The sequence below is a fragment of the Heterocephalus glaber genome, unplaced genomic scaffold (assembly GCF_053883595.1).
Source record: "Heterocephalus glaber isolate CG9 unplaced genomic scaffold, H.glaber_assembly_v1.0 deba00001442, whole genome shotgun sequence".
NCBI classification, from domain to species: Eukaryota; Metazoa; Chordata; class Mammalia; order Rodentia; family Bathyergidae; genus Heterocephalus; species Heterocephalus glaber.
In genome coordinates, this window is record NW_028258296.1 from 18580250 (window position 1) to 18652338 (window position 72089).

The 72089-nt window shown below is 35.1% G+C and overlaps 1 pseudogene; it reads left to right on the forward strand.

The window, feature by feature from the left end:
• Positions 1–34832: 34832 nt before the first annotated feature.
• On the forward strand, positions 34833–35144 carry LOC147827622 (rRNA-processing protein FCF1 homolog pseudogene; annotated as a pseudogene).
• The last annotated feature ends 36945 nt before the right edge of the window (positions 35145–72089 follow it).

Below are 72089 nucleotides of genomic sequence, written 5' to 3' on the forward strand. Positions count from 1 at the left end.
ACAATAACTAATAAAAATAGATTGATTATGTTATTATATTGCAATAAAAGTTAGATGAATGTACTCTCCCTCTGTTTCTGCCTCCCTTTTTCTCTCTTGATATCTTATTGTACTTTCTTTTTTTGTTGTTTGTTTATTTTTGTTTTTGTTTGTTTGTTTTTGCTACGGGAGATCGAACTCGAACTTGCGGTTGCGCAGCAGGCACCGGAACCACTGAGCTTAATCCCTGGCCCTGTACTTTCATTTCTTAAAATTAAAGGAACTATTTAATGATCTCTCTTTGACACACACCAATTGCCAATATCAATATTCTTGCACTTAGACACCATTATTAAGCCAAATTTGTGCTGCTTGAATACAAACATTGTTATTGTGTGATACTTGTTCTAACAATTGAGGTAGCCACAAAGATGGGCAGGTAGTGTGTGCAGTGTGGATACCCTGGACAAAGGGAAGACTCACACCTCTGTCTGCACAGAGCAGGATGACATGAAACTTGATCGTGGTACTTATAATAGCATGCAATCTATAAATTATTAATTGTTTATCTCTAGAATTTTCCATTCAATTTTCAAATTATACTTGATCATTAGTAATAGAAACTACATAAAGTGAAATCCCATTAAGGGGGAAAATACCATTCTCTATTTTTTTCTTTATAAATGTTAAAGATTGTATTCTTCAGTTATATAGTCTGTCTTGCTCCAACTGTAACATAGGCCCCACGAAGTTGAAGAGCTGGTCTCTCCTGTTCTAAGTGAAATAAAGTACCTAGAATGTTACTTAATGTTGATAGTGCTTAATATTTCTTAACTCAATAAACCAGTGTCAGTTGTATGCTATTATCTAAGCTGTTGCTTAGCTCAGAATTGCATTCATTCTTCTTCTATCAACTAGTCACTGTCATCTTTCAGTGTGTAAAACTACTGGGATGGAGCCCTGCATGGTCCTCCTGACTTCTTTCCTTTTCTGACACATGCAAGAGTTGCAACTGTAAAACAGACCTTTTGATTCTTGCCAGGCAAGACAATAGCAGTATCACATATGAGAAAATATTCTTCCCTAGAATTCAGAAGGCTCACTGACATTGATATTTGATTCTAATACTATTGAGATAAGACTTTGGAAAAATCATTTAACTTCTTTGAGTCGCAATCTTGCAATCTTTGAAATGAGGTTGATAAAAACGATGGAAATGATGGTGATATTCTCTGTGAAACTGTGTACCCCATTTATATTTTATTTAACATACTCAATGAGAATAATATATTTCTCTACATGCTTTAAAGACAGTGCCAATGTCTTTGCAGTTGTTATTATGCATCATGTAAAGGTACATAGGTCACATCACTAATTCAGTATTCTGATTATTTTCTATTAACACTACTAATAGTGTTAATAATGAAACCTAGGACTGAGTTCTTTTAGCTTCTTCCAATACTTTTCTAGAAATATTATAATGGCATTATGAGACATCTCACAAAGTTAAAACAACATTGCTTACTCTATACTCACATTTTACATAAGTCAGAAATATGTTTTACTACATCATTTGCAAGAATGGAATTTCAAAGAGCTAAAATTTAAAAATCTTTAATTTCCTACCAGTATCTATTTGTGTTAGCAGTTAACTTTATGTGAATAATAGCAGAAAGTTTACCTTTCTTTCTTTAACAGGCTAATGATTACAAAGAAATTAGCTGTTCATATTATATATAATTTTTTACCTCAGCTCCTTTTATATAGCCCTCAACTTCACCATTTCCTATTATACTATAGAAACATAAGGATCAGGCTTGTACAACAGGCTGCAAAAGAACCTACTCAGAAGCATATGGAACAACTAAGGGATGAAAACGTGCTAATGCACTCGGAATCACACACTGTGCAAAAGCAGCAAATTGTTTCCTTGGTGGTTTTGACAACACTGCCTCTGAACATAATTGAATGTCATTCGTTTATATGTTTGCAAAGGAGATCCCAGTGACATCACACTTGGGAATGTGCACACTCAGTCGTCTGTTTGTGACAGAGGAGCCAGACATATGGCCGAGGACTCAGTTTGGCCCCAGAGCTGCTACGAAGTCCTCTGACCAGGGTTCAGCCAGTCTGCCTCGCCAGCCACTGTGAATCAGCTCTTTCAGAAGCAGTACTTCCCATCAAAAAGTGAAAGGATGTGCTACTCCTCGCAGCCACCATGCCTGTCCTGTCCTCCATGAGACAGCAAGAGTCCTGGACACACGCGGAAGAATGTCACGTGCTATGTAAGCGAGAGGAGGAGGCAGAAAGGAGGAGAAGACGAGGAGAAAGGTTGTAATGAGACACACAAAAGGGGAAATCTGAAAAAGAGAAAAATAATCCTTGCTAAATTAAAATCATAGTTTGTGAGTTTTAATACTTCCTCTGATTTAAAAAGGAGTAAATATTGGGCAAATCTATTTAACCTCATATTCTTAGTTTCTTTTTCTGTGAAGAAAAGACTGGAACTCATTTTTTAACTTGTTCCTCTGCAAGGAATATTTTCATTTTCTTTGTCAGACATCATATGTTAACACTCATTTCCTATTAAACATTTTAATTTGTTTTACTTATTATTAAAGACATTTATAACTATTAAACTAGAGGTTCAGATCAGCATGATCTTTGACTCATTGGGTTGGTATCATTCCAACAAAAATGTCACTAGAGGCTTTTTTTTTATGAAGCCTATATAGGAAACACCTTAGAATGCTCAGTCATGACTTTATACCCAAACACACACATGCATACATATTAGTTTTTTCTTCCAAGAAATGCTCAATAAACATTGTGCTAGATACTGATAATATCTGATATTGAGGGAACAAAAACAGTGTGTGTGTGTGTGTGTGTGTGTGTGTGTGTGTATATATATATATATATATATATATATATATCACCAAAGTAGTGGAGAAGCTGTCAAAGAAAAGTGAGATTCAACAAACATATAAATTATATTAAAGCAAGAAATCCAATATGGCATCAGGAGAAGACCTATTAATATCCTTCTTGGGAAAAAAAAGAATGATGACAATAAAAGCTATTTGTAGACTCTCCAAAAAGGGGGCCCTGTGCTCCAGGTGACCCCCTGAAGTGTTCTGTGTGATCCTAACACCTACAGGACCTGTATCCAGAAATGGGGGTGAGACATAATTATGAGTGAAAAATGCAATATTTTCTATCTCACTCTTAAGATATACAATGCATCTGGGAAGTGTCTTTCAAGTGTTCAACACCTCTGGTCATTCATGAAAAACAAATTAAAACAATGCTGAGATTCCATCTCACTCCAGAAAGAATGGCTGTTATCAAGAAATCAACCAATAACAAATGCTGCAGGGGCTGTGGGGAGAAAGGAACCCTTCTCCATTGTTGAGGGGAGTGTAGACTGGTGCAACCACTGTGAAAATCCATGTGGAGAGTCCTCAAAAAACTAAAACAAGAGGTTCCATTTGACCCAGCTATTCCTCTTCTTGGTATCTTGCAGAAAGAATTAAAAGAATCACACCACAGTGATATATGCACACCCATGTTTATAGCAGCACAGTTTGTAATAGCCAAATATTGAAAACAGCCCAAACGGCCAGATGAGTGGATAAAGAAGATGTGGTTTTTTTATACAATGAAGTACTACTCTGCCACAAAGAAGGGTGAGCTTCAGACATTCATAGCTAAATGGATGCACCTTGAGACCATACACTTAATTAAAATAAATTGGACACACGTTTAAATATTGCATTGTTCTCTGGTGTGAGAAACTGAATGGAAATAAGGACTGAAATGCATAATGGATGTTGGGAAATGGAAAGAAAGTGTTCAAATGGGAAGGGGAAAAAGGGAGGAGGGAGGGAGAAAGGAAGGAAGGGACAAAAAAAGTGAAAATAGAAGGAAAAATGGAAACAACACTTCTGTACATAGGTAGGAGAGGGGTTGGAGGTTGGGAATGGAATAAAATAAAATAAAATTTATTAAAAATAAATAAAAGGTAAACCCATAAAAAAGATGTACAATGCATGTCTGCATATTAACGGAGCTGAGAAATTCCAAAGGTAAAGGAATACATCTAACTTGGTTTGGTAGGATTTTCTCAAACATTTGACCAATAAATCTTCCTGTTTCCAAGATTTAGCTATTACAAACTGTGCTGCTATAAACATATGGTACATAGCTTTTAGAATCGGCTTGTTTTACTTAAAAATATGCATTTAAGGCTTCTCTATGTTTTCTCATGGCTTACTTCACTTTTGTTCAGTGCTGAGAAATAGTCCATTGTTTCCATGTACAATTTATTTACCCATTCATCTCTGAAAGATATTTTGGTTGTTTTCCAGTTTTAACAATTATGAATAAAACTTTTATATGTGTCTGTGTGACAATTTTTGTATAAACATTAGTTTTTCTCTCCTCTGGGCAAATACCAAGGGACACGATTGCTGAATCATAGGGTAAGATTATATCTGCTTTTGTTAAGTGTCTAATATTTTGCATTCTCACCACAATGAATGAAATTCCCTGTTGCTCCACACCCTCACCAGCATTTGCTGTTGCAAATGTTCTGGGTTTCGGTCACTCTAAAGTGGTATAGCAGTAACTCATTGATTTTAGTTTGCACTCCCCTGGTGTTGTATGATATGGAGTACATTTTCATGTTTATTTGACACTTACGTAGTTTTTAATGTGTCATTGATATTATGTTTTTTTTCTAGGGAATTATTCTATATCATCTTTTAATAAATGTATAACATCAAACTAATGAATTACACCTTTAGCTATTCCAATATTGACATTGTTCAATTTTTCATATTAAAAGAAGGATGCAGTAGACATTCTTATGCACATATCATTTGAATGATACATTTATTGCATTAATTGATGCCAACTATCCAGCTGACATTGTTATAGGTTTTTCTTGTTGTTGTTATTCATCATTGAACAACTAAATTGTCAATGATTCTTGTTTGCTGGGAGCTTAAAATTTCATGGTGGAGATAAATAATAAAAATATTAATGATGAAAATTAAATTATGCAAAGTGTGTTTTAAACTGACAAATCATATGAAAAAAGAAAAAGTAAACCACTGTAAGAGTGCACAGAATTCTAGGGAGGGGGGGCGGTGGGAGTTACAATTCTAAGTAAGATGATTAAGGCAGATCTTATCGAGAAAGCCAGCAAGGACTTGAGTGAGATGGAGAATGTAACTGGTGAAAGTTCACTTGTGGGATGAGTGCAACAAACAGTGACATCTTCATGCGAGAAGGTGACAAAGCCATGTTGCCTTCATGTTGGGGTCAGAGGCAGAACAGTTGTGTCTGGGGCAGAGTAATCAGGGAGGACCTGCCAGAAGGTCACAGCTAAGAGGAGGTGAAAATTATGCAAGGTTTTACAAGAGATGTGAGGACTTAAGAGTTTACTCTTGTGTGGCACGGAAATCCAAGGAGGATTTTAAAAGAGAAGGCACCTGACCTGAGTGTTGTTGCAGAAAGTTCTTTCTGGCTGCTAAATGGGGAATAGATTGTGTAAGATACAAAGAGAGTTAGGAGTTAGGAAGACATTACAGTGATCCAAGAAGGAGATAATGAAGCACAGACCAGAGTAGTGGGAAAGAAAAATGAAAAACTTCTTCAGATCAGCAGACAAAAATAGCTTGTTTATAAGCTGACTAAAATGATATGGTCAGAAGGGGGAGAGGGCGTAGTTGGAGAATAGCTGGAAAATGTCCATTGGCTAATAGTAACTGCTGAGATCTAGTGCTGGTATGAAGAAATTGGCTTTAAGTGGCACAGATAGTTCACCTCAAGCAACAAAGTTGGTGTAGAGTGTGACCTTCTCTGTGTTCAGAGGACAGGTGTGGTGATGGCCTCCATTCTCTCTCAGCCATCTTAATATTTCTCATGAAAGCAGATGTAGATTCATAGTTCAGTAAGAATAGGTGAGAAGATGTTACACATATGACAAAGGTAGAAGAGGTAGGACATTGAAATAGAGGAATGGAAAATTGATGCAATGGGAAATAGCTAATGCCTGAGCAGCATTAAGACATTTCATGAGGTTTGTGGTTATGAATTTAAACTGAGATGAGGCATGATATTTGTATATTTTTCTTGGCCTATGTTTAGTTGAAGAATTGCAGGCATAAAAAATGGTGATCTGGATTACACCAAGTTGTGAGTTTGTCAAACAAAAGACATTAAAAATACAAAGGAGAGAATTAAGGGTATATATGATCAACTGATTGTAAAGATTATCCATGGATTATTTTTAATTGGCAAATAATACTTATACCTATTTATTGGGTAAAATATGATAATTCAATATATATATATATACATGATGTATAATGAACACATTGGGATGAGGTATCCATTTTTATCATTTTTTGTGTAGAGAAGCTCTTATCTTTTCTCTTTTAGTTATCTTGAAATATTCAATAAATTGTCACAGTCTATAGTTACATTCCTCTAATATAAGTTGCTAGAACTAACTTCTCATATCTACCTGCATTTTGGTTCCAGTTATGCAATTTTTTCCTATCCTTCTCAACCCTTCCTAGATTCTAGTGATCAGTATTTTACTTTCTATTTCTTTTTTTTTCTTTTATTGGTACATTTTAGGTATACAACACAATTACATTTCTCATTGGGAATTGTACCTTTACATAATTCATCTTGGTTCTTATTTTTTCCCCATTCCTAGCCCTCCCTTCATGCCCTCCACCCTTCCCTATTTACAAAGACTTTATTTCCATTTTTTCCATTTCTCACCATTTTTCCTTTCCCTGCGTTCCTTTCCCCTACCCCTCCCACTACCCCTACCCCTGTGGACATTTCCTTCCTATTTTGCATTATTGATTATTCATTCTAATCATTGGTACATTTTAAGTATACAATATAATGACATTCACCATTGGAAATTTGCACCTTTACATAATCTCTTTTGGTTCTTATTTTTCCCCCTTGCCCAGCCCTCCCTTCAACCCCTCCATTCCTCCCTATTTACAAAGATTTTGTTCCTATTTTTCCATTTTCTCATATTAATTCCATTCCCTTCTTTCCTTTCCCCTAGCCCTCCCACTTCCTTCCCCTTTGCCCCTTTTCTTCCTATTTCACATTACCTATTATACATTTAGTCCTTTTTTATACTTTCAGTTTCTCACACCAGAGAAACTATTGGGTATTTATACATGTGTGTCCTATTTATTTCACTTAAGAGTATCACCTCAATGTGCATCCACTTTCCACCTCACTCCAGAAAGAATGGCTGCTATCATGAAATCAACCAATAACAAATGCTGGCGGGGCTGTGGGGAAAGAGGAACCCTGCTTCACTGCTGGTGGGAGTGTAGACTGGTGCAAGCACTGTGGAAATCAGTATGGAGATACCTCAAAGAACTAGGACTGGAAGTCCCATTTGACCCACCTATTCCCCTGCTGGGGATCTTCCCCAAAGAATTAAAAGAATCATACCACAGTGATTTATGTTCAACCATGTTCATAGCAGCACAGTTTGTGATAGCTAAAACTTGGAGATAGCCCAAATGCCCATCAACTGGAGACTGGATAAAGAAAATGTGGTTTTTTTAAAAAAAATGGAGTACTACTCAGACATAAAAAATGAGAAATTACTTTCTATTTTGACAGCTCAAACATTTAAGCTTCTATAAATGATGGAGAAACTATGATATTTATGTTTCTGTGCCTGGCTTATTTCACTTAGTATAATGTGCTCTGGCTCCATTCTTGTTGCTGCAAAGGACAAGATTCCATTTAATGGTACAGTAACATTCAACTCTGTGTATGGATCACATTTATTATCTATTCATAGCGAAAGGGATGAGGAACAGTGAGAAATTGGTTGACTCAAGTGATTAAAGATCTCAGTGAAAAGAAAGAATTTTCTTATAGAGACAGGAAACTGGAAAAATAATTAGTGTTATTCAGAAAGAGCTAGATACACAAATGCCATTGAAATTATGGGTGGATTTTCAGTTTTGGTAATGACACATGACAGTATAGATGGAAGATATGAACAATAGAAATAGAATTCAAGGATCAGAGAATTTAGGATGTTGGAAGGAATGTCTACAACAAATATCCAAATCATCATGAATCAACAAAGTGTGTAGGTCGACAGGAAGACATAAAAAACTAAAGGAGTCAAGAACCCTGCAAGATAGCTCTGGGAATGTAAAAATAGCAGTAACAATGAGAGGAACTAGATGATTTGACAAGAAACACATAAGATTAAATTAAAGGGAATTTTAGGAAGAGGAGGAAAAGTAATAGTTTGAAAAGAGTAATGAAAAACAAAAATAGTGCCTCCTTCAACTCCAATTCCAGTAAGAAAGAAGCTGTGAGAATAAAAAATAGCCATAAACTGTTAGGATTGCCAGGAAACCAAAGCCTTTTAGATATAACTTCTCATTAAGTGAAGCAAATTAATAATGAAAAAGAACTTTTAGATATAATAAATTTTGCTAAGGATCAACTGTGACTTTTAGAGGGCATAGTGGAATACCAGCAAAAAGGCAGAGAGATATAAAAAAGGTACAAATATGAACAAAGTTTTTTAGAGTGTAGGATTTGGGAAGTGAGAGGTTCCCCTTGGAAATCATGTGAGTATAGATGGACAAAGTAGGTGACTGCATATGGTGGTGGCAAGTTCACAGTATTGATTAGTAGGAAGGATGAGGATTTCACACTCCCTCTTGAGCCGGCAGGGGAAAGGAGAATGTCTTGGGGATTTACTCATTCAATTAACAAATATTCATTGTTCAGTGGCTACGTCACACTGTCTCAGGTGCTAAGATTTCAGCTTAAAGCACAGCTCTTACCATATATAGCTGACATGCAAACTACCAAGACAGAAAATAAATAGATAATAATATTAGTCACTAACCAGGGTTGTTAAAATAAGCGCCAGAGGAAGAGGAAAAGAGTGACAGGTTATTTTACATAAGGTATATAAGGAAGGTATCATCAAGAAGATGAGGGTTGAATAAAGCAACTAAATGAAATGAAGCTGTGAATTCACCAAACGTCTGGGGGAAGATAGCTGCAGCAAATGAAAAAGCAAATATGAATACCCTAAGAAATGAAAGCATTTTGTGTTTTTAAGTGACAGCCCAAAGGCTAGAGTGACGACAAGAAATTATACAAGGTTGGAGCAGAAACAAAGATCCCCATTCAACTGTGTGAAATATAGTGTGTATGTGTGCGTGTACATGACTCATAAAAGAGGAATTGCTATATCAGTTAAATCAATCAAACATTATAATTATTTCAAAAGTCTGAATGTACTCTATTTAGTTATCCTTCAATAATATTCCAATTTAAACCATCGCTAACAATGTACACTAAAAAAAAACCTGTTGCTCAAATAAATTAATAAGGATCTTTAAAAATTCACCCCACTTAAGAGGTTAAATTATTATGTTATTGAAGTAAATATTTAAAAATTTTATTGAACATCATATATCATATATTATTTTAATATTTCTCCCATTCCATTGGCTTATTTTAAGTTATATGGATTTATAAAAGCTCTTTATATGATGTGGTTATTAAACAATTATCTTTCACATATGTTGAAAATATATTCTGTCATTTTCATGATAGCTGTTTGTGGTGTCCTTTACTATATAAGCAGTAAAACTTTACATATAGTCAATTGTCATGCTTTCATAGTTTAATTTTCTATATGGCTTAGAATCCTTCCAGAGAATATGTAAATATTATTGAATATTTTCTTGAAATTTATTCATAATTTGTATTTAACCCAATACTCATCAGTTTTTCTTGTTAAACCACATTACCTTTATAATGTTCTTCAAATTATTTTAGGAATGCGATATGGAAATGAATAAATAATAGAAGCAAGCCTTGGACAGTATTTGCAATTTTCCCAGGTGCCATTCTAAGTTGTTCACATATAATAAATGGCTTAATATTTATAACCTAATGTAGTAGATACTATAACTAACTCATTTTACCTGTAAAGAAACATTATACAGGAAAGTTCAGTAACTTCCTCAAGTCCAGAGAACTGGATAACAGCATAGTCAGAATTCAAATCCAACAAGACTGATTTTGAGCCACAACACTATTCTACTCTCCAGTGAACAGTAAAATTACCCCCCCCATCCACGAAGTTGTTTTATTGGAATTAAGATTTCAGTGCAGTATTAAGAAATCAATAGAAATTTGACAAAAGGAAGCGTGAAAAAGAGACTATTCTATACTGTAATACTCTAAGTGGATGACAAAACATCATTATCACAGGTGTATCAGATACATGGAGTGGAGAGTGAAACAAAAGGATTTGTGTGAAAGGGAGTGGGTACCATGCTGAAGGCTGAGAGTTTACTGTGGGGGGAAGGTCAAAGTTCAGTGGTTGCTGCATAGAATGTAGATGTTTAAAGCAGGTTTCAATTCTGATTTTACCAAGATCTAGCTCTCTGAATTTAGACAAGGTGCCAAATTTATTGACCTTCAGTAGATTTGTCTTTGAAATGAGGGGAAAACTTAGGATTGCTTTAAAGATTTAAATACAATAATGAATATTCAGAATTACCACTAAAGACTAGCAAGCAGATTGGCTTTTTGTTTTTTTTAATTTTTGAGACAGAGCCTCACTATGTAGTTCACATTGGCTTTGAACTCACTATGTAGTCTAGGCTGTCCTAGAACTGCCAGAGATCCTCCCGCCTCAGCCTCCCAAGTGCTGGGATTATAGGTATATGGCACCACATCCCGTGATCAGCTCTTATCATTAGTCAAAGCAAAGTTCTGTGAAAAACAGTGAGGAATGCAGCCAGAAAGACAGGTGTAATTCTCTTTTATGTGGCAGTAGGCATAACTTTAGAATACCATTCATATTCAGAGAAGGAAAAAAAAAAGTAAGGATGACACTGATACTTTGAAATTTAGAGACAATGTATTTTGAGATTTAAACTGGTTGAAAAGGAGAGGAAAGAGATTTAAGAACAAAGGGCTTGGTTTAGTTTTAGAAACTTTCAAATGAGTTGCTTGAAGTCTAATTACAGATATATAGTATCTGTTAAGAAATTTGGCAAAATTGGTTTACAAAACATTGTATCTACTGGAAATCTCTGTTAATCAATATCTCCATGTTTTACCAGGACAATAAAAAATTGTAAAGTACCTAATCTTGACTCTGAAAAGCCATAATGGCTTAAAGTGCTTTCTGAATCACCAAAGATTAAATTACACACTCTATTATTTTTATTGTTCAGTGTATTTGATTGCATCCTAAGTGCATAAATATAAGAAAACCACAAATGTTATGGGAATTGAAAAAAACATATTCTGGATTCTAGGGCAATCTCAATTTTAAATTTATTTAGTTAGTGGACAGTACATTTTAAAATAATAATAAATATTTATTGAATTATTGACTTCATCCATTGAATATCAAGTTCCTCTCTCTGTACAGAGTGCAGGATGTTACACACAGCTGATGCCAATAGAAAACAAAACTAAAGCGCTCACAAGGGGCTGCATCATCAAAGAAATACCCATTTCTTGGAGCAATGGGTCCCACCAAACAAAGGCTCTGTGTTTGGCTCTGTCTTTGAATCTAAAACCATCTAGATGATTATGCAAAAATGCTTTAGTTAGATAAAATTGAATTGAACCTGTTAGGTATCCATTTTTATTATGTCTGAATGCTGATACAGTATTTTCAGAATGCCAGGTTCGAGTTTTCAAATTACAGTTTTAAAACCTCCTTCCAACCTGAGGAAATTAATTTTATGAGCAACTTAAGCATCTACACTCTAAAAAGACACCTGCTTTCTCATGGTAAATATATGACTTTAGGATAATTTAAAAAGATTTGAAAAAAAATCAGTGAAATTTACTGATACAAATAGACCACATACTCGAAGGATTCAAAGTAGGTTAAGATATCAAAATACAAATGCTATTTGTAAGGATTCTAGTACTAAATTTGGGATTTTAGCATTTTGACACTGATAAATTTACTTCAGGGTTCCTAAATCTGATGAGAACACCTGTTAGTGCTACTTAAATGCCTGAATTAAAATCTAGTTTTGATATTTCAATTATTAGATTGAAATCAGACACCTTTAAACACGCACTAGTTTATGTAGGATTCTTTTGTGGGGAACTTTTAAAGCATAGATTGACTCAGTTTGATTCTAGGAAGCTTCTACGTTGATGACTTTAAGTGAATATTCCTTGGTAATATGACGCAATTTTATTCCATATCAAATGGAGAAGTCAGAAAGTAGAATATGATATCATGCTGTTAAGACACAATGAGAAGGTTTAAAAATTCTTTTAAATAAACTCTTCAATGGAAATATTAATAGAGGACAAAAGCATTCAGGTGGTATGGCTGACCTTTAGAGTCACATAAGAAAGATGAGTCCAATTCATTATTCACCTAGGTATTGCCTATTATAAAATAATAGAGAATTCAAGTGCTTTATATATACCCATGAGAAGGTCTGTGTATAACTCAGTCTCCATAATGTAACTGAATATCAAAAAAAATACACGTAAATTGAGTAATCCAGATAATATACAACACCATATGATAAACAATTTTAATTGACAAAGAAAAGAAAGGTATTCTAAGTACAGTTTTGTGGCATGACAGATAATAGGTAGAAAACCTCTTTCTTCAAAGACTTGCTTCAGTGTAACTCAGAATTTGGGTGTAGATAGAAAGAACTTTCTCTCTTATATCAAAGATCTGAATTTTTTTTCTTCTATTGAAGCATGCTATTTATATCTGTATAAATAAGTAATGATAAAAAAATCTCCAAACCTGTCTTAGAATATTTTATCAAAATTAAACTGCTATTTATAATTACTTTTTTGAGGTATCTGATATCTACATGAAACATTTGCTCAATATCAGAAAAGAGAAACTCATTCAAAATATTTTATTTGCAATTTGACCTTTCAAAAATTGGTAAACCAGTACACACATTTATTTTACAGAAATTGAAGCTTCAAGTCCTACATTATCCTATAATACACGTGCTGGGCACTGGGGTAGCATTGATAAGTGACTCTTAGCAGCTTGTCTTGAACATACACTGAAAATAGCTAGACAAAAGGAAGTGAGCTGAGCTGAACTCTGGAATGGATATTTTGGAGTAAATTTTATAACTGAGTTCTTACAATAGTTCATGCACAGTAAAATTAAGTAAGGAAATTGTCTATTTTCAAGTATCTTCACAGCTTTCTACATCTGATTTATTTCTCTGGCTAAAAGGAAGGAAGCATTTCATTGCTCTTATTGCAAGGATCTTAGTACAGCAAGTGCTCAAACTCATCAAACCAACTCCAAGTGACTTTCCTATAATTTTAGTATGCACAACATGGCCTTAAGGTAGTGGTTATAATAGTTCCACCTTTTCCTAAAAGAATCTGCTTATTTTTAATTTCTTTCTAGTGTGTGTATTATTCTTAATTGTGTTAGGAACAAAAAATAATAAAAGTGGATGATTGACTGCATGTGCTTCTTAGAATATTACACAATCATGAAAGTTTGTGTTTTCACATAAATGAAACTCAAAAAAAATCAATTGTTCACTGGTGGTATCTCCTTCTAACATCTCAAACTCCTCAGTGGCTCTGTTTTGTATAAAGGCCCTGTTCGGAGTATGAAAGTCAATTTTGTAGGTATCATACAGTAAGTAAAAAGAAGACAGTTTGAAAGTCAAATGAAATTCTAGGGCCACTTGTGTGTCAGTAAGGTAAATGTTATAAGTGCTGTGGAAAGATACATAAAGTACAATTATTGTAGAGTGAGAATAAATGAGGGAAGGTTAAGGGAGTGTGTCTTAAGTGGATTGAATTTGTCACAGATTTCTTATGATAATACCTATAGATTAAGATCAGGTCAGAAAAGTATGATTATAAACAATTAACTTTTAAATATCTCACACAGACCTTTATAGTTTGTATTTATGGGTATATTCTCTTACATTAGTTTTGTGAACACAGTTTTTTCCTTGTTGTCCCGGAGGGTAGAAAAGGAAACAATCCATCTTGCAATAGCCCAGCTTCATGGAGATGAAGACTTTCGGAAGTATCATAGTTTTAGTTAAATCAATCCCTGTTAACTCAGAACCAACTATAAAGCATATACAAAGTATAAATCATAAAAGGTATATTGTAAATATTTGCATAGTTAACAGAACCAAAAAGATTCTAGCTCCATTTACTAAGAATAAAATGCTGATACCCACAAGTTGCAGCTATCATTTGGATATATTCAGGAAAGTTTACATAAAAATGTCACCTTCTTATTCAGCATATTTGCTCCCTGGGTGTCTCCAAGCCATATCCACTGGTTTTTCTTCCATAATTTACACTTCCCTTAGCTACAGTGAGACACTACAGCTATGGAACAATGAGCTGGCTTCCAATGTCTCATGCATCATCAACTGAACTGTCAGTAAAGTGCTAATTGCAGAAATTTTATTACTTGAGGTGATACTGAACCAGAGAGAACACAGCTTGATTTTTCATATTCCAAACTTTGCAATGAGAGCAATTAGGGGGAAAAAAAAACTTTCCTTTTTGTTTCAATTTGTAAGCTAAGCAAAATTTAAAGGGATGTCACTGACAGTGAAATAGAAACTTTAAAATGATGGGGCCAGGGATTTAGCTCAGTGGTTCTGCCTCCTGCTTCATAAGCACAAGGTCCTGAGTTTGATCCCCGGTACCAAAAAAAAAAAAAAAAAAACAACAACAACAAAAAAATGTTGTCCTTCTAGGTGACTTTATAACTTAATATAAAAATATCTCATTAACCCCTTCTTGACAAAATGCACAGTTTAAAGCTGAAGAGCACTTGCAATGCTACAATTTAATTGGCTGCCTGTAATGGGAAAAATGCAGAAGTATACTTATTTTGTGATTCTGTCATTCAAATATTTCTGCACAGGAGGCATACTCCAAAGATTGGCTTTATATATACCCTCTAAATTTATATAATATATTTCCTATGGGAACTGAAATATTTAAAATACCTCTTAAACATTATTTCAGAAAGTAGGCTTGGAAGTAGCACAAGGCATTTCATCTAGAAATACAAAAATACATGAAGATAGTTAAATGGAAAATTTATTGGAAAAGATTCATAGATGGTCAGCTGGGACCATTTTCAGGGTGAGTTGTGTAGGGAGCAGTTAGGAAGACCAGAAAAGATAATTCCATGTGAAATCCTTGGAGGAGATTTTGTGTGAGTTAAAACACACGGGAGGAACATCCAAGTCAGACTTAGGAGTCTAAAGAAGAAGAAACAAACTTTTGCTATCTGAAGAAGATAACAATTAGAGACATGAAGGTGGAAAGGTCAAGTTGGAGGAAAAAGAAATTGTTCTCCTTCTACAAAATGATGAGCAATGGTCCTAGGGTTAGTTTTTTCAAAATCATTGCAACTTAGAACAAACATTCAACAAGACTAAAGCCTGGGAAATAAGGGGTGGTGTGGCTTAGAAGGACACTAGTTTATGAAGTAAACTACACAAAATCTTGAACAAGATCACAAGCTAGGCTACAGAAATTTAAATTTATAGGATGGATATGGGAAAAAATATAGAGTTTTGCATAGGACTATTGCTTGAGGAGATTTGTAATTTTTAGGAAGATTTGTCAATCTTCCTGTAGTCTGCTGAACTGCCTGGAGAAAGACAAGACTGAATACAGGGAGACCACTTAAAAAGCTACTGCAGCGGTCCACGGAGACCATGCAATAGTCTCAGAAGCAGCTGGAATGAGAGCAGGAGGAAGGGACAGATGGATTTGAAAGACAGGAGGTAGAATCAACCATGTAAATGATGAGCTGTGTAAGGGGACAAGGGAGATTCAGAGATGGTGCTTAGGTTCCTGAGACCAGGACAACAAAATGGATAGTGATGCTATTTTCTAGAACAGAGAAAGAGGCTAGAATTGGGAATAAAGATGAGTTCAGCTGTGAACCTTCTGAGTTACCATTTCCTATGAGACATACATGCAATTGATGCAGGTTGTATTGTGGGTTATGGAATGTAACCCAGATGGAGACAAAGTACTACATAAAGGAAGGTGGTGATAGGTGGAAAACAAAGGGGTCAAGGTCTGGAAATCCCTACCCAATACACAAACAAGTACAGGTGAGTAACTGCAAGAGGTCAGGTTTGGCATGAGATTGAGATACCTCAATTTATCAACGCAAAAGGAGGCAAACCTTGGTGATGTTAAATGCATGGGACACTAGGAGAGTGAGGCCAGCATCCTTGGAAAAGAGGCACTTGCAGATTCACCAGTGTTATGCTTCCATCTTTGGTACAGAGTAATTTTTTGATTAATATTTGAACTGTGATATTTGTATGCATACACACAGGATACAAATATATAAAAGTCTCTGGCACATGATTTTGCTATTAATTATGAAGAGAATCATACTTTTCAAAAGAAAACCCTTCTGAGAGTAAATCAACGAATAGATGTAAGCTTGCAATATAGTACTGTTGAAACCTGAGATATGAATTTGATTTGAAATAACTGAATTAATGTATTTATTTATCACTATTGAGTTGAGTTCAATTTAATAAAATTTGTTATAAAAATGCTGGCTTGATAAAACTAAAATATTTGGATTTGAAAAGCTGAGAGAACACTTTGATCACTTGAGGACCAAAGATTTGAAAGCTTTAGAAGAGAACCATGGTCTAAGTTCAGATGATGGTTAAAATTTAAACTAGAAAACCTATACTATCTACTAATTAAACACTCAATAGGCCTAGGATCAAATAGTGACTAAGATTTTGCTCCATTAGTCACTCATAAATATTCTCATCTCTACTGTAAGAATATTCAGAGACTTACTTACAAAAGATTAGTAATTGAAGAGCTTTGATGCTATAGTGATTGATTACAATAAAAGGTCTAAAAGTGTAAATCATCAAAAGGAGAAAAGTTATAGAATATAGAAGTTAATGTTGAGCAAGAGGACTATACTTATAAAGTCAATATAAATATATTGTGCAAGACAGGCAGGTCTGCCCATGCCCTACCAAGGTCCCAATTGGCATGGAAAATGCTGAATCAGCCTGCTGCAGACAGGCAGGTCTGCCCATGCCCTACCGAGGTCCTGAGTGGCACTGAACACGTCAAATCACCCTGCTGCAGACAGGAAGCCACCTAGTTCCACACTACAAAGATGCAGAGGACACCAGACCACCAGACCAAGGTACTGAGTCCCGCTGTTCCTGGCCCAGAGGTAGGGGCTTCTGAGTTGCCGTCCCACTGCTCCTGGTCCAGAGGAAGGGGTTTCCTGGCCACCATCCCTCCTGCTGCTCCCAGCCCACAGGAAAGGGCTTTTGGGTCACCATCCCTACCGCTGCTCCAGGCCCCTGTCCCACCTCTCCCAGCTCAGAGGAGGTAATCCTTGCAGGTGCTAATAGCCCCCCACCCCAGTCGAAATGAGAAAGCACGTAAATAAGTCTCAAAACCAGACTTCCAGAAAACCTAGAGCAACCCCAAAGGGAAATGAGATGGAACACTCTGATACTCAACCACCTGGACCCACTGATCTGGCAACAAAAGGGGATCTGGAAAAAATGAAATCAGAAATAATTTCTCAGATAACAGGAGAAATTGTGCCTCTAGTGCAAGACATGATTAATAAATCTAGAGAGGAGCTCAGGAACATGATGGAATCCCAACATAAGAAACAAATGGAATCCATAAAAGAGATGCAAATAGATTTCCAGGACACGAAAAACTCCATTGAAAGTCTACACAGCAGAATGAACCAATGTGAGGACAGAATTTCAGATATAGAAGGTAAGATTGCAATTAGTGACCAGGAAAAGAAAAACTGCTTCAAAATTATAAGGGAACATGAGAAGTCAATCCAGCAGCTGCTAGATGATGCAGAGAAGAATAACATAAGACTGATTGGGCTCAATGAAGAAACAGGAGAGAGTGGAGATGACATAAAAAATCTCTTCACAGAAATAATAGCAGAAAACTTCTCAAGCAGGGGAAAAGAGCTTGACATACAGATAAGTGAGGCATATAGGACTCCAAATAGGCTTGATCAAAAAAAAATCTACACATAAGTATATAATTGATAAGATTCCAGAAACTCAAGAGAAGAAAAAAGTTCTCCAAGCAGTCAGAGAAAAGAAACAAATCACATACAAAGGAAAGTCCGTCAGAATAACAGCAGACTTCTCAACACAAACAATCAAGGCAAGAAGAGCTTGGAGTGACACAGTCCAAGCCCTAAAAGAAAACAGCCTCCAACCCAGATTGATGTACCCTGCAAAACTACCTTTCAAAATGGATAGAGAAATAAGATACTTTCATGACAAAGAGCATCTTAGGAACTTTGTGAAAACCAAATCAGCACTCCAAAGAATTTTACACAATATCCTAGGAACAGACATTGAGGATCACAACTCCAGGAAGCAAAGCCGAATGAATCCATCTGGCATGACAAGAAATTAAATGTAAAGGGGGAGAACCCAACAAAAAGAAAAAGTCATAGCAATGACAAGTCAATACATTTCAGTTATAACCATCAATGTTAATGGTCTCAATTCACCAATCAAAAGAAATAGACTGGCAGAATGGGTCAAGAAGCAAAGTCCAACAATATGCTGCATACAAGAAACACACTTCATTCAAAAGGAAACTCATAGACTGAAAGTTAAAGGGTGGAAAAAATACTGCATGCGACAGGACCCCCCCCCCCAAAAGCAGGAGTAGCTATCCTCTTTGCAGATCAAGTAGATTTCAAACCAACACTGATTAAGAGAGATGAAGAAGGACACCACATCCTTGTAAAGGGAACAATCCAAGAGGAAGAGATGACAATCATAAATATCTATGCACCAAACACTAGTGCAACCAACTATATAAAACAAATACTAACAGACATGAAAAGCCATCTATGCACTAATACAATTGCAGTGGGGGACATCAACACCCCACTGTCACAAATAGATAGATCAACTAGTCTAAAAATAAGTAATGAAATACTAGAACTCAATTAAACTCTTGAACAAATGAACTTAACAGATGTTTACAGAGTCTTCCACCCCACAAAATCAGAATACACATTCTTCTCAGCTGCACATGGGTCATTCTCTAAAATAGACCACATACTCACACATAGAACATGTTTAAGTAAGTGAAAAGGAATTGAAGTTATCCCCTGTATATTATCAGACCATAGTGCAATGAAATTGGAGATCCATAGCAAAAGAAACTCAAAAAATTTCATAAACACATGGAAATTGAACAACACACTTCTGAATAACCAATGGGTCACAGAGGAAATTAAAGAAGAAATCAGACAGTTCCTTCAATTAACTTACAATGACAATACAACATATTGGAATCTATGGGACACAATGAAAGCAGTCTGATGAGGGAAATTCATAGCAGTGAATACGCATATTAGGAAAACAGAAAGAGCACAATTAAGCAACCTGATGCTGCACCTCAAGCTTCTAGAAAAAGGAGAGCAGGACAACCCCAAAGCTCATGCAAGGGAGGAAATTATAAAGATCAGAGGAGAAATCAATGCAATGGAGACTAAGAGAACAATACAAAAAATCAATGAAGCCAAGAGTTGGGTTCTTCAAAAGAATCAACAAAATTGACAAACCTTTAGCAAACCTTATCAGAAAAAGGCAAGAAAAGGCCCAAATCCATGCAATTAGGAATGAAAAGGATGAAATTACAACAGACCCAGCAGAAATCCAGAGGATCATCAATACCTACTTCCAGAACCTATATGCCAATAAGATGGACAACACAGAAGACATGGGCAGATTTCCTATATACATATGAGTTACCAAAGTTGAACGAAGAAGACCTAAAAATTCTGAACAACCCAATATCAACCAATGAAATTGAAAATGTGATTAAAAACTTATCAACTAAGAAAAGCCCCGGCCCTGATGGCTTCACTGCTGAATTCTACAAGCCATTTAGAGAGGAACTGCTGCCACTACTGTTGAAACTCTTCAATGAAATTGAAAGGGAAGCAATACTTCCAAATTCATTCCTGGAAGCAAGCATCACCTTGATCCCCAAAGCAGAGAAAGACCCAAGTGAAAAAGAGAACTATAGGCCAATCTCACTGATGAACATAGATGCAAAAATCCTTAATAAGATAATGGTAAACAGAATGCAGAAGATCATCAAGAAGATCATACACCCTGCTCAAGTGGAATATATCCCAGGGATGCAGGAATGGTTCAATATAAGAAAATCAATCAATGTAATACACTATATCAATAGAGCCAAGGACAAAAACCATATGATTATCTCCATAGACACAGAAAAAGCATTTGACAAACTCCAACATGGATTTATGATAAAACCCCTACAAAAAATTGGAATAGATGGTCTCTACCTCAAACTGATAGAAGCCATCTATGAAAAACCAGCAGCCAATATCATACTAAATGGTCAAAAACTGAAATCCTTCACACTAAAATCAGGAACAAGGCAAGGATGTCCACTATCACCACTCTTGTTCAATATAGTTGTGGAAACATTAGCCACGGCAATTAGACAAGAGAAAGAAATAAAAGGAATAAAGATAGGAAATGAAGAAGTCAAATTGTCATTATTTGCAGATGACATGATACTCTATTTAGAAAACCCCAAGAACTCCACCAAAAGTCTTCTTAATAACCAAATTCAGTCAAGTAGCTGGTTACAAGGTCAGCATACAAAAATCAATAACTTTCCTCTACACAAATGACAGACTCATTGAGAGAGAAATAGGGCAAATAATTCATTTCACAATAGCATCCAAAAAACTGAAATACCTAAGAATCAACCTAATGAAAGAAATCAAAGACCTCTTCTCTGAAAACTATGGCACTCTGAAAAGAGAGATTGAAGATGATATTAGAAAATGGACAGACATCCCCTGCTCCTGGGTAGGAAGGATTAATATAGTGAAAATGGCCATACTCCCAAAACTGCTATATAGATTTAATGCAATTCCTATTGAGATCCCAGCAGCATACTTCATAGACCTTGAGAAAACAATCCAAAAATTCATTTGGAACAAGAAGAGACCCAGAATAGCAAAAGCAATTCTAGGTAACAGAGACATGGCAGGGGGTATCACAATCCCTAACCTGCAACTATACGACAAAGCTACTGTGATAAAAACAGCATGGTACTGGCAAAGAAACAGATTTGAGGACCAGTGGAACAGATTAGAAGATGCAAAAACAATGCCAGACACACTCAGCCATCTCATCTTCGATAAAGGAGCCAAACACCCTCACTGGAGGAAAGATAGTCTCTTTAATAAATGGTGATGGATAAATTGGGCTTCAACTTGCCAAAGATTAAAACTAGACCTGTATCTCTCACCATGCACTAAACTAAACTTAAAATGGATTAAAGATCTAAATACTAAAATAGAAACTCTGAACCAGTTGGAACAGAGGTTAGGTAGAATTCTTGAAGACATTAGTGTAGGAAAAGATTGTATGAACAAAACCTCAGTTGCCCATGAACTAGCACAAACAATCAACAAATGGGATCTCTTCTTATTTAAATGCTTCTGCACAGCAAGAGAAACCACCAGCAAGGTGAAGAGACAACCCTCAATGTGGGAAAAAATCTTCACTTGCTCTTCCTCAGACAAAGGTCTACTATCTCGAATCTGTAAAGAACTTAAAAGGATCAGACCTCCCAAATTTAAAGACCCAATCTGAACATAGGCATCTGAAATGAACAGACATTTCTCAGACAAAGAAGTAGAAATAGCAAATAAATACATGAATAACTATTCCATATCACTGGTCATTCAAGAGATGGAAATGAAAACAACGCTGAGATTCCACTTCACTCCAGAAAGAATGGTTGCTATCATGAAATCAACCAATAACAAATGCTGGCAGGGCTGTGGGGAAAGAGGAACCCTGCTGCACTGCTGGTGGGAGTGTAGACTGGTTCAAGCACTGTGGAAATCAGTATGGAGATGCCTCAAAGAACTAGGACTGGAAGTTCCATTTGACCCTGCTATTCCACTGCTGAGGATCTTCCCCAAAGAATTAAAAGAATCATACCACAGTGATATATGTACACCCATGTTCATAGCAGCACAGTTTGTAATAGCTAAAACTTGGAAACAGCCCAAATGCCCATCAACTGGAGACTGGATAAAGAAAATGTGGGTTTTTTTTTATAAAATGGAGTACTACTCAGCCATAAAAAATGAGAAATTAGAGATTTGTAGCTAAGTGGATGCACATTGAGGCAATACTCTTAAGTGAAATAAATAGGACACACATGAATAAATACCGAATTACTTCTCTGGTGTGAGAAACTGAAAGTATAAATAAGGACTAAATGTATAATAGGTAATGTGAAATAGGAAGAAAAGGGGCAAAGGGGAAGGAAGTGGGAAGGCTAGGGGAAAGGATAGAAGGGAATGGGATTAATATGAGAAAATGGAAAAATAGGAACAAAATCTTTGTAAATAGGGAGAAATGGAGGGGTTGAAGGGAGGGCTGGGCAAGGGTGAAAAATTAGAACCAAGAGAGACTGTGTAAAGGTGCAAATTTCCAATGATGAATGTCATTATATTGTATACCTAAAATGTACCAGTGATTAGAATGAATAATCGATAATGCAAAATAGGAAGAAAAGGTCCAAAGGGGTAGGGGTAGTGGGAGGGGCAGGGGAAAGGAAAGAAGGGAAAGGAAAAATGATGAGAAATGGAAATAAAGTCTTTGTAAATAGGGAAGGGTGGAGGGGGTGAAGGGAGGGCTAGGAATGGGGAAAAAATAAGAACCAAGATGCATTGTATAAAGGTACAGTTCCCAATGAGAAATGTAATTGTGTTGTATACCTAAATGTACCAATAAAAGAATTTAATTAAAAAACATTTAAAAAGTAAATAAATATATTGTGCAAAAATTTAAATAAAAAAAATTAAATGTAATTTCAAAGGTTACATATGTCAAATATTAACAAATATTTGCTTCGGAATAAGCTAAGAGATAAAACTTTTTAGTGGTGACAATGTCATTTTTTTTTCTCAGTACAGAGAATTATGTTTTCTTGACTACTTGAATTTAGATAGTCTGGCCAATCAAATTTAAGCAGAAGTATCTTGTGAAATAAAGCATTTAATTACAAGTGTGTAGACTTTTCCAATTCTCTTTTTCTTCTTCCATGGCAAATCTGTAAGATTAGTGTTGAGTTTGAATCATTAAAAAATGTAAGACTATTCAATAACATGGTCATTTGAGCCAAATACCCTAACCCAGGTGCACTGAACATGCACAAGAACCAAGATGGGAATTGTTTATTGCTTTCACATGATGTAAACTGCACTGACTGATGAAGTTTTCTGTCACAAATGAGAAAATAGATTAAGAGAAGGAAAGTTCATCTTCTGTCCAGGCCTTGACAGACATATATCAGCATATAGATTAATCAAGAAGAAAATAATAAAATTTAGATATATAATAAATGATAACATAATTTTATTCTTATCCTGAATAGGCAACAATATATTTAATATTGCCCATATTAGTTTATTATTTTAAAGTATCATTTTCTGAGCTTTTAAAATTTGTAACAGAAAACTCTCCCCTCTTTTCCTATTCCTTCCCTTCTACTATCTAAGATCAACACAGTAGCATTGAAATAAACATAAAATAATCTGCTAAGTAAATCAGTGTTTTTTGTATAGTGATGGGGATGATAAAAGGGGCAATTAGGGGCATGATTATATTGACTTAAATGCTTTTTATTATTGGTGGGTGGCTTGATGGGTATTCCTTTACTTATAGAATAAAAGACATTTCTGAAGGAAGTAAAAAGTTATGGTTCTTGAATGAATAATGGTAGAGAGCCAGGAAAGAAGAGAAAGTGCTTGCAAAAAGATCTGAGCTAAGAAAATGATATGTCTTGGAGACTATGAAGAAGATTACAGAAGTGAAGTTTTCAAACTCTCATCTAGCCCTCTAGGAAATGAACTATGGGTAGTAAAGACTGTGCCTTGACAATATTCTGCCTCCAGTGACCCTCTAATCACTTCAGTAGAGTGGGTCAGTGTATCAGGATCTTAGCCATAGCTTTCAGATCCCTTCCCTCTAAAGATTCAGCATGGACTCAGGGATTCTGTTTCACAGCAGTTTTCTGTCATGTCAAGCCCTGCCAGCAGTATCTCTGTGAACTGAAAGTGAATGAGAGATGTCCCTGAAATTCTCGGTGCTACTCAGAGCTGAAAGGCCTCCAGAGATATGAAAATTTAGGAAGCCTGTGCAGAAACTGGTAGGAGGTGACTGATCATTCTCCACCTACTGTAGGAGATGAGTTTCTGACCTGGTAATCCAATCATACAATCCCCATTGCTACAGATGTCCATCTCTCCAGCTCTTCTCTCTATCGCTTTTACCAGAGCTACCAGCCTAGCTCTCCCACATTCCTTCCCGCCATTAGGGTATGACACGAGGGATTACCTCTGCTGAGAATGTTTGCTTTTCCTTTCTCAGTCAAGTTCATCTCTCTTCATCTCTTAGCCACATCTCACATACCACATTTTATGGAATCTTACAGGACTCTAGGCTAGGTCAACTGCTTCTCTGTCAGGGCTTTGCACCACTGAGCATCTTTCCTTTGTGCCCATTGTCAGAGCTGAAAATTTTAAACTGTTTATGCATTTTTTGTATTGGACTCCAAACTCCACGAAGACAAGAGATCACATTTAATTACACTTAAGCTTGCTTTGCCAGTGTTTACTGAAGTGTCAAATGAGTAGGAGACTTTTACTATGTGTAGGTTGAACATATTATTATTATTGCTAATAAAATTACTAATAATTGAATTATTGCTATAGAAGAGTGATGATGATACCCCCACAAACCAATGTGTCTGCTGAGTTAAAGAAAGAATTAAAAGTACAGGTATTTAAAAATGTTGCTACTTGCTATTTGGAAAAATAGATGTAACCTCTCTTGAGGGAAGTCCAAATCTGAATTTATTGGGGATTTATTCTTTGCCAATGTTCAGAAAAGGTACAGGATAAGTTACCATTTTGATGGTGCATTTAACCTTCCATAAACTCTGAAAAAAAAGTGTTTAGTAAATTCTGGCTTAATTTGAATATTTAAGACAGTATCACATTCTGATAAAATAAATATTGTGGGTCACTAAGTCCTTAGTAAATTTCAGCCATGGTTCTGGATATTTTGGAGGAGCTTTAGTACTCTTGCCAGCCTTAATAAAAACAAAGACAGTGAATTTTATTTAAGCTTTCCTAGCAATGCAGAACACGGTAGTGCATCATTCTGATAATAAATAAGTATGGAAAATATATGCATAAATTTAGAAGATAGAACAGCTTGTACCCAATGACCTTTGGATATAACCTAAAAGAGCTTTTACTTTATTACTAAACACCATTCTATAGTCATTTCAGATCAATCAATTTGCTTCTATCATAAAGTGAGAGCACAGGAGAAAAGAAATTGAAGTTCTGGGTTTAATGTAATTTACATAGCAAGTTGAAGAATTTAACCTTTTGTGAATCATGTGGAGTTATTTATAAATCTTCACTTATTTTCTCAATATCCAAATTACTTCATGCAGGCCTACTAATGGGAGTCAGGCCTCTGAACATAAATAAAAGTGGTTCTTTCTGTTCAAGATTAATCTATACAGATATAGGCTCTAATTGACATAAAGCTATATTTCATAAGTCAAAATATTAAAAAGTTTCTTTTTAAACAGAGTTGCTTATGAAAGACCAATTATTTTATTTGTTGAAACACATTTTCTAAATTTTCTTTTATTTTCAGAAAAGAATGCATAAAAAGTTCTTTTAAAAAGATTAGTTAATGAATCATTTCAAATGTGAAAGTTTTATATATATATATATATATTCAGTGACAGTAACTGTTTTTCTTATTTGGGGACTTTCAACATAAAAATAAATTACATAATGAGAAATGAGAGAGGGCTATATTTTTAGGAATATTGAAAGAATACTTGCCAAATCAGGCCCTGATAATAATCAGAAAATGGCCTCATAATGTGAAATACTGTAAAACACATTTAATACTTTGCCTCATTGGAAAAATATTTTTGTAAGGTATATTTGAAGGAAGTGGTTGATGTTCTATGTATTGGGACGAAGAATGCTGTGAAATGCATGTCTTTATTGCTTACTTTGCCTGCCTTGAAAAAGTATCTTTTTTTGAAGCAGAAATTCAAAAATCATATAAAAATAAAAAATTAAAACATGAAGAACAGTAAACAGTACTCCAAATAAGTGTTCTTTCATGCAACCATCGATCTCTCTCTTGGTAACAAAGGCTTCATTCCTGGACACTTCTACTTCTTATAGTCCCATTTTTGGGAAAAAATTATTAGATAAACTCTTTGGAACGATGACTTATTCAAACAAATACTCTGCAAAGAAAAGAGGAGAAATTTCCTAGAGCTAAATTATCCTCACCAAAGCACATGAAGATTTCCCTCCAATTTGCTCCTTCTAATTAAAATATTGTGCCTTATAACCAACTAGTTTCTGTCAAGAGATTGAATTTGATGTTTAATCTGGAACAGAGAGCTATAAGAAAAATTCTATTGATATCCTCATAGGAAACATAATTGAAATATATAGTGAATGTTTAAAGTTTTAAAAAAAATTATTACAGTAAAAGACATATTGCCATTAATTCTCCTCAAAACACTTCCCCCTGCCTCAAACACACTTACCGTATTATTCTTGTCACTTTCTGAATCAGTTCTGAAACTGATTCTTTGTATCTTTATAGGGTATGAGCAAAGATATGGTGAATGTTGCTGCCGAGAGCTATCCAATGGAAAGGCAGGATCATAAAAATATTATGGTGTGTCCTCATCTACTTTATCCACCAGATCGTCACTGTGCAGTCTGTGTCTCCATCCACCTTATTCACAAGATCTTCACTCTGAAATTTCTGGCTGTCCCCAAAGTCAAAATGACCCTGAAAGAGAAGCAATTTTGAATCATTTCAGGACATTGAACCAACCATGATGGCACAACTAAAGACAAAAGAGGCCTTCCAGAACTGCTTCAGAAAGTGGCAGGAATTATGGGCAAAGTGTGTTCAAAGCAAGGGGGGATATTTTGAAGTCTGTAACTGGCAGTGTGTCTTTTACAATAATAATTTTTCTTAAATGTAAATATTCACAGTATTATTCAACTACACCTTGTACATTAACAACACCAGTAAGCCTCATTTTCCTCCTGTGGTTTTATTGTAAGACCTAGAGAAGAGAATTATTTAAACTGTTCCAAATTTTAATTTTTTATTTTCTAAAAATAATTGTGATATTCTGATATCTATGTGTTTGTATTTGCTGTTTGCTGTTTCCATTACATTTATCACCTTGGAGATCTTTCCCCCAAACATATTCTCCTCATCTTTGCTTTTGAGTTCATGCCATCAGCCCCTCTGTCCTGGACAGTGGGTTTTCTCTGCTTCTGTCTGTCCTTTGTGCCATTTTCCCCAAATCATAGTAATAGAGAACTTTTATTATATAATTTGAAGCCTCCAGGTACATCAGACATCTATAATGAAACCCATAGCCTTTACCTGAACCTCAAAGACAGTAATCTGGCCCCTCACTGTCCCATCAAACTTGTCCAATTCCATCTCTTTCTGGAAAAATTTCTCACTAGAACTTAACAAGCCTCAACCCTATCAATTCAATTTCTGCTCAATATCTCTTCCTCAGAGCGAACTCCTTGTGATCCTGTACAAAATAGTACAATCTCATCACTTTTGATTGTAATAACTTGCTTTATTTCTTCATAGCTTTTGTTTATTGTTGAAATTATATTATATAGCTTTGCACTTTTTATTGTCCAGCTCCTGGATTAAAATATATACTCAGGAAATATAAACATTTGAACCTAGCCTCTGCTTTATCGTCTTGCTGAGGAGGGCATGTGGCCCAGATTACACTCTCTACAAAAAGGTCTTGAAAGAATCAAAGAAAGCCTTGAAGGGTACTGATTCCATGAAGCCTATTCCAATGCCCCATTGCTCTTAATGCAAACCAGAAAACTAAATATGGTTATTTATTTCCTCATTAAGGTTAACATTCATTGAGTTCTTATTATGTATCAGTCAGTGTCTAAGCCATTTTCACCTATGGCCTAATATCAAGTCATAATTACCCTGTTAAGATGATGATGATGATGATTATTATTACTGCTCCTAGTTAATATCAGACAACAAACAAGTGGTGGCAGGATAAGGATAAAGTCCTAGGTAGCCTGGCTCCAGAGCTTGATTTTAAAACTATGATACTACACTCACTTTAGAAGGGCAATCATTACAAGATATCACTACGGTTAAATCATTAATATTAATAGCATATTAATATCACTGTGCTGAGCGCTCCTATTGGCAAGAATTATTCTAATACAGACAAGTACAATAGTAAAACAATGAACAAAGAAATACTTATATTTTGGGAACAACCAATGAACTTATGCAATCCAAGATAAAAACAAACACATTTTTGTCTGTCAGACTGCCTGATTCCCATCAAAAAGAATAAGAGTCCCTACCCTACAGTTCAGTTAACTTGAAAAACATATGTTTCACTCTCATGAAGGTTTTCAGAACATATATTAACCATGTATCCCTATTAAGATGTAAATATCCCTATAGGTAGGAGAAACCCAAGAATACTCTTCAAATTTAAATATAAAAATGTTCTAAGACCATTTTGAGAAGCTAAGGTCAGACAAGATCTGATTCCATACTGGTGATTTGTGGGGGAAACGAGTGTGTGTGTGTGTGTGTGTGTGCGCACGCGGTGTGTGTGTTTGTGTGTGCAATTCTTTGTGGGCTACAGATGAAACACAACTCGATTTTATTAAGGAACTCCAGACCTGTGTCATGAATTTCCTTTCTACAGTCAGGCCCTTTGACCCTGACATACCAACATTATGCAGTGGAAATAGATGCACCAAGGACTTCATCCAAATACATGAATATGTGAAGATGCAAAAATATGCCCTATGCACCTGAAGAGCTCAGGGGGAAATACATCTATTGTATTTCTCAGGAGCCAGTAGTCATCGTAGATGCTTCTTGGATTAGCTAGGCCAAAAAAAGAGAATTATTAACCAAATTAAACCAGCTAAGTTAAAGTAAGATAAAAGGGCATCCTATCTCTCTAGCCTGAAGCATGTGAGTCAGGTAGTCAAACTATATCAGTATTCTTGGAAGTTTTATGGGATTGTTTTGCTCAATATCATTCATGGATGTCTACAACAAAGGCAAAATAATTGAGTTGTTAATCTGGAAAATTAACTTCAAGAAATTTCTTTTTCATAATAGCAAATTGGTGCACAATTCAAAGCCAACTAATTAATTTCATCAGTTTAGTGGGAAAGACTTTTGGAAAGATATTTTAAGAGAATTTTTAAATAATGTTTTGGCTTACATGATGCTATATTTATACCATTACTTGTATTTGCAAATGCTTAACCTAACTCCCTAGTACCTTCACCAGAAATGTGTGTTAAATACAGCTCATTAACAGTGTTTAACTAATTTTTACATAAAAACTATTAAAAAAGTTTGTACAGTAGACATATAGTCTCCTTACAGGACAGTACATTTCAAACAATCTGTGACAAAGAATCAGGTTTTGGTGTTTAGTTTTGTTTTGTTTTTTATTTTCCCCAAATCCTTCAAAGACAAGTTTTATAAATAATGAAAGAGGCAACTTTCTACAGAAATAAAATGAAACAAAGGAAAAATTCACACTATAAATCCAAATTATTTATTTTTAGATTTAATAGATATAAAAATATATTTCATTCAACATAACTAGAAATTGCCTTACACAAAAAGTGCAACTAAAAAATTCTCCAAATGGTTCATTTAAAATGTGTGTATCAATGTTACATGTAAATACATTTCCCATATCAAATGTTTTTTGCACACTTTGAACAACTACTAAGTTAGGTATTGATATCTAAAATTTTTATTGTAACAAATGAGCTTTTTTCTGACATTTGTCTTCCCTACAAATCCTCGCTACTATGGCCTCAAAAAGTCTCCTTTGGTTCCTCAGCTTAGCAAACCTTAAACCTGTCTGGATCACTAGTGCTGCACAGGTTGCAATTTGCTTCTCGAGTTTCCTACTCTCACTATAACGCTCACTTTCTTTGCTGCCTTGCTGTTACAGGTCATATTCGCACACTGTTGTCCAAAGTCTGAAGAAGTTTGTTTCATACATTACCCGCATTCCTTAGCTGTTGAAGAAGGAAGAGTGAACTCAATCTTGGCTGGAGGTGGAAATTCTGCATCTTCTATACCTTTTATAATGTTATTTCTTCATTGTTATTTACTCCAAAATATTCTCCAGTTGGGTTTGATTTCTTAATTAAACCTTATAATACTACACTGAGAAATATAGTATTTATAGCATACGTTTGAAATTTTAACTTAGTTTTATTATTGATTTCTACAGTAATTCTACTCTGATAACAGCTGAACATTTTAAAATGTAAGATATTGTTGAAGACATTTTTATGACATCACATTGTAAAATTTCATACATGTGCACTTAAAATATATACTCTTGTTATATTCAGATGTAGTGTTTCCTATGTGTCATTAATTTTGGCTTGAAAATGTAGTTGTTCATATCATACCATTTTGAAGAGCAAATAAATAACATCTTGTTAAAAGCTTATACAAACTTACCTGTGAAACTACCTGAGTCATGAAATTACTAATTTCTTTAGTCAGTAATATAACCAAAGTTTATGGCAAAAGATTACAATTTCACACGTATTTAAATTTCACAACTATGATTTTATGCTCATAATTAATCTGAAAAAGAATTTTTTATGTCTTAGGTTATATCTTTCTTCACATGCCTAATGTTGTGTATTACTATTTTTACACATTTTTCCCATGAATATTTTTAGAGGTTTACATACTTCATTATACTTTTTAAATAATTAGCTTTATGTATGTTTTCATTTTCTAATTTTCTTTACTTATGTTGTCATCTTTATGACTTCTTTTGTACCGATTTCATGGGAGTTACTTTAGTGTGAGTTTACCATATCTCTGTGAGCATTGGAACAGGTTTCGCAGCTAAAAACAACATTAGGTCAGAAGTTTGACACAACATTTCTGGATGTGTAGTTAGAATATCAGAAGGCTAAATACAGATGCTAATTAGAGTGGCTTCTTCTGGAGGTTCTAAGAGAAATTCTGTTTCCAAGATCATGCTTGTTTGTAAAATTCATTCCCTTGCCGTTACAGAACTGAAGTTCCTGTGACTTTTCTGGCTCTTGACAAGGATCTTTTCTCAGCTTGGAAAGACCACTCACACTCCTGGCCATGTTTCTCCCTTCTTTGTCAAGCCTGCAACGACGTGTCCAATCTCCACCTTGATTTGGATCTGTCTGCCTGACTCTGACCTCTAGACCCAGAATAGATGAAATCATGTGATTAGGCCTGGCACATCATCAGACTTTTGTCTCTCAAACTCAACTGGGTGGAGATCCTAATTATGTTTTCAAAATATTGCACAGCAGCAATATTTGATTGAATAATGGCAAAATGTGTATATGCCACTGATAAAAATCGAGGGGGTTATGAAGCATTTTGTCTACCACATCTCTATGAATAGAATATTTAGTGCATTTATTTTTATTTTTCTTATTTTGCAGATGTAAGGTTTGCTATAGTGCATTGTTTTGTGGGTTCATTATTTTTTTGTACATTCTAACTTAAAAAGTTATGCATCTCTGTGACTCAGGAGTCCTTTAGGTTATTATTTTTGGTTCCTATGAGGTTTAATATTGTCCTTTAAGTAATACGTTTAATATAAAAGTTAATTTTTATTTCAGTAAAATAAGATAAAGAAGATTTACATGATTTATTGTTTTTCTTTTGAGTTTTTTGAGACCCAGAATATGATCAATATTTATAAATGCCTTATGAATATTTGAATATTTTAAGAATGTACATATTTTCTGCCTAGGAGCTACAATATTTATTATATTATTCAATTTACAAATTTGATTTCTGATTATGTGATCAGCATAAAGTTTCAAAAAATATTTATATTTTTCCCATTTGTCTTTTTTACTTTGAAAGCTTTTGCTTTATATTGTTCAGAGATATGTTATTTGTCTCACAAGTGTTTTTGATGATCTTTGTATAATACCTAACAATGTGATAAACAAATATTGCTGAAGATTATAATGATGGTGATTATGATGATAATAATTTGTATAATATTAATATTGCCAATTGTATTAGGATTTTCAAGGAAACAGAACAAATAGGATATATATAGAGAGAGATAACTAAAAGGGAATTTATTGGGGGACATAGTGCATACACTAAACAGGGAAGTAGACTTTGTGGAGATGGGAAGGAGATCAGAGGACGGGGGAGCCAGGAGGGAAAGGAGTAAAACAGGAAGTGAAAAGGATCAAGATTATGAATGTATACATACCAATTCCCTATGAGGAATGGATTTATTATGTTTCACAAATACTAATAAAAAAGGAAAAAATTAAGTAAACAGCAAAAAAAATATATGGAAGCTGAGATGTCCCATCTCAACCTGCAAGGAGCTAACAGTGTGCTAGCTGTGTGGCTTGGCATCAGTCCAAATGCCTCAGAATAAGGGAAACTGATGATGTGACTCTCAGGTCAATCCTGACAGCCCAAACTGGTGCAAATCATGGAGTTCAGAGACCAGAAAGCCAGGGGTTCTGATGTCTAAACACAGGAGAGGAAGAGCACAGTCCAGCTCTCTTAGATGGAGCAACACATTCTCCTTAACTCTGTTTTAGTTCTGTCCCTGCCCTAGCAGAGTGGATTATGTTCATCCACACTGAAGGTGGGTCTTCCCCATCTGGTCCCCTGAGACTCACGTGGTAATCTCCTCTGGAAAAACTGTCATAGGCTTATCCAGAATATCACCTTGACAAGGACTAGGTACTCCTCAATTCAGACAGGTCAGCACTCAAAATCAACCATCTCAGCACTAATGCTTTTGGTTTTAATTTTTCTATATCACATTTTTTGTTTGCATTATTCAGTTTTATCTCTTCATATATTTTAAATTTATTTTTGCTATTTAAACTCAATATTTTTATGTAGTAAAATTTAATACATTCTGTCTATTTGAGTTTAATTCTGCTACTTGCTTTATATTTTATATTCTCAAGCTCTCAATCACCACCAAGTTACTGTTTTTGCGATAGTACTCAAAGTTTCTTTAACTTTTTGCTTTCTAATGATTGAAGAAAAGTATATACATTGCATTGATCCTACCAGTGATTTCCTTAAAAGTCTGAATACAGACATATATTTACATAAACACATATTTTAAAACATTTTACTCTACTAATGGACGGTAATCATTTTTTAATATTTTAGTACGTTTGTTGTACAGAATGATTATAATTAACACAGGGAGTTGGTACATGTACATAACACATCCTAATTCTTTCTTCTTTTATTTTTTATTACCTACCCTTTCCTTTCCTCCAGGCTCATTTCAGTTCTTGGTCTCCTTCTCATTTGAAATAGCTCTATTTCCATCATTTTTCCTCTTCAATTGTTTTGTTTTGTTTTTTTTGACAAGGGGCAGTGATCATTTTAATAAGTCAAAACAGCTAAACTTATTTCCCTGCCTAGTAATGTGACTTTTCTTACTTTTGAGTCACAATAATATTAGCTAGAAATGTAGACCCTTTATTACTGACTTCTGCCTCTCTCACTTGCTTTGTAACTTTGAGACTCCTTTTCTTTAGCCACCAAAACACATTCTGTAGTTTCAGGGCTCATGTTTCTATAGTTTCATACCTGCTATTCTTCAAGTTGGAAATGCTTTTGTTTCCTTTATTTATTTTCTAAGTCCTATCCAGACTACAACATTCAGTTTAATCTACATTATCCTCTGACAAACTTTCTCTAGTACCTTCTGCACACAAAGTTGGTTTAAAAAATATCTTCTTGGGGAATAAAGGGGAAGTGGAGAAGAGAGTAAGGGAGTGTATTGGGGTGATGGTTATGATCAAAACATGTTTTATCCATGAAGAAAAAGCCACATCAAAATTGACTAATAAAGGACTAATAAAATATATTTTGAAAAATCTCCTTCACCAACGTGGTACTGTGTATAAATTTCATCACAGCCTACCCTAAAGACTGGCATATCAGTTGTCTTCTCTCCAACAGCTGGGAGCTCAGTGAGGACAGGGGCTTTGTCTGATTCAGCTTTTAGTCCTCAAAACCTTGTGCTATACTTCACATATATGTGGTACTTAACAAGTATTTGTTAAATTAATCAAATATATTAGGCAAATATCACTAATGCTCACCCATTTTTGACTCACATCCTCAGAAACTTAATTGGACATTTGTAAAATACATAATGCAATTTTTCAATTTACTCTCAATAAACAACAGTGAGTAAAGCATCAAAGTGTAGAATCTTGGATGGGAGAGGGAACATATGGAAACTACTTTCTACTCATTTTTTCTATAAGCCTAAAACTGTTAGAAAATTAAAGTCATCACTAAAAAATTTACTCTTTTGTATATTTAAAAATTTAAAAATGCAACAAATGAATATACCTTACTATTTATTTAACAATACTGTTATTTAATGACTAACATTTTGAGGGCAAGTATTATACTCACAACTAAATTTAGATTTAGGGGGAGTTTGGCATGAACATGGGGAAACAAAAGAAAGCAAGGAAGTATGCGACCATGAAGCAAATGCTTAGTCTCAGAGATGAGAGACTCGAAGAAAAGGATAGACTGAAATCCAAAAAGAAAGATCCCAGTGTTCTGAAGGAAGGAGAAGGCCCCCAACATCCTTCCTGCTTATTCTTCCAATATAATACACAGCTGGGCCCACCTTATCATATCCTGGTTGATACCAACTTTATCAACTTTTCCATCAAAGCCAAATTGGACTTAGTACAATCAATGATGGGCTGTCCGTATGCCAAGTGTATCCCTTGTATAACTGATTGTGTAGTGGCTGAAATTGAGAAATTGGGACAAAGTATCGAGTGACTCTAAGGATTGCCAAGGATCCATGTTTTAAACGATTACCTTGCACACATAAAGGGACCTATGCAGATGATTGCTGAGTGCAGAGAGTAACTGAGATACAACATCAAGCAGATGGCAGATGATTATGGAGTCTCTCGGTTCTAATTCTACAAGACAAAAGTTCTTTTGCCTTCCTAGGACCAACTTCCTGTTTTCAATTCATTAGACATGCTATAGCGTGAATTATTATTCACCTATTTGCTCTATTATCAGCCAAGTATGGTTAAATACATTCACTTTTTGATGCTTTTTGAAAATGGTAATATGTCTACTTTAAAATTTGTTGCATCTTTTTATAAATCAGGTCCTCCAGTGGTTGTTCACATGATTTGATTTACTCAACAAATATTTATTAAGTTTATGCTAGGTACTTATTAAGGTATGTTCCTGTCCTCAAGACACTCATATAGAAGAGCAAAATGTATAAATGAATACATGCCATAAAATAAGTCGGATGTGGCGGTACCACCTGTAATGCTAGCACTTGGGGGGATCACCTCAAGATCTAGGCCAGACTGGGCTACAGAGTGAGTTCAAGGACAGCCTGGATTACATAGTGAGACCCTGTCTTAAAAAAACAAAATGAAAACAAACAAACAAACAGAGAATGTGGCTTCCCCTTTATAGGAAAAACTCAGAAGGATTTGTGAATCATTTTCACTCTTATTCCATTGGCTACAAGTTCTAGCTGCAAGAGAGGCTGGGAAAGAGTCTCCAGTCCAAGGACCCAACTGGAAACATGGATGGTCTCTTACTGTAGAAAAGGGGGGTGTGAGTACTCCAGGGTTTTTGTTTGCCTAGAGACATATGGTCACATGGTGTGACTGCATTTGACCTGTTCAGATGGCAGCCAGGATATTTTTATGAGCAAAACATAGGAAAATTCATGGGGAGATACAGCATATACCCTCATCTGAGAGCAGGCCTTATATGGCATTTTAAAGGATTTGAACTTGATCCTGAGAATTCTAAAATAACAGGCAGAATCTGAATACTAGAAAATGATTGATAAGTTTGAATGTATTAAAATTATAGATTTCTGTGCAAGTCACTTTGCTCCTTTAAATGAGAAGCAACTAATCAGAAGATTTTCCAGCATTCAAGGGTATGGGGAAATGGTTACTCATGTTTTTTTTAAATTTTTTAACTTTATTTTTTCATTAATAAATATTTGTCATACATATTGATCATATTCATCATAGGGAATTTGTTCCTGTTAATATAATAAGAATTTGTTCCTGTTAATATAATAAGATATAATTAATATATCTTAATTCTTTTCTTTTCTCATTCCTCTCCCCTCCCTTCAATCCCTCTTCCCCTCCCCATTTACACAAGCTTTGTTTCCATTTTTTTCCTTCCATTATCTGTAGGGACTCATGTTGATAACAAGTGCAAGCAGGCATAATCATTTTAGACTGCTGTTTGACAGGACCCGTTGAATTAAAAATTACTGCTATCCTGACCCCAATTCTATTTTTTGGTTGCTTATAAGTATCATATATGTGATTTTCTTTAAAATATCTTTGTATAGACATGTGATATATATGTGTAAAGAAATATTCATGTTACAAGAAATATCATATAAAAATGTTTATTGCACAGCTATTTATAATAGAGAAAAATTAAAAGCAACCTAAATGTCCACCAAAAGTGACTTAACTATGGCATGTTGTAAGCACTTAAAAAGAATGAAGTACATTTAGAAAGGTTTGCAAAGGACTTAGACATTTCTTCAAAGAAAATACTCAAATGGCCAAAAGACAGATGAATAGATGCTAACAATTACTAATTATTAGGAAAATGCAAACCAAAATGGCCAACCCTCTTCTGGAGGCTAAAGGAAGCTGAGGGAGGATGATCAAGAGTTTGAGGTCAGCCTGGGCTACCTAGTAAGCCTCTGTCTCAAGAAAGAGGAGGGGAGGGACGGAGTGGGGGCAGAAAGATCACAATGAGATACCATCTCACACCCCTTAGGATGACTGCAGTAAAAAAGATGACAAGGATTTGTACAACTTTGAACCCTTGTGCATTGTTAGGAGTGTAAAATGGTACAACTACTACACTATACAAAACAGTATGTCAGTTCCTCAAAAATGAGATTATTATATGCTCTAGAAGTTAAACTTCTTGGTGTCCAAAAGAATCAAAGGCAGGATTTAAAAATTTTTTTCATTTTATTTTTTTGTTTTTTTGAGACAAGATCTCACTGCATAGGCCATGCCAGCCTAGAACTTACTAGGTAGCCCAGGCTGGCCTTGAGTTCAGGACCCACCTTGCCTCAGCCTCGCAAGAGGTGAGACCAGTATGCCACCATACCTAGCAAAAGCAAGAACTTAAAGATATATTTCTGAGTAGACTAACCTAATAGCTGTCTTCACCTCTCCTTTCTATCTGAGTCCACAATGGCCCTCCTCAGTCTGCATACCTCAATATATACCTTTATCAATGGGCTTAATGCCATTATATTATAACTATTGTCCTAAATTCTTATCTTCTCCAACCAGGTTGAGAGCTCTTTGATGCCAGAGACTATGTTTTCTTTATTCTTCTCAGTTTTTCTAGTTCGTACAAGGGTCTTCACACAGCACTATCTCAGAAAACCACATTTAATTTAAAATTTTCAAACCGAGGCAGGAAGATCACCATGAATTGAAGGCCAGCCTGGGCTACATAGTGAGTTCAAAGCTAGCCTGAACTACATAGCAAGACCTTTTCTCAAAAACAAAACAAAATTTCCTTTCTAGTAACAACAGTTTAAAAAGTAAAGAGAAACAGGTGAAATCAATATATCTTAATCCAATTTATTTTCAACATGTAATCAATTAAAAATTAATGAGGGCTAGGGATTTAGCTCAGTGGTGCTGCATCTGCCTTGCAAGTCCAAGGCCCTGAGTTAAATCTGATACTGGAAAAAAAATTAATGAAACTTTGTTTGTTTGAGACAGGGTCTTCACTATATAGTGTAGGCTGGTTTTGAGCTCACTATGTAGCCCAGTCTAGCCTCAAACTCACAGATACTAATGTATGGTTTCACTTACAAGAGACATCTAGAGTCCGGGCATAGTGGCACTTGCCTGTAATCAGGCAGGAGGATCACCATGAGTTTGGGGCCAGCCTGGGGGTACATAGCGAGTCCAAGGCTAACCTGAACTATATAGTGAGACCCAGTCTTAAAGAAAAAAAGAAAAAAGAAAGGCATCTAGAGTAATCAAATGTATAGTATTAACAAAGTAGAAATATGGTAGCCAGGGCCTGGAAGGAGGGACACTTGGAGGTGTATATGGACATGGATTTCAGTTTTACAAGATGATAAGAATTCTGGAGAACTGATTGCACAGTAATATGTGCTTAAAGTTGCTGAACTGTATGCTTTAAAATGGTTAAGATGGAAATTCTATGTGTATTTTACCACAAATAATAACACTGATAATAAATGCGGTAGAAGCCAGTTGTAATTGCGTACACCTGTAATTCTAGGTATTCAGGAGGCTGAGGCAGGAGTATCACAAGTTCCAAAAAAAAAAAAACTTTTTTAAGGGCTAGGGCAGAGCAGTTGTCTGACACCCATGAGACCTTGAGTTCAATCCCCAGTTTTGCAATCAAGCAATCAATCAATGAGATTGAACTACATTAAATAGAAATAACTGGGCTGGGGAGTCAGCTCAGTGACACAGAGCCTGCCTCAGAAGCACAGGGTCCTGACTTCTATCCCTGGTACTGAAAAAGGAAAAAAAAAAAAGAAATTAATGACCCATTAAGAGGAAGAAGCAAATTACAGTGTGATTTCTGTTTTAAGTTTCAAAACCTCAAAAATATATAATTGTGTATAGGACTATCTCACAGGTTTGCTCTCCTGTGGAGAACTGTTGAGTAATACAAACTTTAAAATTGAGAGATCATATTTGCCAACACACTAGAAAAGGCTACCTGAGTTTTGTGTTCATATATATCACCAAGCCTAATCCTAACTAATACATCATGGATGTCTCTTAAACCAACAGAGAAGAAATGGAAGTGGGAACCTCAATTTTTTTAAAAGCAGAATTTGTCAAAATGTATTAAACTGCACCAGTAGAGATCTTTATATTTCATTGTGTGATTTGTTTTTAACTAAAAGAAAAAACTGCAGAAGATTAGGAGGGAAGAATAAATATTGGAACATAGAAAATAATGTAAGATGGTAAGAGTAAGTCCAAACATACAGGAGTCACGATGAATGTGACTAGGTTAAATCTGCTTATTAAAATTAATCCTCAAGGGCCGGGGATTTAGCTCAGTGGTTCCGATGCCTGCATTGCAAGCACAAGGTCCCGAGTTTGATCCCTGGTACAAAATAATAATAATAATAATAATAATAATAATAATAATAATAATAATGCTCAAAAAGAAAAGATAACAGGAAACAGGGAGATAGATCTTTTGCACATGGAAAGGAGGTCAAGAGATGGGGGGAGGGGACAGGAACGTAGAAAGAATGAAGATGTGCTAGGTACGTGTACACACTCCCTACACTGAATGTCATCTTTAAGTACTGTAGATGTGCACTAATTAAAATAAAAATTAATATGCTCAACAATGAAAAGAGTAAAACAAACAAACAAAAATTTAGGATTAGGATACAGAGATAAACAAGACAACAAGTTGGAGAGACAGAATGTCAGTTGCTATAAATTGTGACAAGCACTTCCAGGGCAGTAGGATAGGGTGCGATTAGGTAGGGGTCAGAGAAGAACCTCTGGCAGAAGCAATAGCCCCAAAGAAGCCTATACAATGAGTAACAGTTTATGAGTAGAGAATTTTTGAACTGAATAAAAAAGACTGGAGAATTAAATGCCATCCTATTTCAGAATTTAAACCTTAATTTAAAGGTAATATAATGTCACTGAAGAAATTTTAGTGTGGGCAAAACCAGATTTTCTTTCTAGAATGATTACTCTAAATGCTACAAAGAACAAAATGGAAAAAAAAGTAAGCAAGATCAGATTGTTATGACTGTAGAAAATGTTTAAGTTTTAATAATCATCTATTCTAAAAATGCTTTTATGAAATAGGGTAGTGATTGTAAGAATAGAGTAGAGATAATTTCACAGCAGATTAGTAGATTGGATATGTGTGAAAGGCAGGTATCTAGGATTTTTTTCACCGTTCACCATTCACCTGAGTGGACATACACAAAAAAAGAAAGGACAGGATGGGAACTGAAGTGAGCAACATTTGGAATTTGAGGTATTTTCAGAATATGCAAATGAAGAGCTGCAATTTAGAAATGGTTGTGCACATCTTGGCTTATAAGGAAAGTGGGCCACAGAGAAACTTGAGAATTGTCAAACAATCCCTATAACTGAAAAAAAAAGAGTGGAGAATTGGCAATGTGGCATTAGATACTGTTTTTCCAATAAAGCTGTGGAGAATTAATATTTCAGAATTATAATCCCCAACATTGATATTTTCTGATTAAGAAATTTATAGATGTTTATATTTTTCTATCTGATGATAAAGTGACTTGGAGGTGAAGCATATTTATTTTTAATGAGCATTCTATTTTTCTGGAGATACAAGGACACGTATTCCAGAATGTAAAGGATGACAGTCATCTAACGGCTACCCAGGACCTCATCACTTTCTGACTTTAAGAATGGGTTTACATTAATGAAGTTGTTATCAGCTCTGTAAGTCTTCCTTCCTTCTGTTGAAGTAAATAGTTTGGAGTGCTTCTTATACAATCCTAAAATTAAATTCAAGGATAACACAGATACACATGATTAATAAAAAATGTAGTGATCTATATTTTGTATAAGTGAAGAGTAAACGTAATTTCTAATCAGATTATCTATATAAATATTCATACATAACCACATTAGAAGATAGAAAGAATAAAATATTTACCCCATTAGGTATAATCATGATGAAGCTATAGCTACAACTGAAGGTTGCATACAATCTAGAAAGGCAGAATGTATTCTCTTTAATACACCACTGTATTCATAGTCCATGGAGCTGTACCAGACACAAAAAATGTACTTAATAAATACTTCACTAAATGATTGAATGAATGAGTATTTTATATCATTTGACATAACATAGGAACATTGGTTTCAGTGATGTGATATTCTAAAATGCGGATTATTAGTGTATTTCTGAGTAAAAGTTCTCTCAAGTTTCATTTAAGTGTTATTACTGATTTAATTTTTATTGCTCAAGTAATAACCTTTGACAAATATTATTAAATTAATTCTTTAAATTGTTTAAATTAAATAATTAAGTTAATAATAAGAATGAATTTGTATAAATTGATCATTATCATATGCCTGATAGAGATTATGTTCATGCATCTGTATATCTTCACCTTTGGAAAGGCATTTGCTAAATAATTTTTGAACAAATGAGTTCTTATAAGAACTTTGCATGATTAATATTTTGACATTTTTTGAAAAATATCTCTTCTGTTTGCTAGTTTAAGACATGGAATCTATGTTCTATTATTGATATTAAAAAATTATCCAGCTTCATTATTTTCAATAATCTAAGTTTCACTCACATTGACTGTTTAAGCCTACATTGGAAGAGAACTTGAATTACAGAGGAAACATGATTCTTAGTACCAATATGTCTACTATCCTTAAAAAGGGTGTAAGTGTAAAAGGAATGGCCCTCACTACCTGGATGGGAATGCCCGAGGGGTTACTCTTGAGAAAGTTGAATCCTCTGGTTCTCTTGAGGCCTCCAAGATTGCAGAGGTAGCCTACGTCCCTTTCTAGAGGAACAGCCTCCTCTTGCATAGAGATCTCTCAGAGGCCCCAACTGAGATAATCATTCCCGTGTTGATAATAAATATTTTAAAGATTTCTTTTCACTTCCTCCAAATCAGTTTTAGACTAAGAAATACTTTAAAGCTTAGTAAACCCTTAGGACAAGAGACATTATTCTTCCCCCAAAATACAGATTCTTGCAAGTGTGTACTGACAGGGACCCAACAATGGATTTTGAGAGTACTTGGTGCATGGTGCAAATATACCTGTATTGGGTGACTCACACTACATAAGGTCACCCAAGGGAAAGTTTGGAATCATGGAGGACAATCTAATGACTTAACATCTGACACACTGGAAAAGATACCCAGAGCTTATCCTGATTTGCTGCTGGGATGAATCCCAAAGTTTGGAAAACATGTTGGTTTCCAATAAAGTGAGGGAGATTCTGGAAGTGCCTCAACAGAACAGTGCAAAAAGCCTCAAAATGCTTACAGAAGTGGGCATGCTAGATTGAATTTATGCATTGCTTGACCTATTTTTACAAAGAGAATGGGGAGGCTTCTCCATTTACTAAATCAATAAGGGATGAGTTAGTGAGGACAACACAGCACTGTGTCCTTTCCAACCCAGGGTCCTTACACTCCAACTGGACTCTTTCAAGTGAATGGTGAGTATAGAGTTCTAGCACAGCAGAGGCCTAGGGCCAGCACTAAACATTAGAGGCAAAGGATATGTAGCTGCCAAAATGAAGCTCATCTGGAACGGCAAACCGGTCCATATTCTGCAGTAATTACCCAAAACTTGTAAGTAAAATTGAATATAGACTCACACTTCTCACACATATTATGATAAAATTTGAGCACATATCAGCATTTAAAAATAACATTTGTCTATTTTGTGCTGGTGAAAAGTAAGTCAATTGTAGTCATCAAAGATCACTAGTGATAAATGTGTAAAGAAAAAAATTATTGATATTTCCTAAAAGGGGAGCATTAATTTTGTAGTATAAATATCAAAGTGAATATTAAATATTGATCTTTTCCAGATAATACTTTTCTTAACTTTATTTTCATTTTAGAATCTTTATTACCTTTAAAATTTTTTATCAAGATATTTTGTCCTTCTCTTTGATTAAAAAAGAAAGTTGGCGTAAGCGTAAATGTTTATGGGTGTGGCTATCACCCTTGTTCTCTAATAGAACCAAATTAAGGCACATTCTAATAAGAAATGCATATAATGAGGCATCCCCAATCCCTTTTGGAGTGTTTCTTGCCTGGAAGACACTTTATGCCAAGAGGAGTGATTTCTTGGCATTTTAGCTTTAAATGTTCCCACATTCTGCTTAAGTGGTTGTGTTTAAATGAAGTTTAAGTAGTCCAGAACTTGCAGAGGCATTAGCAGTCAAATGGGCCAGTGCCTTCCATTTGTCAGTGTGTGTATCTGGTTAGTTGATAGCATGTGTGTACTTATGTGTGAGTTTCCAGTGTGGGTTCCAGGGCCTTTTTGGGGTTTAACAAAGTATTCAAGATGTAGTTAAAATTTTAGCTGATCAGTGAATTTTAGCTTGTTAAGCCCCTTGCGATAATAGTAACTTTTTTCCATTTTAAAATTAATATATGCTTATTATGCAAAATCTGGGAAAATATTGAATTTTAAAATATCATCCATATTTTCAATTTATAATAATCCAAGTATATTTTATATTCATTTTTTAAATTTTTTGTTATTATATATGTTTGCTTTTATAGTAACTATACAACATTTAAAATTTTTCTTTTCATTTATGAAAAAAATATTCTTTTCTAGGAAATACTTTCTTTTAAATAGTATTTAAAGGGCTTATAAATTCTCACTAAATGTATATAATATCCATTACTTAATCATGATTTTATTATAACTATTGAAGATGCATATTAGACAATGTTTTCTAGAGAAATAGAATCAATATGGGTATATAGGTAGGTAGACAGGTAGGTAGGTAGACAGGTGGGCAGGTAGGTAGTTAAGTAGCTACATAAATAGGTGATAGATAAACATAGAATTAGAGTTATATAGATGTAGATATATAGAATCAACTATAAGAAAGTTTATTATAAGAAATTGGCTCATGTGATGGTAGAGTCTGAGAAATCCATAATCTGCCATCTACAAGCTGGTGATTGAGAAAAGCCAGAGTGAGAACCAGAGAGCAGAAGGTCTAGGTCCCACTTCAAGAGCAGAAGATGGATGTCTCACTTCAATGAAAAGGCAGGCAATGAATTCCACATTCCCCTACCTGTAGGGTCAGAAGGTACCCCCTTGGGTGGGTAAAAACACCCAGGTCCTTTTAGAGGATGGCAAATGCAGGATCTGAGTGGCTATAAGCAGCAAACAACTTTCAAGCAGCTTTGTGGTTTGAAGCTGACAGCCTTCGTTTGACACTTATGTCTATGTGAGCTACCCTCCCCCTTAAGTTTCCCTCCATGTAGGTAACTTCCTCAAAACAAGATGCTTGGAAAATTCCCCTATAGCCCACAAGACCAAACCCAGAGCACCAAGCCCAATATCCAATCAATTAAGTGTCCAAATTCAGCGGGGTGGAGTAGGGACCCCTATCCTACAAAACAGGACCACTGCCCCAGATTCGGCAGTGTCTCAGCTCTGAACACCCCTACTCCTTGCCTGGGGGTAGGGGTGCCTTGTACTGCTTCCTGCAATACCTGCAATAAAACTGCTTTCGCTTTTCCCTTGTCTCTGACTCCTTTCTAAGTTGGAGAGAGGGACAGGCCTGACAGGGGTGAGTCTGGTGACCTCCTAGACCCCAGACCCACCAGATGTAACATACCTTTATTCTGTTCTAGTTCTCAATAGTTTAGATGAGGCCCAGCCAGACTGGGATGTGCAATCTGCTTTATTTAGTCTATTGATTGATTCAAATGCCAATCTTACCCAGAATCACCCTCAACACACACAAATATCTGAGCACGAAAATACCATATATCTGAGCATGCAAGTCCAGCTGACAACAACTGCAGAATGACAGGTTGTTTCACTTCTGGTTATTTAGAATTTTTCTACAATCAATATAAAATTTTAAACAAGCAATGATATTGAAACAATAAAAACTCTCCCAACTAAGAAAATCCCCATTTTCTTCTAGAATTCACTATTTTTGCTAATGTTAACCTATCCCTAACTCAATGTTTAACTTTTATTTCCAATTCTGTTTCTCAACTATATGATGCTTACTAAAACTAGAATTACCTTACAAGCCAGGCTCATAAAACTGAAAATAACCTGTTGCTGCTATAGATGGAAATAAGGGGCAAATTGGTTAGTGTGGCAGGTGTCAAGTTTCAATAAATGGATATACAGAGACAAACACCCCCCTACAGTCAAACATGATCAGATGTGCACACCCATGTGCACTTACAATTGATGTTTTGTGCTGTGTGAATATTTTAGACTGGAAGAAATTCAGATTCAGAAAGAACTTGTGATATTGCTAGCTATGACTTCATATAAGCTAAATAAATAAATAAATAAATACACCTTCTAAGTTACTCATCTATCTTCCTTTGCCTGTCTAATCATCCAAAACCATGTCCCCACTTCCTGAATGCTTCAAATTATTGTATCTAATGAAAGTCATTGTTTTGTTTATGGAAATTTTCATAACTTCAGGTAATTTCACATTTATATTTCTGCTTTTCTACACTCTCAGGTGTTAGTAAATCAGTCTCAGCCCCTCCTACATCCACCTCTTCACTGTGGAGCAGCTGATTAAAAATGAAACATATTTCTAAATCAGTTACTTTCCAAATTGCAACTATTGATGTATGTGGGGAGTAGAGAGAATTTGATTAACAAATACCTAAAATGTATTCTCATTTCTGTGATTTTATAGTAGAATTGAATTATTATTTATACTCAAACCCAAATTTAAGTGTTTAGGTTTGCTTAATCAACCCAACATTGTTACTGGAAGGTTTTTAACCCTTTAATCACAGGAAGACACTTAATTCAACCCAAGTTAAGGTAACTGACATATAACACATAATATATATTATTTTTTAGTCATTCAAGTCCATACATTTTGTAATCCTGTAGTTCGATCTATCAATGAAGAATACAGAGAGTGGGCTCTTTTTCCAATTACTACAGTCATTGTTGAAAAATGCTCACGTATCCCTACCCTTAAACACATGATGAGGTAAAGTGACACACTTTGGAGAGACTGTCTATAAAGCATTAAATATTCTAAACCTAAGACAACTGAAAGATGCAATAAAAGACAGTTTATTTTTACACAAGAAGCAAACACATGTTTTCTTTAAGTTCTTAATGTTCTATTGAACATCTTTAAGTTATAGAGGATAAATGCAGACATGACATAAACAAATAAATATATCTGTATATTTTAAAGAATATTTTGCTAGCAGGAAACAATTTATTTTGCTGTGCTGGGCATCAAGACTGGTTTCATAATAACAGCCAAAACTCTTCCATGACAACTACTTTCAAAGTTTTGCAGAAAAGAAGTTGACTATCTCTCCTTAATATTTTAAGGTAGCTTATACAACAGCTTTTGGGAAAGGGCTGAAGGTCCATAAGAAAATTAGTGAGTCTTCAGGTGATAATTACAAGAATGTTCTAAAAAGTTGCAGCCCAAAGGCTAGATTAAAGTGAAATGATTTAGGAGACTTTATGAGATATGTCTACAAAGAAATGCCTTTAAGAATATTTATTTAGTTAGTGTAATTATGCAAAATAGTGAGAATTGTTGAGAAGGTACATAGCCTGTCTTTCATATACACAGTGCAATGGAATAAAGGAGAAATAATGGATTGCCTCATTTTTCCTGAGATATGCAGGTATTTTATGCAGATACTTAAAAGGATTGCAGACTTTTGGGGGTTGGAGAAGGTTGGCTAGGTAAAAGTATTTTAGACTAAGTAGCAATGTGCAAAGACACAATGTGGGGAGGAGCACAGTGTCTTTAAAAATGTACAGCATTATTCTAATGGCATTCAAGTTAACTTCATTTCTATCTTTTAGTCGATTTTTCTAGTGTACTAAAACACTTTTTTATGCTGAATTTCTACATATACACCTTAACAAGATAAAATTCGGTGTTAAATATGAGCCACTAAATCACAAAACAATTCAAATGGAATATTTGATGTGGGAGTGTTTATACATATTTCTGTTATTAGCACACAGCTATAACTCATCACTTAAAACTGTTTTACTTGTATAGAAGCCAGTTTAACTGCAATTATCTTTTCAATCAAATAATGTCCACTTGCTTGCCAGTTTTCACCATACATACTTTGTGCCCTCCATGTATCCCAACTATCTAGGAAATTCTAATGGAACTCCTAAACATTTCACACATGGATTTTGCTAATAAATTATCCAACATATTTTAGCAATATCAAACTCCATAGCTATGCATTTTAAAGATTGCGAATTAACTCATGACAAGGAAAATTCAAAACTACTCAAAGCCAAAGCCTGGGAAAATGACAAAGGATGAAAAGAAAATAGATGAAGTAATGCAATAGCCAGCGGAGGAGGAAATGGAGCCAAGTTGCTATGACACAACAGCATGAAGCAAAGTGGCTTCATTAATACACTGGAAAGTTCCAGAATGCTTCACAGGACAACACTTAGTTCCCCAACCAAACACAACTAGAGTTTACCACTATTGATTTTAAGTAGCAGCTGCCTAATTGCCAGAAAGCAGACACTTGAGCAGTTGTTGAGATTTGAAAATGCAAATAGGCTTCATCACAGATATATCTGTATCAGAGCTACTATGGCATTTGGTTGAGTTACACAATGATTGTGATATTTAGCCATCATACTAATTGAATTTCCAAAGTAATTAGTAGCACAAGCAGGTATATAAATAAGTTACTTAGGTGATTGTTAAATCACAGTTTTTAAAAATGTGGAGAGCATTATTACTATGCTTTCATTGCACAATGTAAAAGTTGGTTTAATCAAATGCCAACAATAATTCATTTTAAAATGATAATCACTTGTCACCAAAACTACTTATCCTATGAATATTTAAACACTCACCTTCTATACTAGAAGTTTATGATGAATATTTTCTCTCAACACTGTACCATGGATTTTCAATAATATCCATGGCAAGCTAAATCAAATCTACTTTCGCTTCTATGAATTAAACAGATATTTCCTATCATTGGCCAAGAATCAATGTTTATCACATTCAGTCAATTTACAGTATATTCAACTGGTTGCTATCATGTATTGTAGTAGGAGAAGGAGCTATAAAGACCTGAGACATTCCTTTCTTTTCACAGAGAAAACAGACTAATGTGGCAATGTATAAGTAATAAGAACAGATGTGTTTTGATAAAAGTTATGATGGGAGATTTAGGGGCTCAAGGGATGGATTCAGTAAAGGTTTCCACAGAATATGGGTTCTCTTATTTGGATTCCCCCAAAAGCAGGTCTTGAGACAAGGATTTAAATTATTGGGACAAGGAAAAAGTTTATTTGGAAGATGATCTCAGGAAACACCATGACGGGAGATTGTTCAAGATGCATTATCCAACAAGTTCCCATCTGGGTAATTGAAAGACTCCAGCTGGAGGAATCTGAATAAAGGTAGAGTCACAACTCAGATTTACCTAATGCAAGGACAGGGAAAGTTAGAACAAAAGGGACAGTTACTATACATAATACCATCGGCCTTTGGTTGAGATTGGCTCATGGGAGTGTTAATTCTTCTCCACTTCCACCTTACTGAGAAAAAGAATTTCCTTAGACAAAAAAAAAAAAAAAACAAGAAAACCAGACTGTGCTTTCATTTGGAAGTCGAGACAAAAAATAAGGAAGGAATACAGTTGAGGCTTTTACATTAGATGCTTATTTTACTTTCTACCAAAAACTCTTTCACTATATTAGTACTCTATATTTTTCTGTTTGGTATATCTCATGCCTCACTTTTCACTTCATCTTGGATTGTCAGGCTGATCACTAAAATTATTTCTATGTTGTCTTAATTACTTATCTTCTTCACTTTATTCATACTAATCTGGAAAATCCCAACACTGGTCAGATGTAAATGCACCACCTACTTTGCTTTGGAACCTAACATGGACCTTGGCTGAGGACATGTATCCCACTCGCTGGCTTGCTCTTAGATAAATGCATGACCACAAACCCCAGGTGGATTCTGAGCACTACCTAAGCATCCTGTTATTGCCCCCATCACCCACTCTCAAACTTCACTATTTCTTAATGGTTCAACGGTGAAATTTCTTTTTTTTGTACCGGGGATCGAATTCAGGTCCTTGAGCTTTCAATGGTGAAATTTCAATAGCCCTGTTTCATCTCATGTTCTCATCTCTTATTTCACTGAGAAAATGGATGCAATCATAAAACAAAATATATTTTCTTTTCTTTTCTTTTTTTTTTTTTTGGTATCTGGGATCGAACTCAGGACCTTGCACTTGCGAGGCAGGCGATGGAACCACTGAGCCAAATTCCTGGCCCCAAAAATATATATTCTTATCATTACCAAGTCTATCCAATATCTCCATTCTATGGGAATACATTTCATCCTTCCACCTGTAACACCTGATTAGCTTTCTCTATTGCTATGGCCAAATCCAATTATACCTCCAGTCACATTGCCTTTTTTTAACCCAAGAACTATTGCAAGAGCCATCCATCTTTTCTTTTTCTTAAATTCTTTTATTGGTATATTTTAGGTATACAATACGTTTATATTTATCATTGGGTGCTTGTACCTGAACATGATGTATCTTGGTTCTTATTTTTTCCCCATTACCTGTGCGCCCTTCAGCACCTCCACCCTTCCTTATTTACATAGACTTCATTTACATTTTTTATCTTTTCTCATAATTTTTCCTTTCCCTTCTTTCCTTTCCACTTCCCTTCCCACCACCCATACCCTTTTGGACTTTTTCTTTCTATTTCAAATTATGAATTATTCATTTTAATCATTTTAATCCTTATTTACACTTTCAGTTTCTCACACCAGAGAAACTATTAGGTATTTACACATGTGTATCCTATTTATTTCACTTATGAGTATGGCCTCGATATGCATCCATTTAGCTACAATTGTCTCTAGTTTCTCATTCTTTATGGCTGAGTAGTGCTCCATTTAATTAAAAAAAACACATCTTCTTTATCCAGTTTCCAGTTGATGGGCACTTGGGCTGTTTCCAAACTTTATTACAAACTGTGCTGCTATGAACATGGGTGCACATATATCACTGTGGTATGATTCTTTTAATTCTTTGGTGAAGATACCCAGCAGGGGAATACCTGGGTCAAATGGGACCTATAGTCCTCATTCTTTGAGGTATCTCCATACTGATTTCCACAGTGGTTGCACCAGTCTGCACTCCCACCAACAATGGAGAAGGGTTCCTTTCTCCTCACACCCCCGCCAGCATTTGTTGTTGGTTGAATTCTTGATAGCAGCCATTCTTTCTTGAGTGAGATGGAATCTCAGTGTTCTTTTCATCTGCATCTCTTGAATGACCAGTAATGTCGAGCATTTTTAAAAATATATTTATTTGCTGCTTTTAATTCTTTCTCTGAGAAATGTCTGTTCATTTCAGATGCCCATTTTTGAATTGGTCTTTGAATTTGGGGGGTCTGATTTTTTTCAGTTCTTTATATATTCTTGATAGTAGTCCTTTGTCTGAGGTACAGCTGCTAAAAATTTTTCCCACATCGAAGGTTGTCTCTTAGCTCTGTTGGTGGTTTCTTTTGCAGTGCAGAAGCTTTTTAATAAGATGAGATCCCAGTTGTTGATTCTTTGTGCTAGTTCCCGTGCTACTGAGGTTTTGTTCATAAAGTCTTTTCCTATGCCAATGTCTTCAAGAGTTCTACCTAACTTATCTTCCAGCAAGTTTAGTGTTTCTGTCTTAATATTTACATCTTTAATCCACTTCGATCTTAGTTTAGTTCATGGTGATAGGTATGGGTCTAGTTTTAAACTTTGGCAGGTTGAAATCCAGTTTTTCCAACACCATTTATTAAATAGGCTACCTTTCCTCCAATGAGGGTGGTTGGCTACTTTCACAAAGATGAGGTGGCTGAGTATGTCTGGAGTTGTTTCTGCATCTTCTAATCTATTCCATTGATCCTTGGGCCTGTTTCTTTGCAGTGCCATGCTGTTTATATCACAGTAGGTATGTAGTATAGTTTCAAGTTGAGGATTGTCATACCCCCTGCCATTTCTCTGTTGCCTAGAATTGCTTTTGTTATTCTAGGTCTCTTATGGTTCCAAATGAATTTTTGGATTGTTTTCTCTAGTTCTGTGAAGTATATTGGAATTTCAATTGGCATTGCATTAAATCTATACAGTAGTTTGGGAAGTTTGCCCATTTTTACTATATTGTTCTTCCTACCCAGGAACAAGGGATATCTTTCCATTTTCTTATATCCTCTTTGATCACTTTTTTTCAGAGTGCTGTACTTTTCAGTGTAGAGGTCTTTTGCTTCCTTTTTTAGATTGATCCTAGATATTTGATTTTTTTGAATGCTATTGTAAAAGGAATTGTTTCCCTAATTTCTCTCAGTGAGTTTGTTATTTGTGTACAAGAAAGCTATTGATTTTTGAGTGTTGACATTGTATCCAGCTACTCTACTGAATCTGTTAGTTAAGTCTAGAAGTCTTTTGGAGGAGATTTTTGAGTCTTCTATATAAAGTATCATATCATCAGCAAATAATAACAGTTTAGCTTCTTCCTTTCCTGTCTTTATTCCTTTTATTTCTTTCTCTTTTCTAATTGTTGTGGCTAATGTTTCCAGAACTATATTGAACAGGAGTGGTGTTAGTGGGCATCCTTGTCTTGTTTCTGATTTTAGCGTGAAAGTTTTCAGTTTTTGACCATTTCATATGATGTTGGCTGTTGGTTTTTCATAGATAGCCTTAATCAGGTTGAGATAAAGACCTTCTATTCCAATATTTTGTAGGGTTTTTATCATGAATGGGTGTTGGATTTTGTCAAATGCCTTTTCTGCATCTATTGAGATGATCATATGGTTTTTGTCCTTGACTCTGTTAATACAGTGTATTACATTTATTGATTTACATATATATATATTGGTACTGGGGATCGAACTTGGGACCTTGCGCTTGCAAGACAGGCACCGGAACCACTGAGCTAAATCCCCGGCCCTGATTTACAAATATTGAACCATCCTTGTATCCCCAAGATAAATCCGACTTGGTCAGGGTGGATGATCTTCTTGATGACCCTCTGTATTCTGTTTGCCAGTATCTTGTTGAGGATTTTTGCCGCTATGCTCATTAGGGAGATTGGCCTGTAGTTCTCTTTTTGGATTGGGTCTTTCCTTGCTTTTGGAATCAAAGTTACACTTGCTTCCCTTTCAATTTCCTTGATGAGTTTAAAGAGTAATGGCATTAGTTCTTCTTTAAATGTCTTGGAGAATTCAGCAGTGAAGCCATCAGGACCTGGGCTTTTCTTTGTTGGTAAATTTTTATTAAATTTTCAATTTCACTCCTTGTAATTGGGGTGTTTAGAATTTCGATATCTTCTTCATTTTACTTTGGCAATTCATAAGTATCTAGGAATCTGTCCATTTCTTCTGTATTTTCCATTTTGTTAGAGTACAGGTCCTTGAATTGGGTATTGATGATCCTCTGGATTTCTGCTGGAACTGTTGTGACTTCAACTTTTTCATTCTTAATTGCATGGATTTGAGCCTTTTGTTTATAAGGTTGGCTAAAGGTTTATCTATTTTATTTAGTCTTTTGAAAAACCAACTGTTTGATTCATTAATTTTTTGTATCATTCTCTTAATCTCCATTGCATTGATTTCTGCTCTGATCTTTATAATTTCCTCTCTTGTGCGAGCTTTGTGTTTGTTGTGCTCTTCTTTTTTCAGGAGCTTGAGATTCTGCGTTCAGTTATTTATTTGAGTTCTCTTTGTTTTCCTAATATGGACATTCACTGCTATGAATTCCCCTCATAGAACTGCTTTCATTGAGCCCCATAGATTCCTGTATGTTGTACTGGCATTATCATTTACTTATAGAAACTGGTTAATTTCTTCTTTAATTTCCTCTGTGATCCAGTGGTTGTTCAAGAGAGTGTTATTCAGTTTCCATGTGTTTTGGGGTTTTGCGGTTTCTTATGTTATTGATCTCCAATTTTATTGCACTATGGTCTGATAATGTACAGGGGGAAACTTCAATTCCTTTACATTTACTTAGACATGTCATATGAGCTAGCATACAGTGGTCTATTCTGGAGAATGACCCGTGTGCACCCGAGAAGAATGTATATTCTGATTTTGTGGGGTGGAACACTCTGTAAACATCTATTAAGTCCATTTGTTCAATAGCTTGGTTCAGTTCTAGAATTTCATTATTAATTTTTTGTCTAGATGATCTGTCTATTTGTGATAGTGGGGTGTTGAGGTCCTCCATTACAATTGTATTAGTGCTTATTTGGTTTTTCATGTCCATTAATGTTTGTTTTGTATAGTTAGGGGCATTTGTATTTGGTGCATATATATTTAGGACTGTCATCTCTTCCTCTTGGACTGTTCCCTTCACAAGGATGTAGTGACCATCTTTGTCTCTCTTAATTAGTTTTGCTTTGAAATCTACTTTGTCTGCAAATAAGATTGCTATCCCTGCTTTTTTCTATGTTCCTGTGGTGTGGAGAACTGTTTGCCATCCTTTTCCTTCAGTCTATGAATTTCTTTTTGAGTTAGGTGTGTTTCTTGTATACAGCATATTGTTGGATTTTCCTTCTTAATCCATTCTACCAGTCCATTTCTTTTGATTGGTGAATTGAGTCCATTGAAATTGATGGGTATAATTGGTAGATATTGACTCATCCTTGTCATGATGTTTTACTTTTATTTTCTCTTATTTCTTACTTTTTCCCCTTTCCCTTTAGTTTCTTACCTTTCCTGATGGCTTACCTCTGTTGGACCTCATGGAGTTGTGACCTTCATTGTTCTTTTTCTAGGATACTGTTTAGAATTGCTTGGAGTGCTGGTTTGGTGTTCATGAAATTTCTCAGGTGTACTTTGTCATGGAAGTATCTAATTTCCCCATCAATTTTGAAAGGTAATTTTGCAGGATACAACAGTCTAGGTTGGAAGTTATTTTATTTTAGGGCTTGAAATACTTCACTCCAGGCTCTCCTTGACTTGAGGGTTTGTTTTGACAAGTCTGCTGTGATTCTGATGGGCTTTCCTTTGTAGGTGATTTGTTTCTTTTTTCTAACTGCTTGTAGGATTTTGTTCTTCTGTTGGGTTTCTGGGATCTTGACTATTGAATGTCTAGGTGTAGATTTTTTTTGATCATGGCTGGTTGGAGTTCTCTATGCCTCACTTATCTGTATGTCCAATTCTCCACCTCTGTCTGGGAAGTTTTCTACTATTACTTCTGTGAACAGTTTTTTAATGTCAATTGTACTTTCTCCTGTTTTTTTGTGGACTCCAAGCAGTCTTATGGTATTCTTTGCATCATCTAGCAGCTGCTGGATTGATTTCTCATGGTCCCTTACTATTTTTAAGAAATCTCTGTTTTCATGGTCCTTAACCGCAATCCTGTCTTCTATATCTGATATTCCATCTTCAGATTCCCTTAATCTGCTGTGCACACTTTCAATGGAGTTTTTAATCTCCTGAATATCTGTTTGAATATGCTTCATGGATTCCATTTCTTTCTTATGTTGGGCAATCGTGGTTTCCATGTCTTTCTTATGCTGGGCATTCATGGCTTCCAGCATGTTTCTGAGCTCATCTATTTTTTTTTCCTCTTTCTGTTCTAGAGCCTGTAATCATGTCTTTCACTCTGCTCACCATCTCTGTAGTTATCTGGGAGATTATTTCTACTTTGAATTTCTCTAGATCCTCATTCATCTATTTTGTTACTTCCTGTGCTATCATTTCAGGGTGTCCAAGTGGTTGATTATCAGACTTTTCCACCTCATTTCCCCCCAAATTTACCCTTGGTGGGGTGGAAGTCTGAGTTTGTGCCTTGCTTAAATGCCTTCTCATTTTTGTTTTTGGCACGGTCCTTGGTTTAATTCCTGGGTTGATACTTCAAAATTGCTTATTGTAAAATTCTTTGTTGCTTGTAATTGGAACCCTTATGGAATGATTGCTTCTCAGAGGTGTCTTCCAGATATAGCTGGTCTTTAGATTTTGAGTCTGTAATGACTCTGTGTCTATCTCATTTTCATTATACCAGGAAGGACCACTGACTAGATTAATAACAACACCTTAGCCCAAGCGATACAATCAGAAATACCATAGCATCAAGTACATCTTAGAAAATGACAATTTGTAGTAGTTATTAGTCTATCACCTTTAATTGTGTGAATTAAATAAAAATCAAGGACCAACCCAACATATGTTTATAGTGAATAAACTCTTCAATTCAGCAACTTTACTCTTCAGGATGGGGAGTTAGAAGGAGTAGGGGAGGGAGGGATAGATAGGTAGAAGGATCGGGGGAGGTTAGCAGTGAGGCCAAAGGACATAGGTGAGAGAAGGAAAAAGAGAATAAAAGAAAAATAAAGAAGAAATCTGAATTAGGGCCAGAACAGGAACAAAAAGGGAGATGAAGAGCAATGTGGGAGAGCAAGAGACTGAGGGAGAGAGAGAGAGAAAGGAAAAACAAAAGAAAGAAGGGAAAAAAGAAGAGAAAAACAAAAATTTGCAAAGAGTATTAAAAAAATTAAAAATAAAAGCAAAAAAACCCACCAATAATTATAATTTGGAAATATAAAATAAAAATGAAAATGAAGGGCCTCTTTCAGGGTATGTCTCTACTGTCACAATAGACAACGTGGGTAGCAGTGTGCAAATATAAATCAATGAGTCTCAGCAAGGCAGTTGCAGACCCATGAGATTCCGGCAGATTGGCTGCAAGTCCCAAGTTGAGCTCCTTGTCCTTCTGTAGAGTTGAACTCTGCAAGGTTGTACCGCAGGTTCCAACTGCCCTTCCTCTGAAGATACTCCAGGTTCTGATGGGAGGTGATAATCCCTCCAACTTACCCAGTATAATGGTCTGGTGGTCTGGTGTCCCCTGTGTCTTTGTTGTGTGGAACCACGTAGTGGTACAGCCAAGAGGCCAGAGGAGCAGGGTGGAGGGGGGGTGAATGGTGTCCTGCAGGCACTTGAGTGGCTAAGTGGATCACCACCATGGGCATGGACAGTGGCAAAAGGTCCTCACCTTCTGGCTGGTCCCCGCTGGTGTGCTTGGGGCAGGCTGGATGGGGTAGGGCTCCCAGTGACTCCAGCCATCCATCTCTTTTAGAATACCTTCATAGGAGAGTTCCATCACCAATTGAAAATACTCAAGGCACTACCATACTAGTGTGAACTCTAGTAATTAAAGAACAAATTAGCATTTCTAAAGCTCGGTTACTTCATCTATCAAAAAGAATAATGATAATGTCTACCTCTTTGGATTATTGTTAACATTAAATGAAATGAAGCCTAAAAATCCCTTAAAATATTTGACATTGATTAATAATTCATTATTAATATTCCATTATATAACTAAATATAATAAAGATAAAATAATGTCTTCTCTCAAGCATTTCTTGAATCACACATTCGTTCTGAGGCCAAAACACATCTGTAAAGCTAGCTGTGGTAGAATGTGTTTCCTAAATGTGACTAATGGTTTCAGACACACATTGTCTCCCAGAACCTTCCCAATTCTGTCAAGTTAAGTTTATGTCTGTCCCTCTGAACCTGCTTATCTTTCTGTCTCAATTCTCATGGAGGATGGCAGTAGCAAAGCCATGTGGCTTCTACGGCTAGGGTACAAAGCCACATCCACTGGCCTTTTTAAGTGATTACCTTTGGAACTGAGCCAAGACAGCCCAGGGTACATGGACTGACACATGTTGAGTGAGACTGAGGCCCCCAACACTCAGGCATGCCTGAGCTTTCTACTTCCCAGGGTACTCCTTGCCTGCTATGTGAATGAATCATCAGGAAAGCAGATCCCCCTGCCATCAGAAGGGCCACTCCATCTCATGTTGTATGCCTGAAGTATTTATATGCAGTAGCAAACCCAACATTTAAAAAAAAAATTATGTACAGAGTAATACTGCCAGCTTAGAATACAAGAGCAGAAACATTAAAAAATGAAAAGGGCCTTTGGGGCGGGACTGACACTTAATCAAGGGATGGGCAGCATGTACCCATCTGGATTACAGAACATTGATGGACAAGGGTCTGCTGTATGATCCTTGCTTTCCCCCACCCTTTCAAATGAGACCGTCTGACCTATGCTTGTCTCCTCACTATGACTGCATAGTGGGGAGGACACTAAGTGAACTTTTACTTCACAGGGCTTCAGACTGTGCAGAGTGGCTATCAAAGATCTGGCTGCCTGAAGAACTGTATCACAGACCCCATCTCTACCCAGATTTGATTTAAAACATGAGATCCAGGACCTCAATCCTGAGTCTGATGCCATAATAGATGAGATTTTTTGTGGGATCCAAAGAAGAAATGAGCTTACCTTGCAGAGGGAATAATGTAAGTTAATTTTAACCATAGGAGAGAAAGCAGAAGTTTGAAAACTTGTCTGAAAATTTTTTGGCCCATCATGAGGTAGAATATTTACTCTTTCCTTGAATCTGTGACTCTGTGACTGTCTCTACAAATGTTGCAATGAAGATGGCACAGTTTAACTTCTGAGCTTGTGTTAGAAAATGCCATGTAGCTGTGGATTCTTTTAGGAAGAGAATGGGATAACTCAACCCTTACATGCAAGAGCAAGTTGAATGAATATTACTGTCTTAAGACACTTGTATTAGTTTCTTAGGACTGGGTGACTTAAATTACAAAACTTTATTTTCTCACAGTTCTTGAGAGTAGAAATCTAAAATGAAGGTACTAGCAAGGTTGGCTTTTCCTAAGTCCTCTCTGCTTGGCTTTTATTTTGCCATCTTCTCCTCTCCTCCTCAGAGGTCATTACTCTGGGTGTCTGTCTTTGTCCCCTCTTGTCAGAAGGACACCAGACATTTCGGATGGTGCCCACCCACATAGGTTCATTTTCACTTTGCTGTATTTATGAAAGCTTTCTTTCCAAATGCAGTCACATTCTGAGGTACTGGGGGTTAGTTCAACATATGAATTATTGGAGATGGACTGCTTTGAAGTTCCCTTTTTTACTGCAGTAGAAAATCAAAACTCATCTCTTTTCTAGTCATATTCTAAATTGTTTCCATATCACTATTTTCTCTGCCTCCTCACTTGACTGCCTTTTTCCTAGTCTTTCAGGGCTAAGATTTTTTCATTTCTGTGGCCTCTTTCATACTGCAAACTTTGCAATTACACCAGTCACAGCACATGGTAGGTATTCAATAAACATTTGATGACAAAATTCCTTAGAGATATCTATTTTCTCTTTCAAAATTCCTTAGAGATATCACATCCTCTTTCAACACGAATTGTCCATAAAACTGTTTGCTGTGGTCTATTCTGTGATGAATGAGGCAATATCCACCCTCCATCCCCATTTTCCACCTTTTTTTTTTGCTATCACTTCTCAATTTGGTATTCTAGGCCCTCAACTTTAACCCCACGCTGAGTTTCCCACCTCATATGTTGAAATGTTCAAACTCTCCCCGGTCTTTGCTATGAAAACATGGATGAATGTGCACACAGATACTTCTGTTTGGATATTTTTCCTCATTGCCTCCTAACAATCTAAGATGATCATTGCTTCTAGTAAACTCTTTGATGCCATTTTGGACTCTGGTACTTATTTTATTCTTTCCTATGTTAGCTCTCAGGTTAAAAATTTAATATAATTAGATTAAATTGATTGAAAGTAACTAAAGTCATCTTTTTCCATAGTAAATATATTGACTTCAAAGGGTTTTCTTGTCAGCATGACTCATAGAGTTAAATAGATGTAGAAGAAAATATTTACACAGACTATAGGCGTCAGTTTTCTCTGACTTTCACAAACAAATTGGTTTGTAAACTAGTTTATAATTATATGTTATTTGATTATACATGTTCAGTACAAGCACACTTTTTTTCTAGAATCTATAGATGCACAACTGAAAGATAGAGCATCAACTGCATAGATACCAGCCCTAGGAGAATGAGTTGGAATTTTTTTCAGCAACTGTTCTGTTTCAGAATTATTCATGTTTATGTTTTTATTACTATATAATTTTAATGTTCTAAATGTCAGTTCTAAAAATAAATGAGGAAGTGAGTGTTGCAGATTTACTTTATTATAGCTTCATGCCTTGCCCTGTGTTGAATGATGTCACTATGTAAAGTATCGCATAGAGTGACTGTAAATAATTTCTTACCTTCCTTCCAAGGAATTATTAAAACAGTTCTTTAAGTACCATGTCTGTTCTTTATTAGAGGTCATAAAATCATTTTAGAAGTGTTCTTTCAATTTCAAAAATTAAGAAACAATCACAATGACTCCTTTTATCTATATTTGTATTGTAAGGGTTTTAAAAGATGTTTTGCCATTATTACTGAATGTCAAGTTATTCTTAATTTAATCTTCTGCATCTTCTGAAAAGTATAGAACTAAAATAAACGTACATTCCAATAAAATACATATTTAAACACCCAAGAATCATTAGATGAATTAACTTTTAAATTCAAGCTTCAACAAGAAGAAAAAGGTTTATTGAAATGGGTTCTTAAACAAAATCAAAATTGAGATTCCAAGCCAGTATTTCCTGGTTAAAGTTTTTAACTTTCAAATTTAAATGATGAAGCAAAGTGAATTAATAAAGTATGACTGCTGTTAGCTGAAACCCTAGTACCTGGAGTAGAAATTCCTGGCTAAATTATTGCCATGTTACACAATCAAGAGTCAACTCACATGGCCATAAACATGGGAGTTGCCTGACCTACCTAAATTAGACTTTTTTTTAAGTCCCAGAAAGTGTAGAATCCACTTAATTGGCATGCTGATAAATGGTTCTCTGATCTAATTGGTGTAATTACCAAGAGGTAGGCATAATGTAATTTATTTAAATAGCTCAAACCAATTGGCTCATGGAATATCTTTTCCATTTAAAGAGTATTATTTATAGCCTTATTCACAGAAGCCTACTTCCACATATCAATGGCCAGCTCCAAATATTTTCTATTACACTTTATCTCCAGACCTATAGTTAGTAAAGAGAATATTGTAGGTGTTTTCTGTGGTTTTCATCATTTGGGACAAGAAGCAGTACATGAAGGCAGCTTCTTTTTGACTAATTATCAGAGCTAGCCTTAATATGTGTTGACTGCTATGAGTTGATGAATTGTGAATAAGTGACTATTCTCATCACATGACAAAATATTTCAAGTCTTTGTCCTACTCTTTTCTATTATAGTCCATCTATATCTTCTTTGATGCAAAGTATCATGTAGAAAATATTAAGAATTATTATGAAGGTAGTGTTTTTTTTTCCCTTCAGCAAGAAAGATGGATGTTTTTACTAATTATAATTATGAGGTGGAAAAAATAGTTATTCCATTTTACTTCTCACTTTTGATATGATATAAATTTCAGTGGCAACTTTAGAAATTCATAAGAAAGAAAAAGAAAACCAAAGTCTTCAAAAAGTTTTTCTTCAGAAGAATATCATTATTTTTAAGTTTCTCACAAAATTATTTGTTCATTCTCCAACATTTTATTCTGTTAGTAATTTTGTAGTAATTGAGACTTCTTTCTAACATAGGTGTTAAAATTGTAAAAGAAGTAGGGATTTAAGCTTAGAAGCTAAAAACAGTTTACAGTAGTTTTTTACACTGGCTTCCTGAATGGATTTGCTTGACCGCAATCCAATCCTTCCTGTGGTTCATCCTTGTCCCATCTATGAAAAGCATTTTGTTTGTTTGGACAGCTTTAAGATTGTTTCTGTAGAAAATAAAATTAAATGTGGTTTCCCCAAGCACTTGGCAGTGATTTCAATTTTTTTTTTTAAATAAACGTTATTGTGTATATATAAGGTAGCCACAGGATGTTATAAGATACATATACCTTATATAATAAAATGATTACTCTACAGGAAGAAATTAACCTATAATTTACTGTATATATTTCTCTTGCTTTTCAGGAGCAGCTTTAATTTACTTATTTGTCTAAAATCTTGATTATAATATATTATTATAACCATCACCATTACATTGTACCTCAGCTCTTTTCATTTGCTCATCCCACATATTTGCTAGCATGTATAAACTGATGTAAATTTCCCCATTCCCTCCACTCTCCTCAGTAATGTTTTATTCTTTTTAAATACATTTCTACTTTTAATTGTCACATCATGATCCTACATATTTATGGGTACAGTATGAAATTTCAATATGTGTGTACAATGTTTAATGAACTGGTCAAGATAACTGATGTATCTATCACTTTACAGTTTGGCAGCATTCAAAATCTCTTTACTAGTTAGTTTGAAATACACAATTATTATTGACAATTATTGTTACACTTCTATGTTCCAGAACATGAGAAGTTATGTGCAACTGCACTTCTGCACCTATTAGCCATCATCTCTCCATCCCACTCCAACATTCTTTGTTCTTTATTTCTGTATATTTGACTGTTTTTTCCTAGATTTTACACGCAAATTAGATCATGCAGTATTTTAAAATCTGTGTATGGCTTGCTTCATTTACCATGATGTTATCCAGTGATATCTATATTGTGGCAAAAGGCAGGATTTCCTTTTTTAAGCTCAAATAATATTGTTCTTTGTAAATATGCACGTGTGTGCATGTGTGTGTGTGTGTGTGTAATGGATACATATGAATCCATAATAATAATGTTTCATTTTCATACATCCATTAATGGACACTTCATTGTTTCCATATTTCTACCATTGCAAGTAATTCTGCAATGAACAGGGGGTGCCGCATGATGTCTTTAAAAGGTGGTGAAGTTTTCATTTTTCATAATGGCTGCACCAATCGACCTTCCCAACAATAGTGCACCATAGTTCCCTTTCCTCCACATTCTCACCAACATTTGTGTCTTGTCCTTCTTTTTACCAATAGTTACCTTAACAGGTTTGAGATAGTATTTCATAGTGGTTTTGATTTGCATTTTCCTAATAAATAGTGATATTGGGTACTTTTTATGTGCCCATTGGCTATTTTTATGGCCTATTATGAAAAATACCTACTCAACGTTTTGTTAATATTTTAATCAACTTATATGGTTTCTTTATGCAATTCTGAGGAAAATAAAGTTGGAGACATCATTCTTTTTAATTTAAAATTATATTAGAAAGATACAATTCAAACATATACGGTCAACTAATTTTTGACAAGGGCATAAAAAACACAATGAAGAGAGAATACCTTCTTAAATAAATGATACTAGGAAAACTGGCCTTCCACAGGCAAAAAATTTAATTGTATCCTTATATTATGCACAAAATTCTTTTGATTAAGCTTTTCTAAATTTTTTCTACCTTGGAAGTTGTATAAATTTTATTTGTGTCATTGAATTTCAATTAAATCTGTATCTTGAAATAATGACTTTTTCTATATTTTATATGTTACTTGTTGAGTTCAAATTTCATATGTGTTTGTGTATGTAAGAAAGACAATGTTAGATTACTAGGGAAAATCAAGGTAACTTAAATGGCCTCACACTACCTACAAGATATGCATACTGCTTAAATAAAACTAAGTCACAAGGACAAACCTGAAAATAGTTTTTAATCAAGTAGAACTTGGAAATGATCAAAATATATGATCCTGAAAAAATAAAGTGTAAGTGGCAAGAAATTGAGTGTTTTATTATTTGTATCTGCTATCAAATTTCTGTAAACAAAAAGTTTTCCAAAGTTGTTGGTATAATATGCATGAAGAAATAGAAGTAAAGAGCATAGAAGAATTAATTTAAGCAAGAATTTTGGAATTAGATTAATGTTATGTGCAGCATTAATATCAGTTTAGAACTACATTCATCTTTGATATCATTCACAGTATTTTTATAAATTAGTATTTTTAAATGCTAATATTTTGATAATCATACTGAAACCATACAAAACATCTGTTATTTGAATTACCTTGTTATGATACTGCATGTTCAGAGAGTAAGCTGATAATGATAATAATCATGAAGAAAGTGATAGCATTTGTGAAGTTTTTACTATTTTCCAGCACTCTATTCAACACGTTGCCAACATTTTGTCATTGTGTTTTGTGGAGATAATACATTCAACTGACATTAGTAGATAAGAAAAGCATAATATCACCTATCTCGTATATTTTCCTTACTTTCTAAAGTGAAGATACTATGAATAATTATAAAATTCTATTCTGCAATGCACATTATTCACACACCAAGTATTAAAATGTTATGGATTTATATTTTATCTTTTTAAGCTCACCTTTAATTTAAATATAGTCGCTAGACCCTTGAGGTTTTGTTGGAGAATGCAAACTCCTTTCAATGCATGTTCTTATTCATTAGTAGTATTTTATATCAAAATTCAGAAGACAAGAAGACTAAGATAAAAGTCAGTCTTATCCAATCAATCATAATAAGCAACTTAATTATAGATATTCCTTCATATCAGCTAATCAAATTGTATTATCAGCACACATTGTTAACTCAAACAGAAAAATATAAACTAAATTACTATATCCTAATTATATAAAAATAGGTAAACTCAACCAATAAAACTATAATTCACTCATAAATTAATATTTTTAAATCACTAACAGTTTAGATCAAAGCAAAAGTAATAAATAAAATGCTTCTAATTGAATTGGACTACTTCTGAAATTCCATCAATGTAATATAAAATTAATATTAGAACATACATAAATCAGAATAATTTGCATATATAATACATTTGTTCAATTGACATTGTTGGATACATTTTTGAACTTTATTAAAGTCCTGAAATGATAATAGATAGATGCTCTGGAGTGTCTATCACCTTTAGAAACCATATCTTTTGTTAAATGTATCTGCCATACTCAGATCCTTCGAATGTAACTTGTCTTCTTTGCTCTTAAAAGAGATAGCAAACATTCCAAATATTACTCCTGAATTTATATAGGTAATTAGACAGGGAATACAGATAATTTAGGTAATAGACATTTAGGGAATACAATCAATAGTTAATCACCTTTTAAAATCATCTGAAATCAGAGACACTTAAACAAGAGCTGGGAGGCAAAAGAGTTCAGATTCAATTATTTGTGTCAAAATTTTGGCCAGTTCCATCATCATACTAAATTAAACAAATCTGGATAATTATGAATTCATTGGAAAAATTAATTAAAGTAATGGATTATAAAAAATATGAACTATGTGTTCAGAAATATATGAGGCTAAAGTATTTATTTTACTATTTGCTAGTTCCCTTGAGGCCACATTACATTTCTAAATTCTACAGATGAATGGATAAGGTAAAAAGCAATGGAGTACTACTCTGCCACAAAGAAGGCTAAACTTAAGTCATTTGTAGGAAAATGGATATACCCCGAGACCATAATATTAAGTGAAATAAACCAGACACACAAGCTTACATATTGCGTGATTTCTCTTATATGAGAAACTCAAATATAAGTAAAGATTGAAATAAAGGACAGATAATAAGAAGTAGGGAGATGAACCTTTCTCATATGGGAAGGGGATTAAGAGATGTTGAAAAAATAATTATGATGTGTCATGAACGTGTACCAACTTCTCATAAAGAATGTAATCATTGTGTATTGGGAACATGTAATAATAAAAATAATAACTGGAAAAAAACTCACTTGGCCTCTTTTTCTTGGAAGATATTGAATGAATGTTTATTCTTTACAGACAAAATAATATGATTGTTTTGTTTTCATTTTTCTTTCATGAGATAAACATACACATCTTGGCAGAAACCTTAGTATATCACACTCACCAACCCCAAATGGATGGATTTCTTGGTGACATTGCATGCTAGCTGCAGATTACTGCAAGTCACCTATGCATGTTTTATTTGTGATGGAATCCAGGCTAAAAGGGAAACTCATCTCAAAGATATTGCTGACTGGGGACAGAGGGAAAGAGCAAGTGCACGACCATGTGATCACACTTTAAGTTGTTCCTCAGCAATGTCCCAAGTTACTTCTACTCAAGTGTCATTGAACAGTCAGTCACTTAAGAAAGCTGACCCAGTTGGGTAAGGGTTCTGCTCTCTCATGGGAATTAGTGCAGAAGGTCCCACAGCCAGGGGAGGTGGGTGGACTGGGAAACAGGACTTCTTGATGGACCAATGTTCTCTGGGTGCAGTTCCTCATCCCTTTATGGGTTATGGATCTCAGAACTGACTAGGACAAGGATGTGACCATGGCTGGAGAGGATATTGAAGAGTATACATCCTTGGGGGCCCAGAAGGGTTCTCAGTCTACTTTGCACCTGTAGAAGTTTGGATTCCTAAATGAGGTAACAAGATAAAATATAGTAGTCTTTCTTAAATTCTGTCTTAATCACTTTCTTGTCACTGGGACAAAATATCCAACACTCACAGTTTAAAGGAAAAGTAGTTTATTTTGGCTCAGATTTTCATCCCATGGTTAGCTGGCTCCAAGGCAGAAGTGGCATGGTGGAAGGTCCTGGGCAGAGCATGGGTGCTCATCTCCTGACAGTCACAAACCAGAAAGTGAAAGGATGAGCCTGAGAGGGTCCTTTCAGGTCAGGTCCCAGTGCCCAGCATTTTCCTATGAGGCTCCATCTCCTAACAGTACATTCAGCTCTGGACTCTGCAGTGGACTTACCCGTTGGTGAATGTAATGCCAACGCAACCCAATCACCTTCCAAAGTCACAACTCTGAGCACATGTGCCTTTTGGGGAACATTCTCATTCTAAATCATAGCAATTTGAATCTCAGGTAAACAATAAGCAAAGTCCCAAATATTATGTGGGAAACAGTGATGGCAAAAGACTATTATTATTTACCTGAAATGCAAATTTAACTAGGCATACTATATTTTTTTTACTAATGTTGGGAACCCTAGTACCCAAAGGGATTTTAAGGTTGTAAATAATTAGACTTGTTTTAATTTAGTGTACTGGAGCAACTGTCTCAAAACTATGGTAAGCTTAGTGGGAGACCTCAATACCCCACTATGACAGACAGATAATCTAGACAAAAATTAACAATGAAATTCAAGAACTGAATCAAGCTATTGAACAAATGGACTTAATAGATATTTACAGAGTGGTCCATGCCACAAAATCAGAATACACATTCTTTTCAGCTGCACATGGGTCATTCTCCAAAATAGACCACATGCTAGCTCATACCACATGTCTAAGTAAATGTAAAAGAATTGAAATAACCCCCTGTATATTATCAGACCATAGTTCAATAAAATTGGAGATCAATAACATGAGAAACTGCAAAACTCCCACAAACACCTGGAAATTGAATAACACTCTCCCGAACAACCAATGGGTCACAGAGGAAATTAAAGAAGAAATTAAACAGTTTCTACAAGTAAATGATAATGCCAGTACAACATACAGGAATCTATGGGACACAATGAAAGCAGTTCTACTCCGGAAATTCATAGCAGTGAATACCCATATTTAGAAAACAGAGACAACTCAAATAAATAAACTAATGCAGAACCTCAAACTCCTAGAAAAAGAAGAGAACAACAAACTCAAAGCTCGCACAAGGGAGGAAATTATAAAGATCAGAGCAGAAATCAATGCAATGGAGACTAAGAGAATGATACAAAAAAATTAATGAATCAAAGAGTTGGATTTTTGAAAGAATAAATAAAATTGATAAACCTTTAGCCAATCTTATCCAGACAAAAGGAAAGAAAAGGCTCACATCCATGCAATTAAGAACAAAAAAGGGGAAGTCACAACAGATCCAACAGAAATCCAGAGGATCATCAATACCTACTTTCAGAACTTGTACTCTAATAAAATGGAAAATACAGAAGAAATGGACAGATTCCTAGATACATATGAACTGCCAAAGTTAAATGAAGAAGATATAGATAACTTCTAAACACCCCAATTACAAGGAGTGAAATTGAAAATGTAGTAAAATATTTACCAACAAAGAAAAGCCCAGGTCCTGATGGCTTCACTACTGAATTCTACAAAACATTTAAAGAAGAACTATTGCCATTATTCTTTACACTTATCTAGGAAATTGAAAGGGAAGCAAGGCTTCCAAATTCATTCCTGGAAGCAATTGTTACATTGATTCCAAAACCAGGGAAAGACCCAACCCCAAAAGAGAACTACAGGCCAATCTCCCTAATGAACTGACCTGCAAAAATCCTCAACAAGATTCTGGAAAACAGAATACAGAGGGTCATCAAGAAGATTATACACCTTGACCAAGTCAGATTTATCCAAGGGATGCAAGGATGTTTCAATATTTGTAAAGCAATAAATGTAATACACTATATTAACAGACTCAAGGACAAAAACCATATGATCATCTCAATAGATGCAGAAAAGGCATTTGACAAAATTCAACACCCATTCATGATAAAAAAAAAAAAACCCTCACAGAAAATTGTAACAGAAGGTCTGTATCTTGGCCTGACTAAGGCTACCTATGAAAAACCAACAGCCAACATCATACTAAATGGTCAAAAACTGAAAACTTTCATGCTAAAATCAGGAACAAGACAAGGATGCCCACTATCACCACTCCTGTTCAATATAGTTCTGGAAACATTAGCCACAGAATTTATAAAAGAGAAAGAAATAAGAGGAATAAAGATAGAAAATGAAGACATTTAAACTGTCATTATTTGCTGATGATATGATAATTTATATGGAAGACCCAAAAAACTGTACCAAAAAACTTCTAGACTTAATTGACAGATTCAATAGAGTAGCTGGATATAAGGTCAACACTCAGAAATCATTAGCCTTCTTGTACACAGGTAACAGACTCACTGAGAGAGAAATTAGGGAAACAATTCCTTTTACAATAGCATCCAGAAACATGAAACATCTAGAAATCAGTCTAACAAAGGAAGCAAAAGACATCTACACTGAAAACTACAGCACCCTGAAAAAGAAGATCGAGGAGGATATAAGAAAATGGAAAGACATCCCTTGTTTCTGGGTAGGAAGAACCAATATAGTGAGAGTGGCCATACTTCCAAAACTACTGTATAGGTTTAATGTAATGCAGATTGAAATTCCAAAAATATACTTCACAGAACTAGAGAAAACAATTCAAAAATTCATTTGGAACCAGAAGAGACCTAGAATAGCAAAAGCAATTCTAAGCAACAGAGAAATGGCTGGGGCTATCACAATACCCAACTTGAAGCTATATTATGTAGCTACTGCGATAATAACACCATGGTACTGACAAAGAAACAGACTCAAGGATCAGTGGAATAGATTAGAAGACGCAGAAACAACTTCAGACATGCTCAGCCACCTCATCTTTGACAAAGGAGCCAATCACCTTCATTGGAGGAAAGGTAGCCTATTTAATAAATGGTGTTGGAAAAACTGGATTTCAACCTGCCAAAGTTTAAAACTAGACCCATACCTATCACCATGAACTAAACTAAGATCGAAGTGGATTAAAGATGTAAATATTAAGACAGAAACACTAAACTTGCTGGAAGATAAGTTAGGTAGAACTCTTGAAGACATTGGCATAGGAAAGACTTTATGAACAAAACCTCAGTAGCACGGGAACTAGCACAAAGAATCAACAACTGGGATCTCATCTTATTAAAAAGCTTCTGCACTGCAAAAGAAACCACCAACAGAGCTAAGAGACAACCTTCGATGTGGGAAAAAATTTTTAGCAGCTGTACCTCAGACAAAGGACTACCATCAAGAATATATAAAGAACTGAAAAAAAGTAGACCCCTCCAAATTCAAAGACCAATTTAAAAATGGGCATCTGAAATGAGCAGACATTTCTCAGACAAAGAAGTAAAAGCAGCAAGTAAATATATGAAAAAATGTTAAACATCACTGGTCATTCGAGAGATGCAGATGAAAACAACACTGAGATTCCACCTCACCCCAGAAAGAATGGCTGCTATCAAGAAATCAATCAATAACAAATGCTGGCAGGGATGTGGGGAGAAAGGAACCTTTTTCCATTGTTGGTGGGAGTAGAGACTGGTGCGACCACTATGGAAATCAGTGTGGAGATACCTCAAAGAACTAGGGCTGGAGGTCCCATTTTACTCATCTATTTCCCCGCTGGGTATTTTCCCAAAACAATTAAAAGAATCAAACCACAGAGATATATGTGCACCCATGTTTACAGAAGCACTGTTTGTAATAGCTAAAGCTTGGAAACTGCCCAAGTGCCCATAAACTAGAAACTGGATAAAGAAGATGTGGGTTTTTTTAAAAAATGGGGATTAAGCTCTGTGGTTCCGACGCCTGCCACGCAAGAGCAAGGTCCCGAGTTCGATCCCTGGTACCAAAAAAACCACAAAAAACAAAAACCAAAAAATAAAATAAAAATAAATAAAATGGAGTACTACTCAGCCATAAAGAATGAGAAACTAGAGTCATTTATAGCTAAATGGATGCATATTGAGGCCACACTCTTAAGTGAAATAAATAGGACACACGTGTAAATACCAAATAGTTTCTCTAGTGTGAGAAACTGAGAGTGTAAATAAGGATTAAAAGGTTTAATAACTAATAATTGATACTTTGAAATAGCAAAAGGCCCAAAGGGGTAGGGGTGGTGGGAGGAGATGGGAAAGGGAACGAATGGAAAGGAAAAATTATGAGAAAAGAAAAACATGTAAATGAAGTCTATGTAAATAGGGAAGGGTGGAGGGGTGAAGCGAGCACAGGTAACGGGGAAAAAGTAAGAACCAAGATATATCATGTACAGGTACACGCACCCAATAATAAATGTAAATGTATTGTATACCTAAAATGTACCAATAAAAGAATTTAAGCAAAAAACCCCAAACAAACAAAAAACTATGATAAGCTTTTTATTTATTTGATTCTAATCAGTTTCCAGTGCCAAAGGACAATTTCTCTCTCAGTCTCTCTTTTCTGTCTCTGTCTTTCTCCCTCTCTTTCTCTCTCTCTCTGTCTCTCTGTTTCTGTCTCTCTCTCTCTGTATGTGTCTGTCTGTCTCTCTTTCTGAAAGATGTCTTCCTCTCTAGATGTAACCACCAGTATTAAATTTAGCAGGCTTCTATAGGAAGAGCTCACTTTGACAGTCTTGTTCAAGAGACATTTTATACAATTGAAAGGATATAATTCTATATTAATTACTTCTGAGTTCCAACAATATGTTTTAGCTCCCAAAGCCCCTAGTTTGATCTTTGCCATGAAACTGTGTTAATTAGCCCTTGTCCTTGCAATTTCCCAATGTTACATTCAACTAGGAAAAATTAAAAAGTCATGTTTCATCCCTTTTAATACACTGTCCAGTTCTTTTCTGAGTTTACATCCTTCTTCAAGCAACTTATCAAAAGCAGCCAATAAATAGCACATGAGTAGCTCTCTGTTTTTAAACTTGCCTACATCTCAAGCTCCTTTAAGACATCCCCTGTCTTGTAAGTAATTGAAAGCAACAGTTATACTAAATGTTCAATCTTGGTATATGTATAATGGCTGCCACCCATCCAATCAAGAACAAATGCCTTCACCAATAAATACGTAGTCCAAAGTCAATAGCAATACCATGTTTTTGTTCCAGGAGAACACTACTTACATGTTCCATTTTCTTGCCAGTCAACTTTGCTAGTTACATGGTAATTTTACAAAATATTAGTAGTTTACAACCCCTCCAGTGTATTCTTTATTCTCATTGCATAATAAATGTAGAATGAGTCAACTGTGGCTCATTTCCACAATATACATTCATTCTGGGATGTAAGCTGAAAGAGCAGCCTCTACTGGAGTCATTGATGTTTTATGCAAGAAAGTTAACTATGGTAGCTTCTTACAAATGTTTCTAAATTGAGATCCTAATCAGTTCCACTCACATTTCACTCAAAGTAATTTATATAATAAAGCCTAATATCAGTGGTTCAAGAAGTATACTCATATCACGTAGAGGTACATACAGATAAAAGGAAAGTGCCACAGAACCAAATGAACCTTTAGAACATTTAACTTCAGAACAATGTTACATTTTAATATAGTTCATTAGTATAGATAATTTATCATAATTAATGGATCAATATTAATACATTATTAACTAAGGTTGATATTTTATTTGTATTTCTTCCATAGTCTTTACCTATACTTTTCACTATTTCAGGATCTCATCCAAAATACCATATTACATTGCTGATCAATTCTCCTTAGGTTCTTTTGCCTATGACAATTTCTCTGACTTTTCTAATTTTGAAAACTTGACAATTTTGAGGAAAATTGGTCTGTTACTTTGTGAAATATCCCTCAGGAGTTCTCTGATGTTCTTATCATGTATTAGGGTTATGGAACTTTAGAAGGAAGACCAAGGAATCATTATCATCACATCGTGTCATGAATATATGTTAATCTTGATCATTGGGATGAACTAATATTGTTAGATTTCTCCACTGTAAAGGGATTCTTTCCTTTTCCCCCAAACCACATTTTACAAGGCAGTCACTATATATAGTCAGGTTTTAAAGAATTGGATCTTCATCTTCTTCCACAATTAATGTTTACATAAATTATTTAGAATTCTTCAGCATAGAGGATTTGTCTATTTTTCCATTTATTAATTTATTTATTCAATCATTTTTATCAATAGGTAGTCATAGATATTTATTAAACTAAAATCCAGTACTAATTTGTTTTCTGGTTAAATTTTTCCATCTTTGGTCATTGGAAGTTCTTTCAGTTGACTTGTATGACCCTTTAACCTCTCTCTTCCTCTCTCTCTGCCTGTGTGTCTGTGTGTACATGTATATGTGTAGCATGTATTAGCACCTCCTTATTTTCACACACTGCAAGATACTTCAGGCTTATATTGTGGATTTCTTGCCTCAGTCTCAGAATAAATCCTTTCTCTAAAATGCACAGTTTCTTTCACTGGCAGGTGTATTAGAATTCAAAATTTGGAACTAGGTATATGTGAAGGCTAATTTTATGTGTCAACTCCACTGGGTATCCAAGTGCCCAGATATTTGCTTAAACATTATTCTGGCTTGTCTCTCAGGGTGTTTTTG